This window comes from Phoca vitulina, unplaced genomic scaffold (assembly GCF_004348235.1).
Source record: "Phoca vitulina isolate PV1807 unplaced genomic scaffold, GSC_HSeal_1.0 scaffold36, whole genome shotgun sequence".
Taxonomy (NCBI): domain Eukaryota; kingdom Metazoa; phylum Chordata; class Mammalia; order Carnivora; family Phocidae; genus Phoca; species Phoca vitulina.
Window position 1 is genome coordinate 11,113,128 of NW_022589739.1, and position 71,773 is coordinate 11,184,900.

Here is a 71,773-nt window from a genome sequence, read left to right on the forward strand (position 1 = left end):
ACTACGTGTATTGTGCCTCTGTCTTTATTCACAGAGTCATCTGCCCTTTTGGTGTCACCATCATTCCTGGTTAGGTGCTGTCTGTTCTTTTCTATTATTCTGATCAAATGGCTTCTTGTTTCTTGTTCCCACCATCTTTCTCATCCCTCTTACCTCCATCTTGACCTGCTCTACTCAGTCTGTACTTTTGTCTGTTCTAATAATTGGTATGGGTTTAAGCTAGTATTGCTCACTGTAATAGGGAACACATTGTCCATTATTTTTTCCTGTGCACTGACATGGAAAAGTATTCAGTCATTTCACTCTTTGTGAGAAATATCTGTAAACTTTCTAGTTCACTCTGCTATAGCCATTTCAATTTAGACCAGTGAGCACCAGGGTACCTTCTCAGATTTAATGTCCCACAGTCTAGTGGCCCACATCAGGAGAATCTGAGTAATTACTGTGAAGAATGAGAATGCCAGTGGTAATCACAAGGATAAAAAATGGATGATTTCAATCAAAATATTATTTTTTCTTATATTAATGTATTATATTCTCTTACACATACTTGGAAGAACTCTTTAGAAAAGTAGGCTGCAATTGTTGCTTTGACCACTAGAGGGAAGGAGACACCCATGAAGTTAAGACGCCAAGATGGGTGGAGCCTCACAGGAAGGAAGGGGTCTCTTGACTGAAGGTGGGAGCCCCCACCTAGCAGAGATGGGACATCTGGGTACCCCTGCCTTTTTCCCAGTTATATCGCCTGAAAAAACGTCTACATTCCCTTCCTCATATCTAATAGTAAAGCAAAGGAGAGTAAAACATCAGCTAGGATTTCAAAATGTCAGACTTTCAAAATGATTTTAGATACTAGTCTGTCTTTATTTATCCTAGGATTACAGAAAGGATAACATTACCTCCAACTTAATATAATGGAAATAATTTTTTTCAAGAGATAAAGAAATATTAAATCTCTTTCCCCGCTCCTCCACTCCTCTTTCCTTCACTCCATCCCTCTCACCCACCAGCTTCCTCCCTGTTAATAGAAATATTTTTGGAAGGACTCACATCAGACAGCTAAAGCTGGTTACCTTTAGGGAGAGGAATGCTATTAGAAAGTAGGGTTAGGGTATCTTGGTGGTGCAGTCCCTTAAGTGCCTGACTTGTTTTTGGCTCAGGTTATCAGGGTCATGAGATCTAGCCCTGCATAGGGCTCTCCACTCAGTGCAGAGTCTGCTAAAGTTTCTCTCTCCCTCTCCCTCTGCCCTGCTCCCCCCCCCGCCCCTGTGCACTCTCTCTCTCTCTCTCTCTCAAATAAATAAATAAATAAATCTTAAAAAAAAGAAGGTAAGCTTGCATGGGTCCTTTCAATTTTTAGTTTATATGTATCTGTATTGTTGGAGTATTATATAAGATAAATAAAATAATATTCTAGCTATATAATGTTCAAATATTTCCTTACATAATCTGACTTATACTTTATTCCCTTGGAAAAGGAGGATAAATACTTGCTGTAGAGTGTATTAATGATCAAATAAGATCAGGTCAGACTGACTCCTAGACTGTGCTTAAAAATATATATTAAAAAGTGACATCATAAAGACAGTATGGTACTGGCACAAAAACAGACACATAGATCGATGGAACAGAATAGAAAACCCAGAAATGGACCGTCAACTAATTTTTGACAAGGCAGGAAAGAATATCCAATGGAAAAAGGACAGTCTCTTCAATAAATGGTGTTGGGAAAATTGGACAGCCACATGCAGAAGGATGAAACTGGACCATTCTCTTACACCATACACTAAAATAAACTCAAAATGGATGAAAGACCTAAACATGAGACAGGAATCCATCAAAATGCTAGAGGAGAACACAGGCAGCAACCTCTTCAACCTCGGCTGCAACAACTTCTTCAAAGGCAAGGGAAACAAAAGCAAAAATGAACTATTGGAACCTCATCAAGATAAAAAAGCTTTTGCACAACAAAGGAAACAGTCAACAAAACTAAAGGGTAACCGACAGAATGGGAGAAGCTATTTGCAAATGTCTTATCAGATAAAGAGCTAGTATCCAAAATCTATAAAGAACTTATCAAACTCAACATCCCCCCCCCCAAAAAAAATTCCAGTCAAGAAATGGGCAGAAGACATGAATAGACATTTCTCCAAAGAAGACATACAAATGGCCAACAGACACATGGAAACATATTCAACGTCACTAGACATCAGGGAAATACAAATCAAAACCACAATGAGATACCACCTCACACCAGTCAGAATGGCTGAAATTAACAAGTCAGGAAATGACAGATGTTGGTGAGGATACAGAGAAAGGGGAACCCTCCTACACTGTTGGTGGGAATGCAAGCTGGTGCAGCCACTCTGGAAAACAGTATGGAGGTTCCTCAAAAAGTTGAAAATAAGAGCTACCCTAAGACCTAGCAATTGCACTATTAGGAATTTATCCAAAGGATACAAATATAGTGATTAGAAGGGGCACAGGCACCCCAATGTTTACAACAACAATGTCCACAATAGCCAAACTATGGAAAAAGCCCAGATGTCCATCAACAGATGAATGGATAAAGAAGTAGTGGTATATATATATATATATATATATATATATATATATATATATATAAAGGGATATTACTCAGCCATAAAAAAAAATGAAATCTTGGGGCGCCTGTGTGGCTCAGTCTATTAAGCACCTGCCTTTGGCTCAGGTCATGATCCCAGGGCTCTGGGATCAAGCATCACATGAGGCTCCCTGCTCAGCGAGGAGTCTGCTTCTTTCTCTACCTCTGCCTGCCGCTCCCCTTGCTTGTGCTCTCCCTCTCTTTCCCTCCCTCTCTCTGTGTCAAATAAATAAATCAAATCTAAAAAAAAAAAAAAGAAATCTTGCCATTTGCAGTGACATGACTGGAACTAGAGGGTATTATGCTAAGTGAAATAAGTCAGTCAGAGAAAGACAAATACCATATAATTTCACTCATATGGGGAATTTAAGAAACAAAACAGATGAATATGGGGGAAGGGAAAGAAAAATAAAATAAAATGAAAACAGAGAGGGAGGCAAACCATAAGAGACTCTTAACTATAGGAAAGAGAGTTGCTGGAGAGGAGGTGGGTGGGGGGATGGGGTAACTGGGTGATGGGCATTAAGGAGGGCACTTGATGTAATGAGCACTGGGTGTTGTATAAACTGATGAATCACTGAATTCTACCTCTGAAACTAATAGTACAGTATATGTTAATTAAATTGATTTTAAGTAATTTTTAAAGTGACATTTATAGGGCTCTTAGTTTATGCTAGACACTATAACAAGTCCATTGATTCATTCATTCATTAGGGTCTAATTTAAGCACTAGAAGCAGACACTCACCATGATTTCATACTGGAGACTTCCAGACTCATAGAAGTTAATTAAGTTGCCCAATGTCATAAACATGTTCCAAAGACTGAACTCATACTGTGGTTTGTCTAATTTTAGAGACCACCTTCCTACACATGGCACTATTCTTATATTTTTAAAATTATTATTCTCTGGTTATTATGAGAATATGGAAACACAGAGAAGGCAGAGTGTATTCCCCCCAAACAGTCTCAAAATTAAGTTAAGCAGCTGACAGAGACTTACAGGCTAGTCTGGGGACCGCAGGAGGTAGCAGAGTTGTACTTCTACTTTAGTTCCACACTCAAACACACATACACCTGAGCATTTAAATACTATACTCCACTCTGGCCTTTTTGTTTATATTTATGAATGATAAATGAGCGAGTGAATGGATAGATAGGTAAATGAATAGATAAAGTAAATGTTTCCCTTCATGATTGTCTGTGCACCCTGTTTGAAATGCACCTGTTCCATATGGGATACCTAGCTTTGTTTACTTCCTCAGTGCCTAGGTTCGATTCTGTTGTCCAAAACAGTCTAAAGATGGGAAAGTCAGTTTCTGACCCAAAACTAGTATTTCATGGACAACTGGACTAAAAGGGTTCAGAAGCATGTTAATAGGGAATGAACACAAATATCTTCTCTTTTCCCTGAATCTGATCTCAGCCTCTCAGCCCTTTCAGACCCCCTCCTACTGCAACAGGCCTGGCAAGTAGACAGGAGAGCTGAACTTGGGAGACCAAGGAGAGAAGTATGCTGACCCCCAAAGACACAGACCCAAACTTCTCAAGTCTTTACTAACCCTGCAGGTAGGCAGGGGTCACTCCTCTGCTAGCCTCGGAGAAGGGGATAAGGACTAGTCTGCATTTTTATTCCAAGGCAATACTGACCTCCAGGCAGTACCCTTTTGGGACCACTAGTTCTTTGCAGAGATTTCTACCTGAGGACAGCTAACTAGCAACTAGAGAGCCTCTGACTACACGCTCTCAACCCAGGCTCCACAGTTGGAAAGATCCAAGCACCTGTTTGTGATTTAAGCTCTTTTTGGTTATAAAAAATCAAATTCTCACCTCCATCCCAACCCACACTAGGCATTGGAACGTTAACTCTGTAATACGGTCTACTCTCTACTCTCCCTCAGGCAGGTTAAGGAATTGTTCATTAAAATACTCTGAGATGCCTTTCCTTGATTTTCTCCCATGTATCAGGCATAGGACTATGGGCTATATATATATATAATCACAACATTTGGTTAGTTTTTATTGTTTTTTTTTATTGATAAAAAACTGAGGCTTAGAGATAATAGCTTTTATTTTCTGAACTCATAGAGACTTCTTTTATTCCCCATAATGTAATTTTCCTGACACTAACAATTAAAAGCTATTGTGAATTTACAGAAACACAATAAAGTTGTGAAGTTAAGTCTATCGCCAATTTATGGGGAAAAAAAAAAAACAAATGAAAACCCAAACATGTTTTTTTCCCACTAAGCCATTGAATCAAGAGAAAGAGGGAAAAACTGAAAGTAAATTTCTCAGTGATTCCTGACTATTATGCAAACACAGGTTTGTGGACCTGGGAGAAAGCTGTGTGGGGCGGGATGAAGTTTGGATGGGATGGCATATAGTGTGATGGCCTTACCATCACTTTTAGAGCAAGAGAGCTCTGTGGGCTCACACAAAAGGGGCTGCAGGGTATACATAGACCTCTAAGGGTTGTTTCTTTCCTCAGGAGGAGAACAGTCGTAGCCTGAGTTCATGGACTCTGAGCTCTTTGTCCTTTCTCCCATTCAGCATCCAGGTCAGAATGACATGGCTTGTCCTCCCCTGTGCTAGGCTGACTCAGCCATGGGAGGGGGCCCTGCCAAGGCTCCGATAGCCCTATCTGTAGGGCCAGGACCCAAGAGGGGCAGCCTCTCCCTCCCAGTCCCGGAGCACGGTTTGCTTATTTATACATTTAAATTATATATTTATTTTTAAAGAAATAACCAGAAGCCCGCCCAGCCTTGGCTCTGGCATGGAAACCACCTAAGATATTTTAGATTCCATCTGTTCCTTCTCTCCGAATGAGCAAAGGGGCTCAGTGGAGCAAGTCAGGAGCTTTGAGTCCTAGCCTGGGCATATCCACAGCAAATAAAATCATAGTGAGAAAGTTCCACCCTTCTCTGAGCTTCAGTTTTCTCTTCTGTAAACAGCAGGCTAGAGTAAATGGCCCTTCTTCCAACACAGAATTTCTGTTGATTAAATTCGTAAGTTTCCTCAACTTCTAAACCAGGTATGTCATTGAACCCACTACTGTTCAATGAGCAGGATGCCCTCAGGGCCTCTCACTCAGCCGTGACATTCTCTTCTTTAACCAGGCCCACTGAGTCCTAGCTGTGTGTGTGTGCGGGCTCATGTGTGAAGAGAGGGTGCCCCTCTTCCTTCTGTTCCCATACACCTCTAGGAAAGAATGCGACACCTTCCCGCTAACCCATTTCAGAGGTTCCAACCCTTTGCTGCAGTGAAGTCCTAGACAGTGGAGAGCAGTGGTTAAGAGCAGGGACCCTGGGGCCAGACTATCTGCCTGGCTGGCAACTCAGCACTTGTACTGGCTGGATTGCTCAGTTCTCTCATCTGTAAAATGGGGTTTTAACACCTTCATAAGATTGCGGTGACACTGGGGAAATATACGCAAAGAGTTAAAAGTACTGTCTTTTATATGCTAAGTACTCTGAAGTGTTTGCTACTTTCATTGTGTCTAACTAGAACCACTCTTGTTACAGAGGAAAGCCGTTTTATTCTGCACCGTACATCAGTTCATTTATAACAATAATAGTAATTTAAACACTGACATTAACTGAAGGCTTACTTGTGTGCCCGGCACTATAGTAAGTACTTGGCATGACATATAATTTAGCTCATTTCTCTGAAGTCAGGGACGAGTAGACCAAGGGGAACTGTGCTGTGGTCACTGTCTTCAGGTACATATTTGGCTTTGTGAATTCAAGGACTGTGGCTTTCCAGTTCTCTCTGATGCCTCCAACACTTGCTACAGCACATGCAATTTGTGTTTACCAAATGTGTGAATGTTCCAATATGGAAAAATTATCTTTTGGAACACAGATTTGAGTTATACTATGTGACATAGGATGAAAGGATTTTTATCCATGTAAGAACATCATAAATATGAAGTCATCTAACAACAACAAGGGCTCAGTGGAAAAGCCATAGGCTCCTCCCCATGAGAGAAAGTGTGTCACCCGTGACTGTGTGGCTATGACAGAGGTGTTTCCAAGGGGATTCCTGCCTTAAGCAGAAGGTTGGTCTGATGAATTCTTCCATTCATGTAGCCCTGTGAAGGCCTATGCCGTTACATTTTATTCTCCACTTCCCTGTCATATAAACAGTCATGAACACACATGAAAGGAAACTCTCCCCATAGTTCTTGATTGGGGTAGATCAATCAAATGATCAAGTGTATGTGTTGAGGCAAATGGGAAAGCAGAGCAAGAAAGAGTTCTGAGTGCAGCAAAAAAAAAAAAAAAAACTAAAAAACAAAACAACAACAACAAAAACCCACAATGCTCCCTCCCCACTCAGGGATCCAAGAGATGGGAATTTAGGGCTTTGTGAAGCTTGGCCTAAAATCAGGAGCGCCAAAGGATATGAAGAGGACAGAGACCCAGTGTCCACACTAAGCAAAGTTCCTTCATGTGACAGGGAGCCCCCTGCCAACTTTTAGAGACCCTCTTTTTACTCTGTCCTATCAGAATCTCCTCACCTCCATCCAGGAATTGTTTTGACAATCTATGCCCCTGTTGGTTCAAGGAGTTCCCCATGAGGGGATCATCCGAGCACCTAGAGGCTGGACAGCAAGTTCCTACACTCAGCATCCAGGAGGCCCTGAATCCAGTTGTTCAGTGTTCCTTCCTTGGCTCCTAACTTTGACTTTGACCCTCTCTCCTCTCCCTAAAGCCTACTAAGATGGTCCATTTGGTAAGCATGGTTCTCCAAGAAATACCTCTTTTGTTAATAGCTTATCCCCAAGTCCCCCTCTAAATATATGGAATCACTGTAAGTAATAAAAGGAATCACAATAATGAACAGAGCACGAAGGGGAATGAAGCAGAGTTAGGAGATGGAGTAGGAGAGTCATGGGAGAAGAAAGATAAGATTAGGGGATGATAAAATCTGTAACTTATTGAGATCTTTTGTGTTCTAAAGTCTAATCAATGAAGTTACTGCTTTGAAGACAGTGTGTCATATTTCCTTCCATCCTCATATCAACTCTCTAAGGTAATGTAATTATTATCCCTATTTTTAGATGACAAGACTAAGCTCAAAAGAGTCAAGGCATTTGCCTGAGGTCAAACATGTAAGAGGCAATGCTGGTTCTGGGACCCAAGTCAGGCTCAGTCTACTGTTCATAAGCCCTTTGCTGAACTAATGAGCACCATGAGGCAGATGGGCCCAGGAGAGCAGGGGAATAGCCTGTGGATGAAGGAGGAAGGATGGAGAGGTCAATGACTATAAATTTGGAAGCAGGAGTCTTTTAGGGTTTAGACTTCAGTGAACTTTGACTCAGCAAACTCAAGGTCCCCATAAGGGCTTTGAGAGCTGGTGTGCAAGATGTGTCTATCAGAAGTTGCAGAGAGGGCAGGACTAGCTGCCAGCTATCAGGGACCAGAAGGGCTACAGGTCTGTGGGCTCAGATAGGTGGCCAACTCAGGTTGGTGGCTCTGGGTGGAGCCCGGGGCTCTCATAGGAGATAGACTGCAAGTTCAGGGGGAAGCATGGGATGGGGTAGGGAGGGACAGCATGGCAGCATTTTATATTCAACTGTCACATAAGATTCCCCATATCTTCCTCTAGGCACAAATGCCTTGACTCTTCTGAGCTCAGTTTTGACATCTGTAAAATAAGGGTAATAATTGTATCTATCTTATGGGATTGTTATGAAGATCAGTAGAGATATGCACAGTCTGTACTGCTGGCAGAGATTCAGGCCAGAGCTATGGGTTCCCTAGGGACCAGATGGCTCCATGCAAAAGGAAAGTTCTAGAAAATAACACCAACCACTTTTAAAGATGTGGAGGCAATCTCAGAACCCAATATTTAATTTTTAGCAATGGTCTGAGATGTACAACAGAAGCCTATCCTTTCCCCAGTAAGGCCATCCTCCCAATATGGCAGTCCAAGTCCAGAGCTTAGCTTTAAGGGATGAACACTTGAAGCCACAGGGCACAGAGGAAGCCAGCCGACAGCAATTTTGCAGTTGAAGAAACCCTCACTTCACTGGGAGCATGTACAACTCAAGATTCTGAAGCATAAGAGGTCCACTAAAAATCTGACCAGGAGTTGAACAGGAAATAGGTTGATTAAGGGACCAGAAACCACAGGAGAGACACATAAAGAAATAGAGGAAATGTAGACTAGAGCAAAATGAAAAGAGAATGAGAATTAATACTTCCCTGAAATCTTTCTCTAAGTCAGGTGCCATTCTAAGATATTTAAATAGTCTCATTTAGTATGATAGTTCTGCAAAGTATATAAAACATATTATAATTCATTCTAATGATAAGTAATATTTCTTGAGTAATATTTCTTAAGTATATACTAAGATATAATTGAAGTTCATGATATGGATTAACTTAGTTTATCTTTACACCAATATTCAGAATTGGATTAATGTCTCTAAATTAAAAGGCACAGAAAATGTCTTGAAGGCACTTAGCTAATAAGTAGCCAATTTGTGATTTGAACCCAGGTGGTCGGGGCTCTCCTACTGTCTACATTGCATTGCCTCTCTCTAGGAGTGGAGGATTGACAGACAAAGAGATAAAATAATCGTGCCAGCTCACAGAGCCAGTAAGAGGTGAGGCTATATGTAGGCCCAGTTCTGCTACTGTGGAAGACCATGCCCATTCCATAGCAAAATATCTATACAGACATCCACCGTGGACTCAGGAAACACAAGTGGGTACTCCTGACCCCTGCTTCCCACTTCCACACCTCGCAGATTAGAGATCAGGGTTTGAGCCACAGTTGCATACCATACGTCCTCAACATGGTTGCATCTCCTTAGGAAAGTTTCAAAGAGAGAGAAGTAAAGAAAAATTTGGAAACAAGTTGACAACAAAAAACTAATGATGTAATGTATGGTGATTAACATAACATAATAAAATAAAATTTTAAAAAAAGAAAATATTAAAAAAAAAAGAGATCCTAGCTTGGATTACAGAGATTGTCAGATTATAGGTTATAGGTAGGTCCCTGAGAACACTGGAGACCCATATCTGTCCAAATGACCCCTTAACCCCCTAGGCCAACCTGCAAGTTTGGTTGAGGAAGACAGTGTTCATGTATTATATTCTTCCATTACTCCTCAGGCTTAACCCACTGCCTCTCTCTTTGCCCTGCAGTAACCTGGAACTTCACCACCCCAAACAAGTCTGTGTGACATTCTAACTAGTGCCAAGCACTGAGGACGCAAAACCATGCTAGGTGTAGTGCTGTGGTGATGAGTTAGGAATACAAACAATGAGATTGTCTGCAAGCTCCCTGCACCTCCCTTTACAGTGACTGACAAGAGTTTTCCCAAATGTTACCAGAGCAAGACCCTGTTCTGTATGTTAACTTCTCCAAAATCAGTTTGGGCTTCACATTGTCTTTCTCATCTGTAGGCAGGAGAGAAGAACTCAGGATTAGTCTTTTAGAAGTCCCTATAGCATCTGTGTTGGGCTAAGCTCTCCTGCTTTTTCTCTCTCAAAAATTAGCCATCAGTGTTTTTTCACTTAAGGTCTTCCATTGCCTGGGGAGACACTCACTGGTCCAAGGATGACTAGGGGGGAAGGAGTATGACAGGGACAGAAAGTAAAGGGAATGGGTAAATGGGAGGGTCAGAGAAGGAGAAGGTAGACCAGAAGTTGCAACACGATGGCGTATTGTCTAAATATCCCAATAGAATTGTTTGGGGAGGTCTGAAGAGTGTTTCAAAATAAATTGAATCAGTTGCCAAGATTGAAAATCAAGAAATGCCAGACATAGAGGAAGAAATGCATGATCTCATTTATATGTGGAATCTAAAAACAATTGAATATATAGAAGCAGAGGGTAGAACAACGGTTACTGGGCTGGGGTGGGGGGAAGGAAATGTGGAGATGTTGGTCAAAGGGTACAAAGTCACAGTTAAATAAGATGAAGAAGTCTGGAGATCTAATGTACAGCATGATGTATACAGTTAGTAATAACGTATTGAATACTGGTAATTTGCTCAGAGTAGATTTCCAGTGTTCTCATCACACACCAAAAAAAAAAAAAAGGTAACTCTGAGGAAAAGATGTTAATTAGCTTGACTGTGGTAATCATTCATTTCACTATGTACATATATATCAAATCATCTTATATATACACAATTTTATAATAAATACACACAATTTTATTAAAAAAAGAAAAGAAAAGAAAGAAAGAAAGAAAGAAAGAGAGAAAGAAAGAAAGAAGAAAAAGAAAGTAAGAAAAAATAGCTTCAAAGTATCTGTAATTCCAATTATCCTTTGAAAGTAAGATGTGACCCTAATGGTTTAATGTATATACTTATTACAACATTATAAAAACAGATAATACTAAGTGAGCATACACTATGTTCCTATCTCTACATCATGAACTAAATTAATCCTCATAACAGCCTTATGAGCTAAGTCATATTATCATCTTATAGTTCAGAGACATGGAGACATTAAGCAAATTACCCAAGGTTATCTAAGAAGTAGGTGGTATTGGTGTCACTGAGTTCTCAAATCTTCATGGCAACATTTAGCTAAAACATTGACTGCCCTATTTTTATTAGGGATGCAGACCCCACCTGACACCTTGGTGCTTTATGTGATTTTCTGACTCAAGTAAATTTAAGCCTATGATGTAGAACAGGGGAGGAAGGGAGAGCCATTATAACGAGTGATGAAGTCTCCTTCCCTGACCATGCATCACTGAGGTTCCTCTCTAAGATAAAATTACTCTGTCTCATTGTATTTTAACTAGTTCCATGCACCTTGCCTGAAGGGAGATGGGGGCAGGTATTCACCATCAAAAAAAAAAAAAATCCATGTTCATCTCTCAAGGCCCATCTTACATTTCCTTAATTTTATAAAATCTTTTAGTCCATTACTTACTCCCTGAAAGGAACCACACCTAGAGAGTCATAATCCCCACATACATAACTCTATTAAGTATAGAAAATAGTGTAATATTGTATTATATTTAACTATTGCTTTTGACTAGGACTCCCAAAAGGCAAGATGCATGTCTTATTTATAATTCAAGGACTGAAATTAGTGTCTAGCACCTAGCAGGGACTCCAGAAACATTTACTGGATGGCTGTACTTTCTGCAAGCCCAGTCTCCTCTATCCCCTCCAGCCTCCTTGTCTTTGATTAAATAAACCAATTTTCCATTAATTCATATTCTATTTTTGTATTAACCTCCGCTGCTGCCTTCCCATAGTGCAAACATAGACATTTCCGCCAGGGCTCAGTCTGAGTCAATGCCCTGGTCCCTATCTTCTTGGTCTGCATAGCCTTCTAGGGCAGGATCTGGCCCCAGGACAGCCATGCTAAGTCATGCTGAGTCATGCTGAGGCTTAGGGTGTGTGGACAGATGTTTTCAGCCTTGAGTGATGACTGCTATCTGGGTCCCCAGCAGGAGTCTTACAGGACAGATGGTAAGAAAAAGAGAAGTTGCTGAGTGACTGTAACTCCACCCCAACCAGCATCATGAAGAGGAGGGGGATCCCTGAGGCAGAATATGACATCTCCTAAAATATGTTCCCTTCTGATTTAAAAGGTTATTTCTGGTTGTCTCAATAGATGCCATAGAATGAGCAGTCATTGCTCAGCAAATATTAATCTTGCAAGTTGTCCTTCATACCTAGAAGTAGAAAAAAATCCATTATTAGTACGTGCATATGGATTTTTAGTTCATAAAATATGTAGCCATTAATCTAATTCTATCAGAGTAATTTGAAGCACTGGACCTTTGCTAGCAGCATGGCCAAGTAGATTGATGTTGAGGAAAGGTGTTTCAGAAAAGAATGTGGACTGAATATGTCAGACTTGAGGGATTACACAATTGGGAAAAAAAATTTTAAATGAAAGACAGATAGATTAATTCAACTGACCTGTCAAGAATTTTTAGATGAACATTTGATTCATTTATGACTATGAGCTTCTTGAAGTCCCAAGCTGTATTGGTTCTGGACATCCAGGGTCCATTCCCGGCCCTGGTACATACTTGGCATAGTTTTTGGTCTTTGTCAGTGAATGAGTGACTCCTTGTCAGTCTACTTGGCTCTGATAGGAGCACATAGAGAAGATTTAGTGATGCTATGTTAAAATTTTCTTCTTGATTCAAGTACAGAAGTAGAGACAAGCAACATGACACATGTCTAATGTAAGTGCAGTCATTAAGAAAGGAAATCTACCTAAAGAATGTTTATAGAGACAGTAGAACATAGGGTGTGAGTTATGTGTGTAATAACTGAGAGAGGGGCTGGAATATGAACAATTTAAATCAAAATTCATGGAAAAAAAGTGACAGAAAAAAATTGGAGCATGGGATTAGAGAGACTAGTATAGTTTGGGTTGAGAGACATGCTTAAGAGTGGTATTGGACTGAACTTGAAAGTTAACTAAAGAATCGGAGATTCATTCATTCTTCATAGTATGAATAAGGAGATATAGCTCAATGGTTGGGGGCAAAGAGTTTAGGAGTCAGGCATTCTTGATTTGTGTTCTTGGGAAAATTAAAGAATCACTTACCATCTTTTATCATACATAATATGTAGTAATTATACTTAGATCATCTGTTTGTTTTGATGGCTATGGAATGTCACATATAGACTACTTAAAAATGCCTGAAACAGGGGCACCTGGGTGGCTCAGTTGGTTAAGCCTCCGACTCTTGGTTTTGATGTAGGTCATGATCTCAGGGTTATGAGATTGAGCCCCACATTGGGTTCTGTGCTCAGCAAGAAATCTGCTTGAGATTCTCTCTCTCCCTCTCCTTCTGCCCCTCCCTCCTACTCATGCATGTGCACTCTCTCTCTCTCAAATAAATAATCTCTTAAAAAAATGCCTGGGGGCGCCTGGGTGGCTCAGTCATTAAGTGTCTGCCTTCGGCTCAGGTCATGATCCCAGGGTCCTGGGATCAAGCCCCACATCGGGCTCCCTGCTCTGCGGAAAGCCTGCTTCTCCCTCTCCCACTCCCCCTGCTTGTGTTCCCTCTCTCGCTCTGTCTCTTTCTGTCAAATAAATAAATAAAAATCTTTTAAAAAAAAAATGCCTGAAGCAGATCACATACTGAAGAAATGACCACTATTATTATTATTTCTATCATTATTGCTCTCGTTGCTGGTCTGTGCCAGACAATACAGTAGGAGATAGAGATGCAGAGAGAAATAGCACAGGACCGGAAACTGTGGGTATCCCCTTATGGTAATCAGGTGAGTTGTGTGAGTAGAATCAGTAAGAAAGAGCCTGCAGATGGATCAGGAGCCAACAAGAGAAGACATTTTCATTCCACACCAAGGTGTTTCAGTATTACCTTACAGGTGAAGAATGAGGACATGAGGTTTAGAGATTTGAGCCAAAGAACCAGATCACATCTGTGGAAATGGAAGATAATTTGCATTGCAAAATGGGAGTTGGATAAGAGTCATTCATTTATGCATTCAGCAAACATATCCAGAGTGCTGCTCTACAACAGTCTCTGTGTTAGACTCTAGTTTACTAATGTGAATAAATGTAGATGAAGCAATGTCACTGGGTTCAAGGAATTCATCTTTTCTGGTGGGGGTGGGTAGTCATTCCGATAAACAGATGATTTTTACAGCAAAATAACAAATGCTGTGATGGAGAAGTGGACACGGAAGCAAGTCATTCTGCCAGTATTTATTGAGGTTAAGAGATGAGTTTAGTAGGTGATTGTAATAGCAGCTGTTAGAAATGATGGGGTTCTGAGCCAGAACCAGGAGAAGGAATGAGGTCCTATTTCATCAAGGCCCAAAGAGGGTCTGCTATAGTCTACTGGAAAATCGGATGAGAATATAGGCACCTAGGGCACCAGCTAGGATCTGTCTTGGGCAGAAAGTTCAGAGCTCATGGAAATTCAAGACTCAGAAATAAGGAAGTCCTCAGGACTGAGTATCCTGAGTTAGGCAAAGCTAGTCTTTCTCACAGAAATTATTCAGCCTGTGTGGACTTCAAGCTCTAAAATTTATAAGGAAGTTACTCAACCTGTATGTAACTCAGATCCTAAAATTTATCCATCTTAGAATAAATTAATTTCATATTTCCCAAGGAACTGGTGGTATGTCCCCTCCACACAAACGTTTTACCCTTGGGTTCCTTTTGGTAAAAAAGAACTGGCATCATTTTTGTATTTGTTTGTTTATGTTTTGTCTGTTTATCTGCCCGTGTATCCCCACAGTGGTTCAGAGTAGGTGGTCAACAAATATTTGTCAAATGATTGGTGCAGAGGACATACTATCAGAGAGGGACTCTGAAGGATATGGCTTTGGCCAATTGTGGCAGAAGCTACATCACAGTCTGAGGAAATGCAGTCCTTGTTTATTCTCTTAGCAAAGGATAAAGATGGAAGGACTTTCCTAGAACTCAGCCCACCATCTTTGTTCTGTGCCCACAGGTTTTGAGTTGCCCACCTCTTTTGGCATGGATCACTGCCTGCAGCTGAACCATTAGGTCAAAGTTCTGTTCACTCCTGACCGTTCTACCATATTGACCATCTTGTCTTTCTCAGGGCAGCCCTAGAACAGCTGTTTTTTGTTTTTTGTTTTTTAATCAAGGGCTCAGATCAAAGTTCTATACAATTCCCTAGGAGACCTTATTATATAGTTCTCCAGAATCATCAGAGTAATGTGGTTTACAGTGGTGTCTGCAGAGATGAAATTTATTTCGGACACAAACATGGAAGTACAGTAAACCAGAAGAAGAGATCATACGGTTTTTAGGGGCCTGAAAAAGGGAAGATCCCAAAGACGAAGTGATGGGGAAATATGTGTATTTGTTCCTGATTCTTCCCTGTCTTAGGAAATGTTTTTGGTGTCTGGACCTGGCCCATCATGTGAACCATTTGCTCAGACTTCCAATAGAGCTCTCCCGTTGTGCCTCTGAAATGTGTTCCTCCTTCTCCAGGCCACCTTTCCAACGCCAGGCCTCTGAGATGCTTCACACTCTGTGATTTCCTCACTGAACTGCAGCTACTGTCTCCTGACCATTATTTCTGCCTACATTGTCTGTCCCTATACACCAGAATTATCTTCCTGAAACATGGTCCTGAAATATCTCTCTGGGCTGTTGGGAGGAATCAAAATTTTCCTACTGCTTTCAAGGAAATATCTAAGTTTATCAATCTGAAATATCAATCAGAAACCTTGTAAGTATATCAGCTTTACTAGGATATAATTTATATACTGATTCATTTGAAATATACAGTTTTGTGATTTTAGTATATGCTCAGTTGTACAGCCATCAATACAATCAATTTTAGAACATTTATTCATCCCCCAAAGAAACTTCATATCCTTTTGAGGTCACATAACTTTTATTACAGTATATTGTTATAATTGTCCTATTCTATTATTAAATAAAGTTATTGTTGTTAACCTCTTAATGTGCTTAATTTATAAACTTTATCATAAGTATGTATGTATAGGAAAAAACTGAGTACATATAGGGGTCAGGACTACTCGCAGTTTCAGGCATCCACTGGGGGTCTTGGAACACATTCCCGGTCAATAAGAGGCAACAACTGTACATATATAGAGGTATGCATATATGCAGATATAATGAGTGCATTAATCATATACATATATGTGTATGTATATATATATTTGTTTTATGTATGTTTTTTCTTACAACTCTGATACAGGAATTATTGCTTTTACAAATTTTATAAATTAGCATCTCTATGACCACACCTTCTTCTACTCTCTCCCTCACTTCATCTGTGCCTGCGTTGGACTTATTTTCATTCCCTGAAAATCCTAAGCATCCTCCCACTTCAGAATCTTTATATTTGCAACTCCCTATGCCTTAAACATTTCATGACGGTTCTGTATGAATTGCTCCTTCATCATCTATTGGTATCTTCTCTCTTCTCACGCGTCCCCTTATATAAGAACATTCCTGCCACGCTTTTTAAAGTAGCAATATCATTCCACCCTTGTCGCCATCACACTCCGCCCTTCAGTCCAGTGTTCTCTTCCTCAATGCGCTGAGCAACACTGGCATATTCCATGTATTCTACTTGTTCAGTTACTTTTGTCTAAGTCCTCCCACTATTTACCCCATGAAAACAGGGACTTTGCTTTTCTCACTTCTGTGTTCTTAGCACTTTTGCAGTGTTGAATGAATGGTCAAACACACACAAATAAAAGTACAAAGAATATAGACAAATAGCCACTGTTGTATGCATACAAAGCAATTGGTGGAACAGTGCTGGGAGTAGGAAGACCAGCTAGAGCTAGTCAGACCCCAGCAGGCAGAACTGTGATCAGATTCTCGAGTTCCAAGATGTGGCCCACATGTAGGTTGAGATAGGTTCTTGAAGGCTTATTCTGGCCAAATAAAAGGCACACAAACCAAACTAGAAACCAGGGTACTTATTTATTATTCTGCATTGAGATTTACAACTGCAATACTCACATTTATTGAATAATAAGTCCTTTCCTTACATCAATCAGATAAAAGGAGAGGGGACAAATTGTGAAAAGGTTGGTGGCTGGGTGCAATCATGCCAAGTAACCCTCTTGCCAATGGGATCAGATGTGGCTTATTCATCCATCTGCATAACAAGGCTAGCCATGGCATGGACATAAATGTCATGTGAGGTTCAGAACATCTCTAGACTCTAAGCCAACAAAAGAGATCTTCCTTTTCCTATTCTTTCCTTATTGGTCAACTCTATAATGATTGGCATTTTTTTCTTTATACATCAGAACATTTCATAAGATTATAAGTAAGAGCTTCTGGCCTGGAGGTCATTCTGTCTCTTTCAAGTGACTTTCAGTCTCTCTTTTTGTCACTAAATTTATCTTTTGATCTCAGTTGAATTTAGAGAATGCAATTTATTCCCCTGGCTTCCTAGGCCTTGCACATTATCTAGTCACTGTGGCCTTTATATTCTGATAATACTCACATATTTGTGATCACACACACACGCATGCATATTACACAGAACATATTTATCAGGCACTTCTGAGCAGTTCACCTTGCAGGACCTTCAAACACTAACCCACAATCTCTTGCATTTGTTGACGTGTAAGAACCAAGGATAGGGTCTTCAAGACAGTAAGAGCAGCACTCTGAATTTCACTGTCTTTAGTGTCTTAGTTCCCTCCCTTGCTGCAGTTCTGTGTAGTCTTGAGCTCTTATCTATGCCCACAGTTTCTGACCCCACCCAGCTATCACCAGCTCAAGTCTCTAGAAGGAGAAAAACACTGGATCTGCCTGCCTCTGTTGATTAAAAACAAAACGAAATGAAATAAAAGCCCCCCAAATTCCAGAAAGCAAATGAATTAACAAACCTGAAGAAGAAGAAGAGGAGAAGGAAGAGGAGGAAGAGGAGGAAGAAGAAAAAAGAGGAGGGGGAGAGAATGAGGAGGAGAAACAAAAATAAAAACAAAACACAAAAAGATCAATCAGTCAAACAGGGGCAGGAAAAGATTGGTGACCTTAGGGACTGAATCGGTTGGAGTACAGAGAAGTGCTACATTAGCTCGTTGGTCTAGGAATCTAGGAGAAATTCCTTTCCCTCTCAGATGCCTCAAACTCAGTAAAATAGGGGTTGTGGGAAATGGGTTTCAGAAAGAACCCTCCTGGGGCTAAAATTAGCAAGGGCTACAAAGCGTTTAGGGAAGGAGCAATCACTAGCTGCCCCCACTAGGTCTACAAAACAAAGGGTGCTAGTTTCTCATAATTCCTTGTGGTGGATGATCTTGTTAATGGATGGGGTCCAACCATAACCATTACTGCTTCCATTTAAGCCCTGCTTACTTACCAAACCTCAAATTTATCCTTTTCCAGAGAGATGTAAATTTTCTCTTCAGGAAACATGTTATGCCATAACTTCAATACTGAATACCCAAAGTGCTGAAGATAGCATGCCTAGATTAAAAAAAAAAGCGTTAAATGTTTTTAGAATTCAGAAGTCACCAAGTCAAAGACTTCCCAATCTTCTAGTAGTAGACATGGAAGCTTAGCATAAAATTGGATCTTTTCCATCACTTCTATATACAAGATTCTAAGCCCTATACCTAGAAGAGTCCCATTTGAATCAACCCTAGGTAGAAATATAAATATTAGGTTTATGCATGCTTCAGAGGTACTCTACTTGGATAGAGTTTATTAAATCATTACTTGACTTAGGTCAGAGCCATGGGATATGGACCAATAACACGTGGTAGTGCAGTAAACTGAAGGGAAGGAAGATTAGAAAACCCTGGCTCTAATAATGGAGTCACTCCTTCACGGTATGTTTTTCTATATTTTTCTTAGTTCATAAAGTACATTGGGCAATATTATTTGCAATAAACAAGGAAAAAAAAAACAGGAATTCCCTGTTTTTGAAAACAAATCACAAAAATAGATGAAGGCAACTTTACTTAAGGTGAAAAAGCATCAAGGAAAGCAAGAAAATAGAGCTACATTTCTGAAGAAATGGGAAATTTATGACTGTCTAAGCTGCTAAATTCAAGTTTTAACCTTCCAGGTCCATCATGCAGAAAAGTGTGCAGTAACTGAGTTCTGGCCCTCCATTTCCTCTCCCTCTTGCTTAATTAACATTCACACACATCTCTGGCTATGCCTTAGGCACAGTGATCCCAGAGGTCAGACCACTGATGTTTGTATCGTAAGCTGCCAACTGGGAGAAATCACTCTGAGAACAAAACCCAGCTCTGGTTGACTCACCTACAGCCTTTGTGAGAGATGGTGCCGAGGAGGCGGCACGGGACTTGGAAAGCAGCCGTGTTGCCTGACATCAGTGTGGTCTGTTCTCTCATTCCTTCGGTGAACGGAGAATGTTCACTGGCTTCCTGCATGGCAGTCACAGGAATCTCTTGCTACTCATGGTAACCAACTTATTCTAGGGGGATGCAACACCTCATGGAACCTTTGATAGATACCATCTATTTCTGTTATGAGACTATAAATTCTGACGCATAATGGAAGCAGACTGATAGCCTCTCTAATAAAGAATCCTACACAGCTTTTTATAGCTTCAATGGTTTATAAACCCTGTCAATGATTTTCTACTTTTAAAATTCAAAAATTAAAAAAAAAAAAAAGCTCATTTGTGGTGAAGAATAATTTTGGAGTAATTTTTCTCAGATAATACAATGAAAACCATGTAGTGGGGCCAAAGACCTAGTTTACCTACCAACAGCATGACTTATATAATCCACATGAATAGCACCTAAAGATATATTTGACTCATAGGATTTATATGTGTCATAAATTAACTATAAAGATTTAAGAAAATATTTTATTTTTTCCTGCTTAAGAGACATCTTAAATTTCTTAAAATCCTTCAGAGAGCTTACAAAAGTACAAATGCTACAGAACACCTGAGAGGCAGGAATTAATGTTTATCAAAATTGGGAATTTCTTGGGGCACCTGGGTGGCTCAGCGGTTAAGTGTCTGCCTTAGGCTCAGGTCATGATCCCACGGTCCTGGGATCGAACCCCGCATCGGGCTCCCCGCTCGGCGGGAGGCTTTCTTCTGCCTCTCCCTCTCCCCTCTTGTGTTCCCTCTCTCGCTGTGTCTCTCTCTGTCAAATAAATAAATAAAATCTTTAAAAAAAATTGGAATTTCTTTTTAAAAAGTCTTTTAATTTAAATACCTTAAGACATAACATGTTTTTTACTTTATTAATTTTTTAATTTTCTATGTAATAAATATTCTTACTGTTTACTTTTTCTGATGATTTAATCTTTCTGATCTATCTGGATAATCATATCACTTATTTCTAATCATGTCACTCATGAAAAACCCTGGGTTTTTCATCCAGGAAAGGGAGACAATAATGATATTTCATATTTGAAGTAAAGTACTTCAAAATGAGCAGCTGAGATAATTTAGCTTGAATCAACAAGCACCTAAGCAGTAAGAGACTACACTCAGCCAACCTGAACTGACTTCAGAATCAGAATTGATAAGCCTTGAACTGAGCTACAGATATGCTGCTTTTCAACTCTGTAATATATATAGTCTAGCCCAGGGAGGTTTTCCTGACTTTCTTAAGAGGGGAAAAGCTAACAAACACTGTGAAAGTCACAGCCCAGGAACACTGGTCCATTAAAGACTGAAACTTAATTATACAACTATAGAATGTTTCTCCTCCAACATTCCTTACCACCATACCAACAGGACTCCAGACTAATAACAGTGGATTGCAATTGAAAAAGTTGCAAGGTGCAGACTCTAGTTCATGCTGAGTTTTTAGGGAAGTCCAAAGACAAGAGTGGCATCAACAAACAAACAAACAAACAAAAGGGCACTAGAGGCATTTGAAGCCTCTGGCACCTATGGCTGCAACAAACATTAAACACACTCCAACCTCTAGCCTAATTACCTGCCAGTTCATCTATTCCTCAGCTTGATCACAAGTCCTGGTTTTATTTTTTTATTTATTTTTATTTTTTAAAGATTTTATTTATTTATTTGACAAATAGAGACACAGCGAGAGAAGGAACACAAGCAGGGGGAGTGGGAGAGGGAGAAGCAGGCTTCCCCATGGAGCAGGGAGCCCGACGCGGGGCTCGATCCCAGAACCCCAGGATCATGACCTGAGCTGAAAGCAGACACTTAACGACTGAGCCACCCAGGTGTCCCACAAGTCCTGGTTTTAAATAATTGCACAGTCCTCAGCTGTCTCACTGATTAAAGAAGTATTAGCGGGGCAGAAAATCAAGAAAAGAGCTCAGGGAAATCTCCCCAAAGTAGCCAATTTCCCCTGAAATCACAGAGAAATGGACAGAGAGAGGGTTCCAGGGAAGCACAGGACATAAGTTTATTCTTTCTGTCCTTTCTATGAAATTACCCTCAGGTATTGTACTTTGGGATTGAGGTCTTAGTCCTATTGTGGATCCCTTGTTACTCTGTTCAGCTCCCTGAAGTAACCATGTATGTGTTTTGTCTCCTTTGGAAAACTAAGAACCAGAGGCTTGGTTACAATCCACTCCTCAAGTGAGTTAAAACTGGCTGAGATTCAGGGGCGCCTGGGTGGCTCAGTTGGTTATGCGACTGCCTTCAGCTCAGGTCATGATCCTGGAGTCCCGGGATCGAGTCCCACATCGGGCTCCCTGCTCGGCGGGGAGTCTGCTTCTCCCTCTGACCCTCCTCCCTCTCATGCTCTCTGTCTCTCATTCTCTCTCTCGCAAATAAATAAAATCTTAAAAAAAAAAAACAAAACTGGCTGAGATTCTGTGTCAACAACTGTACTTTTTTCTTTTTGACTCTGTTCTTGTCCCTGTTACCATCTTTAACTCAAATATTAAAACTGTTTTGACTGAAACTCTTCCCCTATCTTGGGCTTAGCTCCTTTCAATAGGTTTTTCTTGGAGAAGAAGAAAGGATGTCATCTTGGAGTATCACCTGGGGAGAAAAGAGGGTGAAAAGGAGAATGAATGGTAAATTGTGTTGAGGACAGAAGAGGAGCCAACAAAGGAAGGCTGTCTCAGGAACCAATATACATTATCACAAGTTCCGTGTACATTCTTCATTGTTGACCCTTTCCTGATCTGACTCCACCCCTGAGGGACACAGCTTAGCCTTGACCAATGACTTCAAAGAACTAGGAGGAACAAGGGGCCAGAAGGTCAGCAGTAAAGAATAAAAGGTGACAGCTTCCAGGAATAACACAAACCTACTTCTCTCTCTGATCACCTGTAAGCTCCCAGACCTGACATCATGGTGCATTTTAGTGCTGAGGAGAAGACTGCTGTTACTAGCCTGTGGGGCAAAGTGAATGTGGAAGAGGCTGGAGGCGAGGCCTTGGCCAGGTAGGCACTGGGTTTCAAGGCATGGGAAAGGGTGGTGAATATGAACCTGGCCAATTGACCAGGAAATTCCTCAAGATTTTTGAAAGTCTCTGATTTTCCATCTGCAATGGTTCCATCACATAGGCTCCTGGTCGTTTACCCCTGGACCCAGAGGTTCTTTGACAACTTCGGCAACCTGTCCTCTGCCTCTGCCATCATGGGTAACCCCAAGGTCAAGGCCCATGGCAAGAAGGTGCTGACTTCCTTTGGAGATGCTATTAAGAACATGGACAATCTCAAGGGCGTCTTTGCTAAGCTGAGTGAGCTGCACTGTGACAAGCTGCACGTGGATCCCGAGAACTTCAGAGTGAGTCAGGAAATGTTCATGTGCTCTTTTATTACTTTTCACTTTGAGATAATAATGGAAGTTGAGTCTTTGATTGGAAAGACTAACAAAAATTTCAGAAATTATGGTTCGAACTTGGTTTTAGAAGGACACATCTCCAATGTGCATAACCAGGACCACCTTGATTCAGGATTAGTGACAGTAAAGGGCTATTAGCAGCCAGAGTTTGCTTAAAAGTTTTCAAGTACTTTTGTCAGAACCAGATGTGTTCATCCTAGAGAATGACATCAGAGAATAGCAGACTTGTTCAAGGAGGAATGGAATTTGGTGTTTGGTAGATAAAGTTCTGTCTCAAGGAAGGTGAAAAGTCTAATTTTATGTGGGTCCTGATGACTAAAGTTTAGGGAGAGATTTGGGGGAAAAATTTTTAGACAGACTCTCTCAAAGAAATATACAACAAGTTCTCTAAAATATATTAAATTACCTGTCAGTATTGTTACCAAATGGAGGCTTGTTCCTGCACTGATTGGAGACTTTAAATAAACTCACTCTGGGCACCCATGCAGCCCTAAAATCCCATTATTACAAGAATTAACCAGTTGGTAGATAAGAGAGGGAGGGAGAGATGCAAATAAAAATGGTGGCTTGGGAGGCAGGGAGTTGAATGGAGAGCTCACTCATTACATTGAATTTAGGGACTAGCTTATCTGAGCTTTTTGCAGGCACACACCTTGGAGCAGTTTAAGGTGTGGACTTGGCAGGGAGTATAGGTATTGAGCCACTTTTTCTGCAATTCTTTTTGAGAACTTCTACTCAACATGCCAATTTGTCATTTTATCTTTCACCTAACAGCTCCTGGGCAACGTATTGGTGATCATTCTGGCTTCTCATTTTGGCAAAGAATTCACCCCTGGTGTACAGGCTGCTTGGCAGAAGCTGGTGGCTGGTGTTGCAACTGCTCTGGCCCACAAGTACCACTGAGTCCTCTTTCCAGTTCAGCAGTACCCTTCTGTGTCCCCAGTGTCCTCCTTCTGCATATGGGGATTTGGGTTTGGCCTTGAGAGCACAGTTTCTGTTTAATAAAGTTCATTCTATTCAATAATCAGAAATTAATATTGTGTCTTCTCCATCTTTCACCCTCGTGTTAAAGGAGAAAAGTTTCATTGGCTGAGGGGTGGGAGGAGACATAGGAAAAAATAAGAGCTCCTTTGGGAAGACAGACATTATGGGAGGATTCTAGAGGATCTTGGTGGATGATAGAATGGGGAAGAAGTTTTCTGGGTGGGGGAAAGTGTTAGTTAAGCGGGCAGGGATTTACAGGGCAGTGTGGCAAAAAGTTACTGTAGAGGGGAAGGAAGGAGGTGCTAAGCAGTGCCTCAGAAAAAAATAAGATAGATTTGTGGCACATGTCTTAGCTTTAAAACCTTTGCAAGGATCTAAGGTCTAGGCTAGGGTTATTTTTCAATTTGCTTTAATGTACATATTGAATCAGCTAACTTATCATATATCTTGTGAGGCTGAATTGGACATAAGAAGATGAGTTGAGGGATGGCTGGGAGCTTTCCAGAAAAATAACCAACAATAACCTCTTCTTTCCCAAAGGGTTCCATGGTCTCAATGGGGAGCCAAGGCTAAGACACATGAAATCATTGTGTGTTATTTTATTTATTTATTTTTTTAAAGATTTTATTTACTTATTTGGCAGAGAGAGACACAGCGAGAGAGGGAACACAAACAGGGAGAGTGGGAGAGGGAGAAGCAGGCTTCCTGCAGAGCAGGGAGCCCGATGCGGGGCTCGATCCCAGGACTCTGGGATCATGACCTGAGCCGAAGGCAGACGCTCAATGACTGAGCCACCCAGGCGCCCCTGTGTGTTATTTTATAATCAAATGTAACATGCACTAAAATAAAGTTGGAATTAGGATACTGTATGAATTTGGGGGAGGGGAGAATGATCAAGACTTCATGGAGTAGAGGAGATACTAACAAAGGCTCATAGTCTAAAACCAGTAAGCTAGGGCTTCGTGACTTGCAGGAAAATGGCTTTCTGGAAATAGAGGAGACAGTAAGACATAGGTAGAGCATTAGGAAAGACAAGATAATGCCAGGATAAAGTTCACTGAATGAATTTTGAATATAAAAATAAAATAATATAAAAATAAAAACCTGAATATAAATATAAAAACTATTACTAAGCTTTTGGCAAGAGTAAACAATAAATATCCTTAGAACTATAATGACTCAAGGAATAGTAGTTGGGGGGAAAGTAATCAACTTAATTCACACAAAACGAATTCAAATTTGCAGAGGCTAGACATGGATGCTAATTCAGAGCAACAGCCATAATGGCCTAAACCCAAGAGCAGTGACATCTGCAAAAATGTGAAGGATGAGCAGAGGTAGAGTGAGGAAAAGATGATATCTGACTGGCTGGGGTGAATGACAAGGAAGGAGCTGGTAGTTGATGACTGAAATCTCCCAGCCTGGGGGTGGGGGGAGGGAGGGGCGGAATCTAACAAGAGGCTAGGCACTGACTTGGGGATACTCCTGAGGAAGTGGCATGACTCAATCACTCTTGAGGGAGTCATTGCTAGGTTGCTCAGGAATCTTGACCTCCAGGCCTTGAGTCAAACTCTCACATCAAGGTTCAAGACCTTCACACTTTACAAGTTAAGAGTGTCGTATCTTGACAAATTTAACTCTCAGGCATTTCATTGACCCTGTGCATTGATTAGAATTTGTCCTGTGAATTACCTTCTGATTTGGGCTCATGTCTCCACAACAGTGATGAGAAGCAAATGATTACTTAGTTGCAGGCTATCAACAGCACTGGTCTCTGAGCCCTGTAGCCTCTCTTTTTGCCCCTCAGCAAAGGAAACAGAGGCTATTCCCGGCGCTACACCAGTCAGTCAATCAGTCAGTCAGTCAGTCAGTCAGTCAGTCAGTGTCTCAGTCAATAACAAACGTGAATTTTTAATTGATCAGTCTCATTTCCTCTTTCTTGCCTTCAACTCTTAACTCTGACTCTGCCTGTCACAGGGTCAACGACGGTGATGATGGAGTGGTGGGCAGAAGATACATTCTTTATCCCTTAAGGGTCTAGATTTCAATATCAATGTTGCCAGTCGAGACCATTTAAATGATAACAACTTCATAATTAACACACACACGTGCATATGCACATGCAGACACAGGTCTGGATGACTCAGATTATTTTTTTTAAGATCTATTTATTTATTTATTTTAGAGAGAGAGTGAACACAAGAGGGAGAGACAGAGGGATAGGGAGAGAGAGTCCCAAGCAGACTCCCCAGTGCATGTAGAGCCTGACACAGGGCTCAATCTCAAGATCCTGAGATCACGACCTGAGCTGAAACCCGAGTCAGATGCTTAGCCAGCTGAGCCACCCAGGAGCTCCTCAGACTTTTAATAGATGAAAAAAGGACTAATTATTATTGATAGGCAATAAGAACCATGTGAGAAAAATAATGTCATAATGAACAGGATATTCTTGGAATATTAAGAGTACAGAGGTTTAGAGGTAATGTCATTACCAGGATGAAAATCCTCTAATGGCTTCTCACTCTCTACCACTGAAGACAAATCCCAAGTTATTAGGTTTCTGCTTCCTGCAGCAACATTTCCTGCCTATCTGTATCCTTACCTTTACATGTCATCTGCACCAGCCCATTATTCATGTCTCCAGCACACCAAAGGTTTGTCATACCTCCCTCAGAGGTGTGGATTACCTATTCCAGCTGTCAGACCTTTTATTCCAATATCTCCCCATAACAAATTCCTTCTTTTCATTCTCACTCCAGCTCAAATACTACTTCCTGAGAAGGACTAATCCTGATGTAATCATGTCCCTCCCTCATTGAGTCCAGATATTCATTTCTTCATAACAAATGACAGTTACTGAAATTATGCTGTAGATTGGTTTAATTATTCATTTTTGATATCTTCCACACCCACATTATAAATATTAAGAGGAAAGTTTTCTTCTCTGCCTCATTTATCTTAGATCTCTATTACTTAGAACAATTATTCAACAATTAGATTTTGAGTGTCTCAGAATACATGAGAAGGAGTGTTTAAAAAATGCATGGATGGCTTCTGTAATGAAATAACTTTAGAGGTGAGGATTTAGGCAATGTCAGAAGCAATGACTTGGGGAAAAGGGAAAGATAAAACAGCAATGGACAAGGAGAAATCAATGAACCTTTGGAAGATACTGCCTTGAAAGCATAAGAGAAAAGCAGGAGTTACAGAGGACTACTGGAAAACTATTTGGGTTTCTGGAAAAGTGGGGAGGTTGTTTACAGACATGAGGGGTCATAGAAATCCATTTGTCTGAGGAGGAGTAGTTAAGACTTTCTCACTCTTTAAAGTCTTTAGACGCTTGGAAATCAGCTTCTGATTCATTCTCCATGGCCAAGTTCTACAAACTGAACCCAAAGGATTATCAAATATGATCAAAGATCTACATACACTCATCTCACAGACTTCCTATTTTACAGACTACAATCTGGCTCTGAAGCTTATATCTCCTTACCAATCCAAGAGTGCCCTTAAATTGAGAAAGGTGTCAAATTATTATGGCTATCACTGGAAAATAACTACTGATATCATGAATCTCATCTTCCTGGACTTTTAGTTACCCCCATCTATGAGTAGGTACAGGCTTTAAATGAGGTCATGAAGACTGAAAAGATTTCACATGCTATCATAATTTCAGGCAACCTGATAAGTTAGAGGATAAACTAATTTGGAGACAGAGGCATCCTGAAATAAAATGGCCACAGAGGCAAATAATCAAGCCTGGTTTCCAAAGCTTCAGGGATCACAATTTAGCAAGTATCAGGCTTTGGCTGTGCTCAAAGTTGCCTCTTCTCTTCCTTCATTTCACTTATCTCTGATTTTAAAGAGAATCCTCTTGGGTTTGCCTCAAATTCTTATTCTTCTTTACCGTTGTCTTCACCATTTCCCTAAGAACAGATAATAGTCTCTCAATAATATCAGGTTGAAAGGATTAATTCTCTAATGGCAGGAATTCAGTCTCCATGTATTGGATTGAGCGTTTTAAATTTTAGAGTACCCTGTAAGTGACATAGAGGTGCAGTCTCAATGTTATTTTTTTAAGGAGTGATCTCAGGGAGAAACAAACAAGCTCATTTCCTAAAGCTCTAAATGCAGGAGTAATAGACTCTGAGAGGAAAAAAAAAAATGAACCATTCCCCTTCTCACTGGAAGTGTGTACAGTCCTATCCTATAAAAATGCATTCTTTGAACATATACCAAATCACGGTATCCCAGTGACTAGCACAATGCCTGGCATAGTCAGTGTACAGATGTTTGTGTGAGTGAATGAGGGGTGTGCAGAAGCTCTTTATATGGCACAAGGAAGCCAGCGGACACAGGATTACATACCACAAGAAAACTAATGAGTTGATGCTAATTTAATGTATTTTTACCTCACACTAAGGTAATGCTTAATAAAGACATTAATATTCAACTTTTAGAAGTTAGCACAGTGCAATGCACATAGTGGGTGCTCAATAATGTTAAATGAACAGATTTGTAATACTAGACTTAATTCCATCTGACTACTCTTAAATTTTCAGTTAGAGCATAGATATTGTAAAATCCAAATCCAAATACACATTAAAATCTTGTTTTCCTGAAAGTATGACATCTAAAATACTTGTAGAAAAACCTTGTCATAAACTGATTTGACTTTGATATTGGCTTATAATGTCTCTTCTTATCATATGTAATATTAGTGGAACATTCAACTCTACCCAAACCATAAGAATTTTTCAATGATCAGTTGTCTGAAGCCATTATATGAACTGTTAGGTTGGATTTGGCTGGGTGTGGCAGTTGTTGGATTTTAAATCAAAGGACTTCTAATAAGTATCTTCCAAAAGCAAATGCTAGAACCCTATTCAAGTGCATATGTACATTGTCACAGAGCAAAGTAAACTGTAATTAGCTGCTATATTTTATATAATGATTTCTGCAAAAGCCCAGTTTAATATTTGACAGGTTAATTCTTATTAATTTGTTGGAATTGTTTATTGTTAATAATGCAAATAGATAATCTTTAATTATCCTTAAGTAACCTTTCACTATTAATGGCTTGAAATGGGTGGTAAGCAAACCAATTTGAAATAAAATATGAACATGTGCTATTGTATTATAACACTATACACGTTCTTAACAGTTAAATTTTTAAAAAATGTTTTTGTAGCATATATTGTATATGTTTATAGTATATGTAGTAAATAAAAATATGGCCAAAAAAATGCTTGTTTGAGATGCTTAAGACCAAAGTACTGTAGGTGACAGGGGCAGTAGTGTGTGGAATACTGTCAATGAAGATGGCTTCAGCTTGATTAGAAATGAAGATAAGTGAAACAGCAAGGGAGTATAGATCCAACACATGGCAGAGACAACTCCCTTAATCTGCAGCCCATGCTATGGAATCTTCTGCTACTCTCTGCACTGAACACATGCTAGCACCCTTCTCCCCCAACTTCCCAAACACCTGTATTTCTTGAGACAAATTGGTAGATACATGAAATCTGCCAGACTGTTGTCTGATGACTCTGAGGGAATATCTTTTGCTTAGGTAAGTATGCTGACTATTAAGTGGATTAAAAAACACTGGAAGAACATCCAATCCTGCCCTAATTTACCTGTTTTGCTTCCTTATGATGTTGGATAGATGTATTATTACTATTTTAAGAAATATTAAATCATGTGCCCAATGTAATCTTTTTTTTAGATATTAAAATTTATTTTTTAATTTAAATTCAACATATGGTACAATCTTAAGAGAACTGAGAATCAAGAAGGACCATGGTTTCTTCCCTATAAAGATTGGCTGAACAAAAGACTGGTACATTGTCACAACTCCTCACTCAATGCCTAGGACACTTATAGTTCTTTCTTTTTACAGTTTTAATCCATGCTTCATCATCAGTCTTTAAGTCATTGCAGGCTGGGTGGGTCGGGGGGACCTTGAGATGTGAATTGCATACTAGCTGGGGGACTAGGATGGATGGGTGTAGGAGGGAAGAGGGGAAAAAAATAGAGTATCAAATTTCACATGAAGAGCAGAGTCCCTCTGAGGGATGGGTTTTTTAAAAACAGAGGGGTGACAGGAAACAAACTGAGGGTTGCTGGAGTGGTGGGGGGTGGGAGGGATGGGGTGGCTGGGTGATAGACATTGGGGAGGGTATGTGCTATGGTGAGTGCTGTGAATTGTGTAAGACTGATGAATCACAGACCTGTATCTCTGAAACAAATAATACATTATATGTTTAAAAAAAAAAAAGATAGTAGGAAGGGAAAAATGAAGGGGGGGCAATTGGATGGGGAGATGAACCATGAGAGACTATGGACTCTGAGAAACAAACTGAGGGTTCTAGAGGGGAAAGGGGTGGGGTCTTGGTTAACCTGGTGATAGGTATTAAAGAGGGCACGTACTGAATAGAGCACTGGGTGTTATATGCAAACAATGAATCATGGAACACTACATCAAAAACTAATGATGTAATGTATGATGATTAACATAACATAATAAAATTAAATTAAAAAAAACCAGAGGTGTGGTTTAGTCATTTTCGAAAACAGTTGGAGAGACCATGTGATGAAGAGAAAGGAGTTAGTGTTATTTTATATGCAGGGAACCAGTCAAAATTACTGTTCAGGAGACTGAATATGAATAGAAGGTTTAAGAAAATTGATACATATGTGGGTGCATACCTGATCAGAGAAGGAGTATAGACTTGGGTGTGGCCATAGCAGCTTGGTGTGATTTTGAAGAAGTGATTGGGAAAAGGACAGATGATTAGGGCAAAGATTCAGCAGGACTTGAAAAATAATTGACAGATAGTGGGGAAGTCATAGATGATAGCCGGTTTCCTGTCTGGTGAGTAAGAAAGAAGGACACCTACTGACAGAGAAAAAATGCCTAGATGTCCCTTACTTTGGAGCTGGAAATGAACATAACCAGTCTCATGGCAATCATGTCATTGAAGAAGTTTCTAGAATGCTCAAACTGACTCAAGAAATAGTTAATAAGTTTGTTTTTTTTTTTTAAGATTTTATTTATTTATTTGACAGAGAGAGACACAGCAAGAGAGGGAACACAAGCAGGGGGAGTGGGAGAGGGGAAGCAGGCTTCCTGTGGAGCAGGGAGCCAGATGCGGGGCTGGATCCCAGCACCCTAGGATCATGACCTGAGCCGAAGGCAGATGCTTAATGACTGAGTCACCCAGGTGCCCCGTTAATAGGTTTTAAAAGACTGAATCTCCTTTCTACTCCCATTTCACTGATGTTTACTACTAACACTTCTTCCTCAGAATCTTTCCCATATGTGTCCACCCCAAAGAGTTCCCCAGATGCAGTCTTCTTGGTTAGGGCACGTAGGATGATGGCTGCTATGATTGAACAGCATTTGCATGAGTCCCTCAGTCACTTACAACACACTAAGCAGAATAAACAGGAGTCACTCATACACCATTAGCATGCAGTCACTCACACACTGAAAACACATTAATTGAACACCTTCTGTAAACAGTTATAGTATCCAACACTTTTGTTTTTGTTTTTAATTTTATTTATTTATTTGACAGAGAAAGAGAGAGAGCACACATAAGCAGGTGAAGCAGCAGGCAAAGGGAGAGAGAGAAGCAGGCTCCCCGCTGAGCAGGGAGCCCGATGTGGGACTCAATCCCAGGACCCTGGGATCATGACCTGAGCTGAAGGCAGACGCTTAACCAACTGAGCCACCCAGGTGCCCCTATCCAACACTTTTGAATCCCATATTTGCCCTATTCTCTGCCTATTTAAGACATCACTCTATTTTCTAAATTAAAGTATCAGGATTTTTTTCTTTTTCTGTGTTGTTACTCATTTCTTACCTGAGCAATCTCTTCCCTCAGCCCTTCTCCTGTGCTGTCCTCATAGATTATCTATGAACATGTACACACACACACACACACACACACACACGCCTTCAGGATCAGAGTATTTAATATTTAAAGAGGATCTAATATTTCTCAATAGTCTATAAAAGCCACTTGAGCAAGATAGTTTGGTAATGAACAAGATATTTTTGCAATATTAATCTAGACAAGAGTACAAATGCATTAGAAATAGTATCATTGTCATGATTAAAATTCTTTAATGGCTTCTCACTCAAGATAATGAAGATAATCTTGAAGAGATTTAAGCAGGTACTACTTCTAAGATCCTCTCTGACCACTCTCTTCTTTACTATTTCCGTATCAACCCCACTGACCCAGTGTTTGTCTGTCTACATACCAACTATGTATATGTGTAGGTTGTATATGTGTATAAGTGTGTGTGTTTGTCTGCCTTGGAGCTTTAAATTTGTTATTCCAACTTCCAGAACTTTTCTTTCTTACTATCTTTCCATGGCAACATCTTCATGTCATTATGGCCTCAGCTCAAATATTGACCCCCCAAAGAGATCATTGCTAACGTAATTGTATCCCACTCACATCAAGATATGAATTTTCTTCAAAGCAAATAATAATATATGAAATGATTTACTCATTCTGTATCTCCCCCTTTATAGAATATAGTTCCAAGAAAGCAGTTTTCCTCTCTGAATTGTTTATCTGAAATCACCAGTACATAGAACAATCAATGGTGCATAGAAGTTCAATGTATTTCTCAAAGGGATATTTGAAAACACCTTAGGGAGCTTTTGTGAAGAACCAGCTTCATAGGTGAGAATTTAGGCAATGTCAAAAGGAGTGACACAGGGGGCACCTGGGTGGCTCAATCAGTGGAGCATGCGCCTCTTGATCTCAGGGTTGTGAGTTAGAGTCTCATGTAGGGTGTAGAGATTACTTAAAAAAAATAAAATCTTGCAGCAACTAATGATGTATGGTGACTAACATAACATAATAAAATAAAACAAAATTAAAAAAAACAACAACAAAAAGAAAGAAATGGGAAGGATGGAAGGGTGCAACAGCTGTGGACAAGGAGGAGTCAGCAAGCCTTGGAAAGAGGTTGCTCTGAAAGCAAAGAGAGAAGCAGTGGTTACAGATGACAGTTGGACTCACGGTCTGTGTTTCTGGGAGCATGGGGAGGTTGTTCACAGATATGAGGGATCACAGAAGTGCATCAGCCTGAAGGAGAAGAATTAAGAATCACATTCACTTGTTAAGGCTTTCAGAGGCTTCGACACCAGCCTTTGAGCCATACTTCTAAGAGAGGCTCTGCACTGAATACATCAGATGTGGTTAAATATCTGTTCACACTCAACCCACAAAGCTCCACGCTTGAAGAGACTCTAATCTGAGTTTCCCTTAGACTCTTGGCCCTATACATTTATTCCAACAAAAAATGTTCCCATCTCATCATTAGGGGGTGAGAATTCACAAATTTTTGCTTACAGCTCTAAAATAGCTATTGAGTTGTTATAAATTTCATTCTCCTGGCCTTTAAACTTTTCCTGAGTCTCCATCAATGAATAGACATAAGCTTCCCATGAGATCATCAGGACTGAAAAGATTTTTACAATTTTATAATAATACAATTTCGGACAATCTGTTATGTTAGGAGAAAAATAATTTGAAGATAGAGATTCCCTCGAATCAAATTCACAGGTAACTTCTTAATCTCTATTTTTATTCGATCAGCAGATCTCTAGTCTTAAGGGCAAATAATCAAGCCAGACTTACGAAGCTTCAAGACTCCTGATCAGATAGCATCTGAGATCATGCGTCACTTTCAGAGAAAAAACAATTAGTATGAACCCTGACTCTCTCACATTGGAAGTGTGTCCTGTCAAAAACTGTAGCTAATTAAAAATAAAATAAATTATCTAAAGTGCAATGATGTCGCAGCTATGACTATGGGGACTATTAGAGAAAAAAGAATCTCTGCCCCTTCAGAGTTTTATTTTATTTATTTTATTTTATTATTTTATTTTATTTTAGTTTAGTTTAGTTTATTAATTCATTTGACAGAGAGAGAGAGCAAGAGAGCACAAGCAAGAGGAGAAGTAGAGGGAGAGGGAGAAGCAGACTCCCCACTGAGCAGGGAGCCTGATGTGGGGCTCAATCCCAGGACCCCGAGATCATGACCTGAGCCGAAGGTAGATGCTTAAGCACCTGAGCCACCCAGGCGCCTTTACCACACAGGAGAGAAAGCAAAAGAAGTGCTTCCTGATGTAAATTCTCAGACTAAGACCAGCTGAAAAGTGGACCCAGCATTTATCAGAATTGGCTCTTTAAAATCAGCACAACCTGCCAGTGAACCTTCTACCATTGTTTTCATCGAGATGGAAGAGCTACACCAAACCAAAACCCTGGGCCCCTAGCTAGAACACACCCTTGTGCTGTGGGAAATATACATAGTCAGTTGTAGACACAAACACAGAGGTAAACCATTTTTCCCAGAGAAGCAGACATGCTTTACTTTAAATGGGCACATAGATAATAAGATGTCTAGTCCTATATTTTATTACCTAACGTTATTCTTGCAATCAAACTGATGCTTTATGGGAACCATTTCTCCCTGACTATATGAGCAATAGGGATCATGGCCCAGATTTGGCCCACAAGAGATCTAGTCAAGGTCAGTAGATCACTATGCCTGTGGCAGTCACTGCTAACTGAAGGAGACTTACACTGAAACCATCACGACTCCTGTACTGGTAACCAAAGAACTCTAAAATCTCTGAATTTGTAATTAGCTTTAAATTTTTTAATTTTTGTTAGCTTTAATCGAAGGACATGTCTGGGAGAGTGACAAGAATTTCAGGGAAGACTGGCAAAGAGCACCGAAATTTTCTATCGTGGGATGGAGAAAGAATAGCTAAAAGAAAAAGTGAATAGAGAAATTTTGCATAACTGAGTTGAACAGGGAACAGCACATATTCAGTGGGGTGGGGGGACTCCAAGACACTATCACAGATGTAAGTTACCACAAAACTCTTCTGTGTCTAAATACCACAGCTGTATTCAGAGTCTAGGCTTAATCAATAGCCTCATGGAATTGGGGGAAACAACAGGACAGTAACTCATGCATGGTGAATAAAAGGCCACACATTCTAGCAGCAGGAAATAGCTACTTTTGACACATCTGTGATTACCAGTAAGCTCCCGGACCAGACACCATGGTTCACTTTACAGCTGAGGAGAAGGATATCATCACAAGCCCATGGGGCAAGGTGCAGGTGGAAGAGTTGGGGCAGATACGTTCTCAGGAACATTTCCTCTGCCTCTGCCATCATGAGAAACTCCAAGTGAAATTTCGTGGTAAGAAGATATTGACTTCCTTCAGAGAAGCTACAAGGAACTTGGATGATCTCAAGGCCACTTTTGTCCAGTTGAGTGAGCTACACTGTGATATGCTACAGTAGATCCTGAGACCTTCAGGGTGAATCCAGGAGATGCTCACATCCTCTTGCTTTGAACCTTGCGACAGCTCAGACAACTGAGCACCGATCTGACTGCAGCCAAGGATGGCTGTGGGAAGGGGCATATTGGAAACATTGGCATTGAGGGGACAGAACTAAAACCAAAGGGCCTAAGGAGTGCTTCTCAAAATCTGGAGGGACTTCTTTGAACTCTTATTGGCTTTGAGAAGAGACTTATACAGAGGTGAGGAAAAGCGACTATGGGTAAATGCAATGGTCTGGAAAGAACTTGAACTTTACTTTTTATGTTTCATTTTTCCCTCCTGGAGGCAGAAAAAAACAAGGCCAAGGAGAAATAACTATGCAGGCTTATGTTGGCTCCATATAAAGAAGGAACCTAGGGTTCACGAATATATTGTTAAGGTTATTCATATATTGGCTGGATATTTGTACAAAATTGCTCCCAGAGACCCATTTCAACCTTACATCCTACAAATCCTGAAATGGGATAGAGTGTCCCTGAGGGAGGGAAATGGCAAGAACATGGGGCTTGGAGTGCATATGGAAAGAAAGCTGTGAATTTTTGTTTTTCAGCCCACAGAATATGAGGTTGGTGGTGGTGAGAAGAAAGAAAAAGTGAAATCATGGTCACGTATTAGTCTTGCAGGGAGAACACACTTGTATTTAGTGACCGAGCAAGATGCCAGGCATGAGGGAAATTGACATCGGCGTGGTTCTGAATGGGAGTTGGGTGGCCAGGTACCTGGAGGCCCACCTGGGACTCTGTTCATTGTATGCATTTATTACCTCTTGCTGCCTCCACAGCTCCTGGGAAACATGCTTGTGACTGTTTTGCCAGACCATTTTGGCGAGGAATTCACCCTCCAGGTGCAGGCTGCCTGTCAGAAGATGGTGACTAGAGTGGCTAACGCCCTGGTCCACAGAGATCCAGTAGTGTAGAGTCACCAGGAACAGCTTTATTTTCAGACAATAGCAATGGCAGTGGTAGTATTAATAACAATAGTAATAATAATAATGGTAATAATAGTGCTCTGCTTAAGAATTCTTCAGTAATTGTCTTCAGTTCTACTTTTCCGATTGCTGTTAAACTTGTGAGAACCCCAGGAATTGTATGTTGAACTGTAAGTGTGAGTGTGTGTATGTGTGTGCGTGCACAATTTCCCCATTCAATTTTTGTATGAAGTAAAGATTTTGGCAAGAAAATAAAAAAAAAAAAAAACAGGGCAATGAAAGGAATGTATGCCTGAGACATACACCTGGGGAGAACATACACTTGGGGGCTCTTCAGGTTAAAGCTGAAGACATGCGGAGGGGCTCTGATGAAAGAGGATTGGTGTCATGGGACAAGAACTACTCTGAACCAGACAATTATATGGGCCTGAGGGAAGACTCCAGTGAAGACCAAGGATCTGGATGGCCGTCGAGTTTCAGTGTGGGGATTCTTCGGAGGAAAATTAATCCAGATCTTAAAAGGTCAAGGTCCAGGCAAGGACTATAATTCCATTCTCCTGATAAGAAAGAAGTGTTTTCTAAAAGCAGCTGGTTTGTCACAAGCCCTTGTGAGGATAGATTAGGGATGGGAGGGGTTGGAAGTCTGAACAGCGGATGACTCTTTGAAATCAACTCCGAAGAACTGGCCTTGGGCTTTATGGAAGAACTTTGTGGTTTAAGTGGTCAGAGCTACTGAGGAATGGTACATTGCTTACATGCCATCAGGAGAGACCATGTCCCTGGGGCAGATTTGCTGCAGTGTTTCAGAGAAGGGACAGCCCTGTGAAGTGCTCAGAGCGGAGGGGATTTAGGTGGGGAAGAGGCTGAGAAGGCAGCTCAGTGCAGCACATGAGCTCTGCTAAATCAAAAGGAAAAGGAAAGAAATTGCATAGAGCAGTTGGGGAGGATAGATCACAGGAATTTTTGTTGGGCTGGAAGTTAATTCGGGGTTATAAGCAAGGCTGTAATGTAATAAACAGGACAGTTAGAAGATTAGCCCTGCTGTGGGTGCTGAGTAGATTAGCAATCATACTGATGCCACTTTTACAAATCTCTACTGGTTTCCCATGCCTTAGGGTAAAATACCCACTCTACCTTCATGTGCCCTGGCCAATCTCTCCAACTCTGCTCCCTCCCACTCTTAACATCTCTCTCGCAGACCTTATAACGCCTTTCTCTAAAGGAAATGTCAAGTTTGTTTTTTTCTTTCTTTCTTTTTCCTTTTCTCTCCAGCCTCTAAGTTTTGCACCTGTCCTTGCCTGCTTCTGGGAACTTGTTTTGCCAAACAACTTATGCCTGGCTCCATCTTGTCATTAAAGTCCCTCTTCAAATGTAACTTCCTTTAGGACCTCTATCCTTATATTATTTTTCTCTAGTCGCTTGCTACTATGTCATCAGATGCATTTTTTTTCTTGTCATATAACACCCATCTGAAATTCTCTTCTTCATTGATTTAATTATTAGTGTCAGTTTCCTCTGCCCCCTAGAATGTGAGCTTGATGACACTATATACACTGTTTTGTTTTTCCAAGATTCCGTTTTTAGAAAGATGGATGGCATGATTGGCTTCAGTAGATATTTGCTTTTTATTTTTTTTACTTTTTTATTTTTAGATTTTATTTATTTATTTGAGAGGGGGAGAGAGAGAGAGAGAGCATGAGCCCGGGAGGAGGGGCAGTGGAAGAGGGAGAAGCACACTCCCTGCTGAGCAGGGAGCCCGACACGGGACTCCATCCCAGGACCCTGAGATCGTGACCTGAGCTGAAGGCAGACGTTCAATTGACTGAGCCACCCAGGTGCCCCGATATTTTAAATATGTGATGAGTGACTGTAAAACTGTTAGATGACTATGACGATGAGCTAACATTGATGTGATAAGCTTCCAGACAACAGTGGGAACAGTGAGCATGGAAGTCAAGTGAAAGTGTGGAACAGCCATGAAGGAGAGAAATCAAAAAGTCTTGGAAAGTAATTGTCTAGGTAAGATGAGAGAAAAGCAGGAATTAGAGGTAATTGCCAGAATCACGATCTGGTTTGCTGAGAAGATGGGAGGCTGTTTGCCAACATTCAGAGTTGCAAATGCTGCTGAGTCTGAGGGGTTGCAGTGTGTATGCCCCTGGGAGACAAGCACCAGGGCCATCAGAGAGTGTGGACGCTGAGCCGTTCCCTCAGACCACGCCCACGGCTGAGGGGGGCTGGGATTCCTGACTGTGGTCAGAATTTCCTCGCTTTTCCTTCATTTCATTGACTTTTTCTCTTGAAAAAGCCTTTTTGGGATTGATTCACACTTTTTTTTTTTTTTTTTTTTTTTTTCTCCGTACCAAAGTATTTACCTCATCACAGCTTGAGACTGAGAGCTCACTGATCATCAAGTCTGTCATGGTAAACTAGCTCCTGGCACCTTAGCAATTCTTATCCTCATTTTATTTTGTTTTGTTTTTCTACATTTCATTCTTTTGATCATTTTGCTACTTTTAAAAGATATTTTTCAAAGACATTTCTCAAATGCTGCAATTCAATTAACTCTTTATGAATGACACAGGTGGAGGTAATAAGAAAAACTCTGCATCTCAGAAGGCACCACAGTAAACTGCCAAGCATAGTAATGGCAGAACAATCCACATTTTAAATATAAGTTTTTTCCAAGGTGAATTGATAAAAGTTCTCACTATCTCAAATGATTTCTTTTCTAATAGCAGAAATTCAACACTAATATATTGAGTTGAATTCTTTAAATTTTAGAGTACCTTTGTAAATACACATGGAGATTATTTCTTTTTTTTTTTTTTTTTTTTAGTGAGATTGGTCTCAGGGAGAAACAAACAAAACAGCTTCCTGGAGCTCAAAATGTGGGAGAAATAAACTCTGAGAGAAAAAAATAAAATAAAATAAGTCATTCCCTCTCTCCCCGGAAGTGTGCCTTGTTTAGAACAATGAATGCTTGTTTGAGATGCATGAGACCAAAGTACCTTAAGTGACAGGGACAGTAGTGTGTGGAATACTGTCAGTGAAGATTGTCTCTGCTTCATTAGATATGAGGAATAGTTAAGCACAACAAGGGAGTGTGGATCCAGCAAATGCCAAAGACAACTGCCTTAATCGATCATTATTGCCACAGAGTCTCATATTCTCTCCACTGAACATGTAATTTTTCCCAGTACTCAATTGTGCATTTTCTGACACAAATGAGTGGATACATGGTATTGGCCAGAGACACTGCTATGTAGTCAGAGTGAAAAAATGTACTCAGACAAGTACATATATTTTAATAGAACTCAACCACAATCATGTAATACTAGTTCTCTTAATTATCTAGTTTTTACCTGTCCTGTTTCTGAACTGATGCTAGATTGGAGTCTTTTCTTCTTATAAGAACTATAAAAGTATAAGCCCTGTCTAAGTTTTAGAAAAAATGGTGACCAAGAAAAGCTGTGGTTTCTTTTATACCCAAGGTGAACAACTGAATGATATCTTGTAAACACCTGACACATTGCCCAACAGATTTCTAATTCTTACCCCTCTTAATTCTAGTCATGCCTCATGGTCAGCCTACAAGGTCACCTCAAGGATAATGGGGTGGGGAGCTTGAGATAGGAAATGCCTAGTAGACGGTGGGGAAAGGACAGCAGAACCCCCTGATAGAGCCACTGAATGCTATCAGAGACCCAGATGTCCATCCTGCTGACCTTCCCTTATCCAAACCCCACCCATGGTGGTGACAACCTACCCTTGACCAATGGTCTCATTTCATTGGGAGAAGCGAGGGCCTGGAAACTAGAAATGAGGAATAAAAGGCCACATAGAGAAGTAGCAACACAGACTTGCTTCTGGCACATTACTGGTCACCAGTAAGCTCCCAGACACCATGGTGCATTTTACTGCTGAGGAGAAGGTTGCTGTTGTTAGCCTGTGGGCCAGGGTGAACGTGGAGTTGGTTGGAGGCGAGGTCCTGGGAAGGTAGGCCCTGGAGGGGGGCAGAAAGGCAGAAAGTATTCCTGAAGGGGTATTGGTCAGTTTTCTTACCTACTTTGATTTCCCATCTCATCTGTGACTGTGATCATCCCATAGGCTCCTGGTTGTTTATCCATGGACCCAGAGGTTCTTTGACAGTTTTGGCAACTTGTCCTCTGAGTCTGCAATAATGGGCAACCCCAAGGTCAAGGCCCATGGCAAGAAGGTGCTGACCTCCTTTGGAAATGCTGTTAAACATATGGATGACCTCAAGGACACCTTTGCTGAGCTTAGTGAGCTGCACTGTGACAAGCTGCACGTGGATCCTGAGAACTTCAAGGTGAGTTCTGGGCATGCCTGTGCTTTGTCTTTCATCCTAGATATTTGCAGTGGTGGATATGTTAGAAAACACAGGTAGTTAAGTCTGATCCCATAAAAGCATTTTTTGGGACATTATATTTCAAGGAAGGGCTTGCTTTTGGTAGTTAGGTTGTTCCAAAGGTCATAGATAAGACCGAGTAGGGTAATTACTATGACCAGAGGAGGCCACTAGCCATCTTACATTTCTGAAAAAATACATGTGTGAAGAACACTGGCCAAAACTGAGTTAAATGTTTTTGGCTGGGAGAATACAATTATAGCAAGAACATCTTACTTTTGGTAACTGAAATTTTCTCTAAAAATGATGAATACATTTCTGCATGATTCTTGAGTTTAGAACCAGGACTAAGCAAGATAATATAAGAGCGATCTTTTCAATGGACAATCTGACCCCCCATCCCCTTAGCAGTGATGAAATGCTCTTGTATACATGGCTCAAGATTCTTTGTCATGTGAGTGTACAGACAATTTGAATGAATGTATTATCTGGGGACTTAAACTATATATATTAAGGCCCCTTACAGTCCTATAATCCTACTTTTAAAAAAGACTGAGTCTCTAGAAAAGAGAAGCCATCCATGGCAATGTTTGGGCTCAGAAGTTGACAGGGCAAATGAGAGAAGGATAGAACACAATGGGAGGTACAGGGCTGGGAGTCATATTGATGCCAATGTCCAGCATATTATGGCACACTTTTGTAGGAGCATGGCCCTGAAAGTTGCTCAATCTCTTATCAGGAAGAAAATTGATGTGTCCAGCTTGAAACTTTCTGTTCACTAGACACTGTTTTCTTTTTTTTTTTTTAAGATTTTATTTATTTATTTGAGAGAGAGAATGAGATAGAGAGAGAGCATGAGAGGGGGGAGGGTCAGAGGGAGAAGCAGACTCCCTGCTGAGCAGGGAGCCCGATGCGGGACTCGATCCTGGGACTCCAGGATCATGACCTGAGCCGAAGGCAGTTGCTTAACCAACTGAGCCACCCAGGCGCCCGACACTGTTTTCTTTTTATCCCACTCTTTCCCCAGCTTCTAGGCAACATGATATCAATTGTCTTGGCAACCCACTTCAGCAAGGAGTTTACCCCCCACATGCAGGCTGCTTGGCAGAAGCTGACAGCTTCCGTGGCGAATGCTCTGGCCCACAAGTACCACTGAGGTGCTGGTCCAACTCTGTCGGTGTTTACCAGAGGGACCCGAGTTCCAAGAGTCCATCTCCTGAAGACGGACACAGTGCCCTGCCTCCAGACCCAACTGCTATATGATAAAAATAAAATAAAAATTGTGCTCTGTAATGAATATCCTTGTCTTCTCTCTCTGTCTTTATCTTTTATGTTGATTCAGCTAAAAGAAAGCACTTCTTTAGGGAAAGGGGTTATTTGGGGAGGATAGAGAAGAGACTCATAAGATTCTGCAAGATAAGAGAGGCTTCAAGGGGCAGTTACTTCTAGGAAGGGAAAATAGACTCTGGAACTGAATAGTGTCTTCAGAACAAGGGAGCAGTTGGAGGTACTCTTGGGAAATGCAAGAAGATTGATAGAGTGAGTAGGGGCACGTTAGAACTCCAAGGAGGGGACCTGTCTAGGCTGCTATTTTTATAATCTCAGAGCTTTTTGATGCTATATTTCACTTATATTAAATAATATAAAAAACATGTTTTTATCAGCTGTAATATAGTAGAGATGGAACTTCTAAGAGACCTAGGCAAAGACCATGCTTTAAACTTTCCCTAGTGTTTTCATTGGTATTAATGGAGGAACTATCCCTAAAGCATAAGAACTAACTGCCTTGGTTTGAATCTGTACCTTATCTGTTAGCTCTGTGACCTGTAACATATTTCCGATTTCATTAAGCCTTCGGTGGAGATAAAAGGCCATTTATGTGGGAAAATGACAAATTTAGGAATTAGCATGCCGGGTCTAAGTGACAGAGGAGAAATTGGCCCCTTAAAAACAGTGCAGTGGGGACGCCTGGGTGGCTCAGTCAGTTAAGCATCTGCCTTTGGCTCAGGTCAGGATCACAGGGTCCTGAGATACAGTCCTGCATCAGCTCCTTGCTCAGTGGGGAGCCTCCTTCTCCCTCTGCCTGCCCCTTCCCCTGCTTGTGCTCTCTTTCTCTCTCTGACAGATAAATAAATAAAACCTAAAAAAAAAAAAAAAAGGCAGTGCAGTGATATAGAATTAGGGACACTACTGCCCGGAAAAGAAGCTATTATTATAAGCAAAGTACCAGTGAAATTTCTTGCACACAAAAGTAACATGGTGAATAGGGAATTTTAGGGAAATGGATCCATGTGTGGGTATAGAACTGACAAGGCAGGGTCTAACTTGGATCTAGCCACAGGAATGTGCTGTGATTATAATGAAGGCAAAGGACTGAACTTCACAGAAGCGATGAAACTAAGAACAACTCAAGTAAGGGGCCATTGTGGCCAAGATCCCACAGGACTTGGAACGAAGTGCAGTAGAGAGTGGTGAAGTCACCGATGACAGCCGGGTTTCCTGTCTGGTGAATGAAAAGAGGAAAGTCTATTCTCAGGACAGAAAATGCCTAGAAGTCTCTTGTTTGGAGCTGGCAATTGAGCACGTCCACTTTGGTAGCCATTACTTCAAATTCTGTACCCAAGTCCCTGGCATAGAAGTGAAAAGCCAGGGCTTTGGGATTAGCAGTAAAAGATCAAATCCAGCCCTATCACCTTGAAAAGTTTGGTTAACATTTTCCAGCATGAATTTCCTTGTTTGTAAAATGGAATAAACATTCCAACCTCGCAAGTAGGTTCCAAGGTTTTAAGGAGATCTCTGTAAAGTGCTTTGGCTGTCATTATTGAGAAAGTAGTGGTAGCAGTTTATACAATACACTCTGATCTGTTCCTCTGTGCCCTGTTCCATTGTGTTTTCTTGACCTGACTGTATTCTTTATGAGCTCCAGACCCATATATCTAACTATTTGTTTGATGGTCCATATCTGATTGCTCACGAGTGCATCAAATACAATATGTCCAAAAAAACCAAAAAACCCTCCAACTGTTTCCTAATCTATTCCTGCTAATCTGTTCCCCATCTAGGGACTAATGCATCATCCATTGCTTGAGCCTGAAAATAGAGATGGCATTTTTACCACCACACCCCAACTATAATATCATCCTATTTGTCTTTCATTTATTTTACCCCTTAAACCCATTTATATATGGAAGCCAGATAATTTTTTTAAAAATACAAATCAAATCATGTCACCCACATCCTTGAAGTTTTCAATAGTTTTTCTTGGCTTTCAGGTTAAAGACAGATAATCTGTAACATAGTTTTGAGATCATCCATGGCTCCTCTGTACCTTCCTATCATATAACACTTCCCCTTGTGATATTGTCCTATTTTTTGCATATAAATCATATACATTGAATCATTGTCTCTGGTTACTTTATTTATTTATTTTTTTTAGAGAGAGTGAGAGAGAGTGCCTGTGCATGCAGGTGGGCCAGCTGCAGGAGAGGGGGTGGGGGGAGGGAGAGAGAGAATCCCAAGGAGGTTCCATGCTCAGCACAGAGCCCACCATGGGGCTAGATCTCACAACCATCATGAGCTGAGCCGAAACCAGGAGTTGGACACTTAACTGAATGAGCCACCCAGGAACACCTCTGGTTACTTTTAATTGACGTTATGTTGTACAATTCATCTGTATTTCTGCAAGTGAAGCAGTAGTTAATTCTTTTCATTATTGTGTAATATTTTATTCTTTCTCTATATCATGATTTATCTATTCCACTGAATGAGGAACATTTATGTGGCTAGCAGTTTGGGATCATCATGCATACTGATGTTACAGTCTTTGGACTCACATAAGCATGCATTTCTGCATTTCTGGAAGAATAATTGCCAGCTCATAGGTTTTGCATATATTCTGCTGTAGTAGCTACTACCAAATATTTCCTAAAGCAGTTATACCATTTTACACTGTCACCAGCAGAGCCTGAGAGTTTTGTTGATCTACATCCTTGCTAAATTTTGAAATTGCTTATCTCTCTCCTCCTCTTCTTTATATTCTTTGCCTTCTGACTTCCATCTCAGTCCATTCTCTTCCTTTCTGTTGGTTGATCTCTCTTACCCTCCCTCCCTCCCTCCTTCCCTCCTTCCCTCTAGCTGTGCTAGAGGGTATGTATCTGTAGGTCAATGTAATATTATTTTGAATTCAGAAAAGACTAAAATTCCCTTTGAATCTTCATTTCTAGATCTAACTCTACTTTTTTCCTGAGGACACAACTGGAAATTTCTGCACCTGCATTTTCCCAGAAACCCTGTCAGCCTGGTTGAATAAGGTAAATCTTCATTGCAAATCCTCTGTATTCTTTCTTTAGTCATATCATAGTTTCAAATCATGTTATAGGTTTCTGATATTTTTTTCTTTATCTCTCATTGTTTCCATTAAATCCATGCTCCCAGATCTATGTTAGTAGCTGGTAGAGAAACAATATTCATTACTTTCATTCTTACGATGGACACTTATTTTAGTGAAAGAATGGAAAGAAAGAGTTTTGTTACTAGAAGTATTTATCCAAAGAAGGAGAAAGAAAGCAAGTTAAAAGTATGGTACAGCATTTATTCATTCCAACCACTTACAAATATCTCTAGAGACAAAGAGAAGTACCACATAGAGTCAACTTGATAACATTTCTGTTCTCTAGGCCTTAGTTTTCTTATCTATGAAGTGAAAGAACTAGATGAGTTAAACTCTGAGAAACATTCCACAATATCAGACTACAGCATTTGCACATGAATGAGAGTGGTAGTATCTTTATGGAGGCCACTACTGAAGGGAATGAAGTGAGGAGGGAGAAAGCACGGATTCTGAGTCAAGACACACAACACCTAGAAAGCCACCCTCAGGGCAACTGAAGGGAACTGGGGAATGGGGATGCAACCTACATTCGCACAAACCAATAAGCTTCTGCTGTGTCCTGGGGCCAATCTGCTCACAGCCCCAGGGAGGATAAGATCAGGGCTGGGCATAAAAGGAAGAGCAGGGCCAGCAGCTGCTTATACTTGCTTCTGACACAACTGTGTTCACTAGCGACCACAAACAGACACCATGGTGCATCTGACTGGTGAGGAGAAGTCTGCCGTCACTGCCCTGTGGGGCAAGGTGAACGTGGATGAAGTTGGTGGTGAGGCCCTGGGCAGGTTGGTATCCAGGTGGCAAGGCAGGCTTACGGAGAGTGAACGGAAGCTGGGCAGGKGGAAATGGGTCAGTCCCCTGGGTTTCTGACAGGCTCTGACTCCCCTGTCCTCTGTGCTGTTTTCACCCCTCAGGCTGCTGGTTGTCTACCCCTGGACTCAGAGGTTCTTTGACTCCTTTGGGGACCTGTCCTCTCCTAGTGCTATTATGGGCAACCCCAAGGTCAAGGCCCATGGCAAGAAGGTGCTGAATTCCTTTAGTGATGGCCTGAAGAATCTGGACAACCTCAAGGGCACCTTTGCTAAGCTCAGTGAGCTGCACTGTGACAAGCTGCATGTGGATCCCGAGAACTTCAGGGTGAGTCTGTGGGACCCTCAATATTCTCCTTCGTCTTCCTTTTTAAGGTCAAGCTCATGGTGTCCAGAAAGGGTATGGGTGTTAGGTGCTTTCTAGAGGGTGAAGGAGGTATTCTAATAGCATCAGTATGGACTCCTCAGGACTGTTTTTATTTCGTTCACCCTCTTGCTCACAGTAGTTTCTTCTTGTTCTCTGCAATGTGTTTTCCTTATTGTTTTGATTAAAGTTTTGAGTGTTTATTTAAAAAGTACATTTAATCCATTCCAAATCATTTTTTTTCTAATACTTTTTCCCCTTGTCTCTTCCTTTGAGAGCAAAGAGGATAAAATCTGATTGCTTCTTTGTATAGTTGGAAAGAATAGCCATGATATTTTAAGTTCTGAATTAAGGCAGGAGAGAAACATTTCTAAATGTAAAATCAGGCTGATATGGTTGAAATCACATAGAGTAACATCTAAGATCTAGCTATCTTTCTGCTTATATTCTAGGGGCACAGCTTGGGGCTGTGGATGGGGCTGGAATATGCTGAGTCTCAGCTGGGTCTGTCTGCTAACCATGCACATGTCTCTTGTCTCTTCCCCACAGCTCCTGGGCAATGTGCTGGTGTGTGTGCTGGCCCGCCACTTTGGCAAGGAATTCACCCCACAGGCGCAGGGTGCCTTTCAGAAGGTGGTAGCTGGTGTGGCCAATGCCCTGGCCCACAAATACCACTGAGCTCCCTTTCCTGCTTTCCAGGAAATGTCCCTTGGTTCCCAGAACCTAACACCTGAACATGGGGAAATTGTGAAGTGCTTTGAGCACCTGGCTCCTGCCTAATAAAGAACATTTCTTTTCATTGCACTGGTGTATTTAAATTATTCCTGCATCTCTCACTGGAGTTGTTACAGGGCATGGGAGGACAAGGACTTTAAGACATAAAGAAATGAGGAGATAGTTCAGATCTTGGGAAAATATATCTATATTTCAGACTCCATGAAAAGAGAGGTGGTAAATAGCTAAGTATGTGGGAAACAGACCCTGCTGCCAATTTTAACTTTCCCTTAGAAAAGGATTCAAGTTGAGGATTTGGGGGTTAGATTTTTCATATGCTTTATTTAAATCAAGTCTTTATTTAGCTTTCCTTATAAATGTCCTCCCTCTTCCCAGTTGTCCAGAACCTCATAACCCTCAATCCACTAAGTTCATCTGCCTGAAGACACCACTGTTCCTCTCTGATTTTCCTTCATGTTTTGCTGTCTCATTACTTGTCCTCCCCATCACTCTTATCCTGGTTCCCTCCATCCTCTTACAGCAGAGACCCACATGAAGGTCCCAAAGCAGGAGAGCGAGTTTCACTGCCTCTTCCTTAGTGCCTTTCATGGTCTGCATTAGAAGGAAGCAACTGGTAATATTTTGTTCAATATATGACTAAGGCAAATGTGAAAAGGAGCTTCTGGTGGCTTGATATTCATTGCTGTCTTGCAATGTTATCATGAGTTTATGGCATCCTCTTCTTCTGAGGATGCTTTAGCATGCATAACCAGGAAGTGATTGGAGGCCTGCTCCCACCTCCTCCTCTTTCTGATGCCTCTGATGCCTACTCTGCCTTTGCAGTTATTAGCACGGTGTTACCAATAGCAACATACCCTGATTTTATTACCTCAGTCAATGACCACCTATGTGGGTGCTGGATGCTGGAAATAAGATGACTTTGAAGTGGTCCTTGTCCCCTCACACATTCTAATTCTGAATATAGTTAGGAAGACCATAAAAGTATTGCCACTAATAAGGAAATTAATTGATTAAATTAATATGCAAACAATCTTCATCTAAACACAGAATGGAAATGAATACAAGGTGTCTTTATAAATACATGAATGAGAATTCTCTAAGCCTTCAGGATCAGAGGAGCTGGAAGTGTGTCTTGGTGACAACTTTGATCATCCTCTGAAGGGGTCCTCACATTTGATATTGATCTGAGTGTTAGGACTTTGCGTGCAGAGAGACCATAGAAGAGCAGAGGTCCTGTAGATCTGGATACAGTGAGGATTGGTATTGATAGATGAAGACATAAAAGTAAAGTGGAAAGAAGAGTCATGCAAGTATCTAAGAGAAAGCAGACTACACATGCCAGGTGGGCATCAGAATGAGGTGGGGGAGTGGGCAGGCAGGGACGTGGATGGTCCAGGAGGTCAATGAAGGCCCTGAGGATGGATGGGAAACACTAATAATATTAAATAATATTAAATGGCCCAGATTCTATAATTGGTGAGGATTCTATTAGCAAGCACTCAGTTTAAGCAGAATTGTGCAAAATTATTTAAGCTAAAGATGGATTTATTATGGAGACAAACTCATCAGATATGTAACTCCAGTTTTCACTTGTATTGCTAGGTTTTACCTCTTACCATCCAAATTCTCAAGTGTCCCCTCCCTGCTTTTGCTTCTTTTAATTACTAGTATTATAAAAAATGTAACATCAAGATTGGGAAAGGATCAGTAGACATTACTAATTAACAAATCAATAAGCACCACTTTATAGCTATTAGGCCAGGGGTATAGTGTCTCCAAGAGATAAATGCCCAGCTCTGACAAAACTTGGTATTATCTGGCTGGTTCTATTCCAGTACTAACATTAGCTGGAAGTAGAGAAGGATGAAAGAGAGGGACAGAGTACACAGCATGTGTATGTCATTTGTAGAGATTACTATTCTTGTTTGAAAGTCATGTAGCCTCATGGACAGGAGTCTCTCACATTAATAGCTATCAAATAGTACAGAACAATCTCAGGTATTCACATTCATAAAATGGGTAAGGGCCAGAGTTGCTCCAAAATTACTCTTCCTTCTGCAATTTCCTTTATAAAGTTACTGATTTCTCTTCTAGGACTGATTTTTTATTTTCTGATTGTTTGTCTCTGGGTGCTATTAAAATGAATACATTTACTAAGTTCTTACAACTAGATGAGAAAGGGGATTCTCACATAGATGTGAGGGATTGACATTAGAATTGAACAGGACCTGAGATTTTGTCACAACTAATCTAGTTGAAGGGGAATTAACTGGCTGAGAATACACAAGATTTCTACCCATTTCAGAGAGAACACCTTGATAGTCGTTCAGTGGATCTGGTAGGTCTTGATGCTATAAATGACAGGGTTCATCAGCAGTAGAAAGAGGATGGACACTTTCCCTTGATGATATGGGTGAAGGAGGAGGAATGCCTTACAAACTTGTGAACAATGGAAGGGCCTAGCACAGGGACATAAAGTATCAGGGCAGTCAGAATATGAGATACACACTGGTGTGAGAGATTTGAGTGACTCCCTGCAGGAGGCAATGGCCATTGCTGACCTGAGAATCAGAATATAAGAAAGCACTATTAAAAGGAAGTCTAGGCCCATGTGAAGCAAGCTGACCAACAAAGCATAAAGGCTGTTGATCCATGAGCCAGAGCAGGGGAGTTGGATCATATCCTGGTGTAGACAGTAGGGGTGAGAAAGGGTATTGTCATGACAGTAAGAGAAACCAAGTAGATGCAGGCCATGAGGGATGGTGAAGGAGGCACTCGGAATCCACCAAACACTCCAATATTCGCTACCTAGGAGCTGATGAGTACTGAGGGATATCTCAGAGGGTTAGTGATGGTCACAAAACAATCAGATGCCATGGCGAAAGGCATGACTAACTCCATGAAAGCAAGATATGGACAACATGGAGGTGGAAAACACAGGCATATAAATGATACTTAAAAAATTCAGCCATAGCTGTCCCATAACTGTGGGCAGTACTGTGACTGACAGAGACCCACGTCAATTCCTGCCAGCATAACCAGAAAGTAGCACATGGGCTGGTTCAGGGAGGAGTCTGTGTGCTAATGTGAATGACAGTGGCTTTGCCCAGGACTGCTGTCAGGTACACCTAGAAAACAGGGATGAAGACCCAACAGTGGGCCCATTCAATCCTGGAAATCTTGTCAGTTGGAACTTGGGAGGTCTACCGTGGAATATGAAAGACCAGACATGATGCCAGGCACCACCTGACACAGCAGAATTATAAAATATTATTTCCCTATTTTTATTTTTCACAAAAATTCATGCCAGGTGATAATTCACAAAGAGTGAGTTGACTCATTTAACATCTCTTCCTAAATCCCAAAGGTCTCAGGCTGGGAGAGAAATATTGAGCGCTATGGAATTTTTGAGCCTTATTTTTAAGGACCTGAATAGTATCAAGGCAGCAATGTTAATAGGAGTCAGGTCCAGAAGAAAGTAGGATTGTTACATGCATCTGGAATCAACAAGCTGGGGAAACTTCTGTCATTTGTATGTCAAAGTTTGAGAATTGGGGAATCAATCAGAAGTGAAAAATAGTTAAAGATGAAGGGGTTTGAAAATAGCCCAATTGAAATAAAACAAAACAGAAACAAATAGACAGAGACATCAAAAATCAATATAAAAATGCAAGTCAATTGGTTGATGGATGGATCACCTGATTATCTCCTTTATACTTTACTGTTGCTGAAGAGAAAATAAGAACATAGAAGCAATGCTACTGATAAATTCGAATAGAGGTCTACACCCTCCCGAGTGTCCAGAAGCATTTTTCCAATGGATTCTTGGGCCTTTCGTAACTTCTTAAATTGTTAAATGACACACACCTACAAATCTTGCCTGTCTTCTACAGACATTGGACTTTGGATGAACTACCTATTCTGTTGGGGACTCCACAGAACCATGGATCCAGATATAACTCAGTATGCAAGGAAGCAAAGGAGGCATCTACCAACGGGGTTTTGGAAGCCAAGGAGTATTCTGGAATCAAGCAAACAAACAACTGAGGTTGGTGAAAAGGCAGGGATTGATAGGATTTTCCCCTAAGTGTTCTCAGATAAAGAATGACTACTTCTTTCTTGGTAAAGATAATTGACAGAATCGCCAGAAGTTTCATTTGACCTACTTGTAAGTTGGTATGACATTTCCCCACATGCTCTCTTTCTTCTGTTTTTCTCATATCAGATCACCCATGAAAAAACACACAATCACACACCTAACCGTGAGTCTTTAACAATTCTTTTATGGGCATCACAGAAATAATTTGGTGACTCACTACTCTTTTTTGTTTTATTCAGTTTTATTCAACAAGCAGTTATAGCCTTCCTATCTGTTAAATGTAAACCTCTGTCCTAGGTCCTAGAGGTAAAAAAAATGGTATCTTTGCCCTCAAAACAAGTAGAAGCAAGAAGAGATCACAAATGGAAAGATATTTCATGCTCATGAATTCGAAGAACAAATATTGTTAAAATTGCCAAACTACCCAAAGCAATCTACACATTTACTGCAATCCCTATCAAAAAACCACCAGCATTTTTCACAGAACTAGAACAAATAATCCTAAAATTTGTATGGAACCACAGAAGACCCCAAATAGCCAAAGCAATCTTGAAAAAGAACAAAACTGGATGTATAACAACCTCAGTTTTCAAGATATACTACAAAGTTGTAGTAATCCAATCTAATGGTACTGGCACAAAAATAAACACATACATCAATGGAATAGAATAGAGAGCCCACATATAAACCCATGATTATATGGTCAGTTAATCTTCAACAAAGGAGACTAGGATATGCAATGGGAAAAAGACGGTCTCTTCAACAAATGGTGTTGGAGAAACTGGACAGCCACATGCAAAAGAATGAAACTGGACCACTTTCTTACACCACACACAAAAATAAACTCAAAATGGATTAAGGACTTAAATGTGAGTCCTGAAACCATAAAAACCCTAGAACAGATCTCAGGCAGTAATTTCTTTAACATCAGCCATAACAACATTTTTCTAGATACGTCTCCTCAAGCAAAGGAAACAGAAACAAAAATAAACTATTGGGACTACATCAAAATAAAAAGTTTCTGCACAGAAAAGGAAACAATCAACAAAACTAAAAGACAATGTATGGAACAGGAGAAGATATTTGCAAATGATATATCTGATAAAAGGTTTGTACCTAAAATATAGAAAGAACTAACACAACTCAACACCAAAAAAACCCAAATTAAAAAAAAAAAAAAAGGACAGAAGACATGAAGAGGCATTTCTCCAAAGAAGACATACAGATGGCCAACAGACACTTGAAAAGATGTTCATCATCACTTACCAACAGGGAAATACAAATCAAAACCATAGTGAGATATCACCTCACACCAGTCAGAATGGCTAAAATTGAAAGCACAGGAAAGCAATTCATAAATATTAGGTTGCATAAATAAGTCAGACATTCAGAAAATGATATCATTCAATACATAAACATTTTTAAAAGAGGAAAATGAATCAATCACGATATATGAGACAAACCAGGATAATGATTAACTTTGTGGAGAATGAGGCTAATGACAGAGAGCTAGCACCTGCATCATGCATGTAATTTTCCTCTTAGACACTTACCCATGCTACCTCCCCTTCCAGATCACCACTGCTGCTATTTTGACGGATATTTAAGGCATTTCTGGTGTTGGGTATTTCTTTCTACTATATATATATATATATATTTTTTTTTTCCTGGCCATTTTATCCCTCTGAAACTCTTTAATGTGACCTTCATTTATGTTTCCATGTGTTTCCATAGATACGCATTAAAAGTGGTCCAACACTGATATGAGGAATTCTTAATCTAAGGAAAAAATTGAGGGTTGTTGGAGTGATGGGGATGGGAGGGTGGGGTGGCTGGGTGATAGACATTGGGGAGGGTATGTGAGCGCTGTGAATTGTGTGAGACTGTTGAATCACAGACCTGTACCTCTGAAACAAATAATACATTATATGTTATAAAAAGAAGATAGTAGGAAGGGAAAAATGAAGTGGGGGAAATCGGAGGGAGAGATGAACCATGAGAGACTATGGACTCTGAGAAACAAACTGAGGGTTCTAGAGGGGAGGGGGTAGGAGGATGGGTTAGCCTGGTGATGGGTATTAAAGAGGGCACGTATTGAATGGAGCACTGGGTGTTATACGCAAACAATGAATCATGGAACACTACAAAAATTAATGATATAATGTATAGTGATTAACATAACAATAAAAGAAAAAAAGTGGTCCAACAGATATCACATCAGACTCTATTACTCACAATCTATAATCTATAATCTACAATCTCTGTGATGCTGGGATTTCTTTCTTTCTTTTTTTTTTTTTTTTAGATATAGAGCCTGGACCCAGGTGCCTGTACATAATGTAGTCTCAAGAGTAAAATAAAATAAAACAACAACAACAAGAATTAAAAAGAAAGGAAAAAAATATTAAGACAATGAAGGATTAAATGAACAAATCATTTCTATGGTACCAGTGCTTTTCCTGAGAATTTTGTCCCATTTTAGGACAATGGGTCCTTCCAAATATTTACCATTTCTATTCTGAGAGATATGCCTGCCTCATACCTGATTTGTAAGGCCATAGATACCAAGACACTCTAAAATGCTTAGCTCTGGTGTAATGAGCCTTTACCACCTCTGGAGCATTCTAGAAATCCAAGGATCTAGGAATTGTAGAAATCTAAGCAATTAAAATGTTACATCTGCTACAAGTTCACAATATACCTAGCAATAACAACCTGGTGAAGTCTTTGAGTGACTCCCTTCCCTGAGATACTGTGACTACAATCCCACCGATCCCTCATGTGGCTTAGGTTAAAGTTTCACTGGGTGAGTTGATTTTTACCCCTCAGCAAACTGACCACCTTAAGATATGGCCAGCATTACCCTCTGCACTAGGTATTGCAGCTAAGAGGCCCACCTGTGTGACCACAGAAGGGCTAGCAGGCAACCCATGTTATCTAGGGATGCCCTGGAGGACCCTTTTGCCCTTGGGGATGTGGGATCCCAGTTATTGTGAAGGAGTCTTGAGCAGTCATTTGGGATTCCCCCAGTTCCTGTCTTGTCTACAATATCTTTCTCTCCTATGCTCTGGGGACACAGTAGCCAGTCATCTGGGCCTAGACTCCACTCTCAGCAAAGTAGAGTTCTCTCTGTTAGGGTTGAAGTAGGAATAATTAGAGGAACTAATTTACTTCTTATGTCCTCTTCCTGTAGAGGAAAGTGGAAATGGAAATTAACACTGGTATGTGGAGTCAAACTTTCATTAGTAATAACATTTCTGTCAAGCATGTGAACATGATGATCATGGTAATATACCTTTTCACAAATAAATCTTAATTCTAGATATAACTGTAAATGTATATATTACCCACTGGTTGTCTAGGTCTCTTTTGAAGACCTTATGATTTAATATGACAATATATTTTATTATTGCTGACCAAGCTGTTCTTCACCACAAGTGAGGATGAGCAGTAATGAAGAGGGTGATTCTGGTGGCCACACTGAAGCCACCCAAATGCCTTGGAGAACAGCAGGAGCCTAGCAGTGTGTACTCTGGTCGTTCATTTCCTTGAAAGACCCTGCAAGTTTCATTATCTTGAAAAGGAGGGGACTGAATTAGATCATCTTGGCCTATTCTGTAATTTTCAGGGGACAGTTTAAAATATGTGTTACACTTCAAGTATTTATCCTCAAAACTTTAGCTCCTCACTTGAGTATCATTAAAGAGAGATTTACTTCCCATTTGCACTTTTCTGCTTGTTTTACATCTTTTACTCAGGGTTTAAGATCTTATTATGTCTGGATTTTATCTCAGTTGTCTGACATGGTCTTAAATGTAAAAAAAAGTTTTAAAACAGATAAATTTCCTTGATGGAGATCATTTAGGTCATAATGCAATCAAACGGTACAAATCCTGATGGAAACTTCTCAGATAACCACATGACTACAGTTAAACAGATGTACCATGTGATAGAACTTTTTATCATGGTTCTAAATTATGCATTATCATTTTTCAATATTTCATTCATGGGAGTATTATTTATAGACATGTAATGTAATAAGCAAAATACATAGTAAGAACAGATGCACAAATAATACTTAATAAAGAGAACATTTACAAAATTAACAATAGTAACCATTCCTGTAACCTGGGATTTTAAGCCTATACTGGGTTTGTGGTAAAAAAGTTGCCACCAATGCTAACATACTTCTCTGAGAACCCCTGAACGTCCAGTTTTTTGGACTAGTGTTATAGAACGTTCTTATCTCTTCAGCCATGTCAAGACTCTGAAGGGCTTGGCCTCACTTATACTTACCCAGTTGTAAAGCAAACCTGCTCTTGCATCCTTAAGGAGATGAAAATTCAATGGGCTTCTTCTGCCCCCTGCTGGTGTCCAGATGGGACCATTAGAGGGACTACCTGGCAAAGAGTGCGATCTTTCAATTTATTGTCCAAAGCAGGTTGTTTGTGGGTGTCATATAAATAATGGTACCAATAAACAAGCAAAAACCTGGTCTATTCTGGCAAACAGAAATATTTTTTATTCAATATAATGATAAAGACTCACTTTTACATCGAACACTCTTCCTCTATACTTTAATGTAAATAAAGACTATTGGTCATTATCCTACCTAATCTGAAAATGGCAGCAAGTGATCATGTAGAGGATCATTTCCAAAGAATAGAAAAAAAGACAGAGATGCCTGGACATGTAGGTCAGTTTGAATTGGAGGATGTAAGGAAAGATTCCTCTGAAAGAATGATCTGTTTAATTTGATCACAGATATGCTTTCCAAATCCACATTCCAGACAAAGTGCACAGAGCGAATGCCAGAATCCCATCACTGCCCTGGACTCCAATTCACTGCTGCATGTCCTCACTACTTACATATTTCATGCCAGGCATTGCTTTGGTTGCTAGAAATTCAGAAAGAAATATTATGCACACTGACTGGAAGGGGACATCACACATCATGAATGTTTTGGGAAATGATGTTCTATGTTTTTTTGTTTTTTGTTTTTTTTCCATTTTGATACAAAGGGAGCATATTGTGCATCTGACATATGTGACTACTTTCCTCTTGAAATGTTCATTTATTCATCTCATTGACCCTATCCTCTCCTGATTCCCATCCTATCTCAAAATAGAATATAGGAACAGTCTCTAATATTTATTGCTCTTTTATTGCTAAAAGGCTGTTATTCTCTGAGGCAGCACCATTAACCTTAGTGGCTAGTCTGAAGAAGCCTGAATGAGAGTATGGCTTTCAATGCATGCCTATATTCACAGAATGTTTGAATCTTCTGTCACCATTCCAGGGCCAAGCCTCCATGTAGGGTCAGGCTGTGATGATAGGAATCATATTTGGAGTCTGAGTGTTGTGTCCAAGGTTATCAGGAATGCCTAAGGCAGCATCTGTTTTATGTATCATATAAACCTTGTATAGGAGGACAACGTTTGGTAGCATGTGGCCAACAAGGATCAGATGTGTTACTTTAAGATATGAGTGTTTAGATTTCATGGAATTTTTTACAATGCATTTGCTTTAACTTGTTTTATACCTCTGTAATTGTACAGCTCAAATTCATAGATTAATTCAAGTAATTCAATAATTATTTGAAAAATGGCCACTCCATGCTAAACCTCACTTTGCATTTCAGTGAGCAAAAACCAGACATGGCACCTGGTTTTCTAGAAATTCCAGGAGATCTCATGCAAAATCAGCATATGATATGTGGTATAAACACAAAGCAGGGTATTTTGAGGATAGTAATTTATTGGAGAGGATGGGGACACTTGTGGTGGGGTTACAAAAATTCTTCTAAGGAAGCTACATTGAATTCTTCACCAAAGAAGAAAAGTAATTGCTGTCATGTGGAGTGGTAGAATCCTGAATGATGAAAAGAGGTTTTGTGCAAGTACTTGGAGTAGATAATTCCAGGCAGAGAGAAGATCAAGAACAAAGACTCTGAGACAGGGAAACTCTTAATTCATTTTGAGGAAGAAAGGATTCCCAGAGATTAGGGAAAAAAAGCAACAGTGGCCTAAAATGTTGATGGAGAGGTGGGTAAGCCCGAACATTTAAAGTTTTCTAACCATGATGAATAAAATATTTTTTATTTTAAGAGCAGTATAAATCCATTAGTGATTTTTGTTTTTTGGTTTTTTTGTTGTTGTTGTTATTGTTTTGATTTGTTTCAACATGGGCTCATGTGTTCTAGCAGATGTTTTAAAAAAGTAGTCTGGGGGCACATGGGTGGCTCATTCGGTTGTGTCCAACTTGATTTCTGCTCTGGTCATGATCTCAGGATCTTTGGGCTCTGGGCTCAGCTTGAAGTCTGCTTCTACCATTTGTTCTTCTCTCTCTCTCTCTCTCCCCCTCTTTTTTTCCTTCTCTGTCTCTCTCAAATAAATAAAGGAATAAAAATCTTAATAAAAAAGAAAATAGGTTTGGTTTCTCTGGGGAGAGTACATGTTTAGGGGGAAGGGCAAAAACAATAAAAATAGCTGGTAAATTATTATAATAGCCAAGGAACAGATAACAATATTATGTACCAAGACAGTGGTAGTGTATAGTGTATATGTGAGAAGTGGATAGGTTGTGGGTATGCTTGAGGCTGGAAATGAAAGAAAGAGGTGAAGGATTTGATAGCCAGGAGAAGGAAGGAAAGAGAAGAATCAAGAAAGCCTCTTGAGAGTTTTCTAAGCAATCCTGTGATTCGTGAAGCAATCCTGTGATTCGTGGAGTCATTTTATGATATCAGGAGGAAATGGGGAAATGACCGATTTCTGAGGAAAACCAAATTCTTTTTTGTTATAATCTGAATTTTTGGATTAAATATGCAGACGAAGATATAAAGTACATGGTTGTATCCATGAGTCTGAGCTCATGGCAGAGGTGAGGACTTTAAGGAGCAAATTTCAGCCTACCACACAGAGTAAAAATTAATACTACCGCTCCCACCCACCTGGGAGCTTGCAATTCAGTATGTAACAGAGACTTTAGTCAATCTGTAGTCTCGTTAATATCAAATTATAAATTGAATAAGCTATATAAAGATAAATATATGTTACCAACATAATAGATATGTGGGGAAAATCTGTCTCAGGTAAGGTGCTTCCTGAAAAGTGATGGCTGAGTTGCAGAGGAAAAATACAAGATTATTTTACAAAGAGGAGGAAGAGGTTGGGGAGAAGATGGGAAAGACTATCTCTGTGAAAAGAACATCTTAGGCAGAAAGAACATTTGGAAAAACATCTCCAGAAAGAAGAGAAATGGTGCTTTTGAGAAAGAAAAGAAGTGCTCAAGGTGGACACATTTTTTTCAAAAGGTAAAGACTCCAATCATTCAAGGAAGGAGACAAATAAAAATAGTGGGCTAAGTTATTTCACATGGAGAGGGGATCGGCAAGAAATAACAGTGGAGGGGATTCTAGAAGGGGTCAGATAGGGATACAGGGTGCATTCAGAAGAAGGGTAGCCTGAGGGCTGCCTGTTGTGCTAGGATGACAAAGATGAGGAATGGTCCACAAGGGGAAGCCAGACTCTGAAGCTAATGGAATATGTTGGAAGGGTGAAATGAAACATAAAAACCAGTATGGACTTTAAAATCCCTGCCTACACTCTAAGAGCAATTAACTCTTTTATGATGACTCCCAGGGCCAGAACCCCAAGAGGGAAAACAATGTGTGGAAGAAGACAATTAATGCTTGCAAGGAGGCTATTTAAAATTCTGGACTTAACTATGCCACATTGGCCTTCTTTCTGATCTTTAGAATGCTAGGTTCTAAGGAAGAGAAAAAAAATTGCTCACTCCTTCAATACATGCATATTAAATGAATAGTGAGCCTACTGATTCAGTGAGTGAATAAGTGGGTGGAGAACACTGGGCTGCTGTCAGAAGCTGAGAGTCTTCAACCCAAGTCTCCCTGTCACAAGGGCATAGGTAAGCTGAACATCTTGGCATGAGAGCTCTCATGGGAGATCACTCATTAAAGGTCTCATGCATAAATATGTCTCTCTGCTTGTCACTGCAGAGAAAAAGTACTTGGCTCTGTCATCCAGAGTGGGACAATACAGCAATGTCTTAACTAAGGACTGTTTGGAGGAAGAATTCACTTGGAGACAGCAGAAAACAGAAAATTATGGGTACACAGTGATTAGTTAAATAGATTTTGGATACTTAAACGCTAAATCTTACTCTTCATTTTAAATGCTTAATGAATTGAAGGGGAGGAAACTAATAATTACTTTGAGAACCTCAGCTCTCAATTTTACAGCTACGTCCTTTGACCAGAATCCCTGAGAAAATATCCCAGGCAACATATCCTCTCTGGAAATTAGTTTCCTCCTCTAGTCTATTCATTTTCACTTGTGGCTTCTAAGGACACCTGTGCACCTGCCAGTGGATGAATAATGGCTCTGAAATTACATCAGGAGGACACTATTTTCTTCTAGGCAGCAGATAATACATCTTTAAAGATCAGAGTTGCTCGGCTAACATTTCCTACACTTAGTTAACTTTAAGCACAATTTTATTTACTTAGCAATTTCACCTAACTCATCTGAAATTGGAGCATTTCCTTTGAAAAACACTTTCTTGCTGCCTGGAAGAAGTATCCCAGTGCCAGAATGATTGCTTTGAGAAGCCCTAGTGTGAATTCTTCCTCCGTCATTCTCACTGCATTTTCTGGCCTGGAGCAGCAATATCCCTGGATCTCCATTCCCTTCTCCACCATCTATGCCATGGTCTTCCTGGGAAACTGCCTGGTGCTACATGTGATCTGGACAGAGCCAAGCCTGCACCAGCCCATGTTCTACTTCCTGGGCATGCTGGCCCTCACTGACCTGTGCATGGGGCTGTCCACAGTGCACACGATGCTGGGCATCCTGTGGGGGTTCATTCGAGAAATCAGCCTGGATTCCTGCATTGCCCAGTCCTACTTCATCCATGGTCTGTCCTTCATGGAGTCCTCTGTCCTCCTTACTATGGCCTTTGATAGGTATATCACTATTTACCATCCACTGCGTTATTCCTCCATTCTGAATAATTCCAGGATTTTCAAAATTGGGCTCACCATAGTAGTTAGGAGTTTCTTCTTTATTACACCCCCCATCATCAATCTGAAAATTTTCCATTACTGCCATTCCCACATCCTCTCTCACTCATTCTGCCTGCACCAGGACCTTCTCTCCCTAGCTTGCTCAGACATCAGATTTAATAGCTACTACGTCCTGATGCTGGTCATTTTCACGCTGTTGTTGGATGCTGTTCTGATCCTTTACTCCTATGTCCTGATTCTTAGGGCAGTCTTGGCAATTGCCTCTCAGGAGGAGTGGCATAAGTCATTTCAGACCTGCATCTCCCACATTTGTGCTGTTCTGGTGTTCTACATCCCTATCATTAGCCTAACAATGGTGCACCGTTTCGGCAAACGTCTCTCCCCTGTGATCCATGTACTTATGGGCAACATCCACATCCCTTTCCCCACCTTTGATGAACCCCATCATGTACAGTGTCAAGACCCAGCAGATTCAGAGCAGAATGCTCAGACTCTTTTCTCTGAAAATGTGTTGAGATGCTCAGGTCTTTTAAAGAACAAAACAGCAACAATAATTAACACACACTATGTAATACCAAAACATGAATTTTATTAGGATTAGAGCTTTAGCCCAGAGTCTATGATTCTTGATTTTAAAAAATATATAAACATAAATCCAGAAAATCACCTACAAACAAGTTCCATTTTAACCTATGTTTTGCAAGTGAATCATTCTTAGGGGTGGAGGTGGGAGACTCCATCTGAAACATTTCATAAATTTTCTACCAACAGTGGATTTGTGTCAAATAGGACATACTATGTCCCTGCCATAAGTATATTCAAGAAAGGAAAAAACTAAGTAATGTGCCCAATATGGAAATCAAGCACTTTCTTTGCATTGAACCAAAGCTGGATTCAAATCCTAGGTTTCAGTTACAGAGGTGGATACCTTGGAGCTTTAATTTTGAGATTCAGTTAATTAATCTTCAAAATGGAGAAAGTGCCCACCTTACAGGCATGTTGTGATAACTGTATGGACCAGAATTGTCCAGTTGAATTTTTCTAAAATAATGGAGATATTCTCTAATATAGAATAATAAAGACCAACATATAAGAATAGCTTTATATGGCTATTGAGCATTTGAAATGTAGATAGTATACTGAGCAAGTGCATTTGCAATTCTTGTTAATTATAGTTAATTTATATTTAAATGTTAAAAGGACATTGTCTTGGACAATGCCATGGCTACTATATTGGACATTGCAGGTTTAGAGTATAAAGAGGACATATAATAGAATTTGACTTTGGATTCAATTTTCACCCTTTCTCCTTAAAATCAGAATCCTTCCTTGTTATATTTTATATGAAGACAACATTGCCATTGGGCTGAAAGTAGATTTTGCTCTAAACACTTTGCTTTTAAATCAAAGAGTGGAATATTCTGAGTGATGAAACTTTATGCTTATGATTGATTCTGAGTTAAAAATATATAAACAGGTTCCTTCTCTAAGTAATTTAGAAACTTTAGTTCAAGTTTCAAAAGAAGGGAAGCAGGAAAGAAATCAGATGTCTGTGCAGAGATACAGGTGAAAAATTGATTTAATATTTCTATAATCTCTCAGATATTGAAGGAGGAAATGTTAAATACCATTCAACAAATGAATGCATCAGAGAAATTTTCCATCAGAGAAGCAAGTATTGCTTAATATTTTTTAGATACAAACCTCAACCTATGTATTTTAAATTTGCGTTTAAAACCCTGTGTTTCTATCTTTCCTTCCTTTTTTAGTGCCCCACTCAATTAAGTCATCAGTGTAGAAAACAAAAGAATAGGTTTTAGTTTCCAATAGCTTAAAAGTGGGGAAATAGTTCCTGGACAGAACAAAGCATCTTGGAACATGCCAGTTTGACAAAAGTCATATCGTCCAGTTATAGACGGAAAATAGCAGTTAGCTGCTGGAACTTTGGAGGTCATGTTGTGCCTCACAGACCATGTCTGGGCACATGTCCCTCAGTGGCTAGACAAGCTTCCCTTCAAGGCCTTGAACTGCATCATCACCTCTTCTCAGCACTGACTCAGTCTTGGGGAAGCAGGGGGGTCTCTGTGGCAGCGGGACATGTCCTGCCCTGGCCAGGCATGCTGGGAGTACTGACATGAACTTATGTTGAGTTAAGGGAATAGTGACATATGTAACACACCTGAACCATTGGCTGGAGAGTCATGTTTCCTTTGGTGAGTGGGAGGGTTCGCTTGAGGACTTGGTACTCATACAGATGCTCTGAGTATCTGTACCTCAGATTATGGCAATTTATAAAATATGGGCCAAAATATTTGGAAAGAACGGCTGTGAACAGTGGACATGAAAATATCTGGTACACACTCAGAAATCACAGCTAGCTTTAGAACTGTGTTTACACTATGATGATGAGACATGGGAAAAAGTTCAGAGTGTTTAAAATCCAAGACCTAGTGGAAGAGGGACAAAGGAAGGAAAATGAGTGAAGGAAGCTGAAGAAAATACATCTGCTGATTACTGGGTCTTACACAAAAAGGATCAGGTTAGGGACATTTGATTTACATAGGCCTCTATCTTGGAGCACTAACATAAAGTCAAGTAAAGCCTAGGAGGAAAGGCAATTTTAGAGTCATCAGCCCAGGTCCTGACATTGAGAATTGATAGACCTAACACAGGTGTTAAAATCACCATCTGCCACTTTGCAGCCTTTTTAGAAACAAAACAGAAGCTTCCAGAAAGCCAACCTGTAAGGAGTAAGAAACTTGTTATCCAAGAAGTAGATAGTCTCTGGGGGCATTGTTCAAGGTGGTGGCCTAAAGAGCCAGTGAGAAATAACAGCCTGGTAGGAGTTGACCAGGCATCATGCTCAGCCTGCAAGGCTACCACTCAGCATGGATGGGAAACACTATTGAAACAGCTACAGTGAGTTTAGGGGAGCACATGTATTTTTCGTGTTGATTTTCTTACAAAAAGTCTGTCATGTCATGGTCCACTGCTCCCTTAACTAATGTCACAACTAATAAGGAGAGATCTAAAGGATATTGGTCAGGTGAGGTGACCAAAGCAAGATGTGGGAAATCAGAAAGTCGAGGCTCTGTTGGTATTCATTTTGTTCTCACGTCAGGAAGCTAAGGTCCAGAATGGGAGAGATTAGTGATTCTTAGAAGTGAGGGAACATGTTTTTAGTGAAAATAATCCCCTGGTAATAAATCCACAGCTGATGTTCACTGTATACTATACATCCTAATTTTCTTAGGTCTCTCAGAACTTTACTGTTGAATAGACTTAGACGATTTTCTACCTGATGCTGTATCTCTGTTTCCTAGGATATTTGCGACCACTACTTCAAAAAGGGAGAATCTGCTAGAAGAATGAATAGAGACCTCCTGATGAGAGATGGAAATAGTCCCATGTTCTGAGAATACTCTCTTAGAATTTTAAAAATTATACCAACCCAGTTCAGAATCCCTTTGCAGTGGAAATTGGTGTCCTAAAGCTTTTCTCCTGAAAGTGTGCTTTCTTGTCCTGCAGCCTCAGCACCACCTGGGAGCTTGTAGGAAATGCATATTCTAGAGCTCTAGTCCAGCCCTATGGAACTGGAATTTCTATTGGCTTTGGGGAGGCTGGCAGTGTTCCCTTTACTGGTCACAATGTTGGTTATAGGTTTTTGTCAAGTTTGTGGTAAGTAGACAAAATTTATCTACATATGTACCTTCCTGTGTTTCATTTAAGAAGAAATCAAACTCCCTCTCTTTGCAGATGACATGATACTTTATGTGGCAAACCCAAAAGACTTCATCCCCAAATTACTAGAACTCATACAGCAATTCAGTGATGTGGAAGGATACAAAATCAATGCACAGAAATCAGTTGCTTTCTTATACACTAACAATGTAACTGTAGAAAGAGAATATAGAGAATCGATTCCACTTACAATACCACCAAAAACCATAAGATACCTTGGAATAAACCTAACCAAAGAGGTAGAGGACTTATACTCTAGGAACTACAGAATACTCATGCAAGAAATTGAAGAAGACACAAAAAGAGGGAAAAACATTTCATGCTCTTGGATTGGAGGAATAAACTTTGTTAAAATGTCTATGCTGCCCTGAACAATCTACACCTTCAACGCCATCCCGATAAAAATACAAATGATATTTTTCAAAATGCTGGAACAAATAATCCTAAAATTTGTATGGAATCAGAAAAGACCCCAATTTGCCAAGGAAATGTTGAAAAAGAAAAACAAAGCTGGGAGCATTACAGTGCCTGATTTCAAGCTATATTACAAAGCTGTGATCACCAAGAGAGCATGGTACTGGCACAAAAACAGACACATACACCAATGGAATAAAATAGAAAGCCCAAATATGGGCCTTCAACTCTATGGCCAAATAATCTTCGACAAAGCAGGAAAAAATATGCAATGGAAAAAAGACAGTCTCTTCAATAAATGATGCTGGGAAAATTGGACAGCTTTATACAGAAGAATGAAACTCGACATTCTCTTACACCATACACAAAGATAAGCTCAAAATGGATGAAAGACCTCAATGTGAGACAAGAATCCATCAAAATCCTAGAGAAGAACAGAGACAGTAACCTCTTCAACATCGGCCACAGCAACTTATGTAAGGCATGACTCCAAAGGCAAGGGAAACAAAAGCAAAAACAAACTTTTGGGACTTCATCAAGATAAAAAGCTTCTGCACAGCAAAGGAAACAGTCAACAAAACAAGGAGGCAACCCACAGAATGGGAGAAGATATTTGCAAATGACACTACAGATAAAGGGATGGTATCCAAGTTCTATAAAGAACTTCTCAAACTCAACACCCAAAAAACAAATAATCAAGTCAAAAAATGGGCAGAAGACATGAACAGACACTTCTCCAAAGAAGACATACAAATGGCTAACAGACACATGAAAAAATGTTCATCATCATTAGCCATCAGGGAAATTCAAATCAAAACCACATTGAGATACCACCTTACACTAGTTAGAATGGCAAAAATGGACAGGGCAAGAAACAACAAATGTTGGAGAGGTTGTGGAGAATGGGGAACCCTCTTACATTGTTGGTGGGAATGCAATTTGGTACAGCCACTTTGGAAAACAGTGTGGAGGTTCCTCAAAAAATTAAGAATAGAGCCACCCTATGACCCAGCAATTGCACTCCTGGGTATTTACCCCAAAGACACAGATGTAGTGAAAAGAAGGGCCATATGCACCCCAATGTTCATAGCAGCAAAGCCCACAATAGCCAAACTGTGGAAAGAGCCGAGATGCCCTTCAATGGATGAATGGATAAAGAAGATGTGGTCCATATATACAATGGAATATTACTCAGCCATCAGAAAGGATGAATACCCAACTTTCACATCAACAAGGATGGGACTGGAGGAGATTATGCTAAGTGAAATAAGTCAAGCAGAGAAAGTCAATTGTCATATGGTTTCACTTATTTGTGGAACATAAGGAATAGCATGGAGGATATTAGGAGAAGGAAGGGAAAAATGAAGGGGGACATCAGAAGGGGAGATGAACCATGAGAGACTATGGACTCTGAGAAACAAACTGAGGGTTCTAGAGGGGGGGGGATGAGTTAGCTTGGTGATGGGTATTAAAGAGGGCATGTGTTGAATGGAGCACTGGGTGTTATATGCAAACAATGAATCATGGAACAGTACATCAAAAACTAATGATGTGGTGTATGGTGATTAACATAACATAATAATAATAAAAAAAACTAATGATGTAATGTATGGTGATTAACATAACATAATAAAAAAAATAACAGCCAAAAAAAGAAAGTATTGATTTTGTGGCAGGACAAACGATGACAGAAATTGGTGTAGGGGCGCCTGGGTGGCATGGTCCGTTAAGCATCTGAAACTTGATTTCAGCTGAGGTCATGATCTCAGGGTTGAGATGGAGCCCTAAGTTAGGCTCTGTACTCAGCAGGGAGTCTTCTTGAAGATTCTCCCTCCCTCTCCCTTTGCTCCTCCCCCACTCATGTGCTCCCTTTTTCTGACATAAATTATTAATTAATTAATTAACAATTTTTTTTAAAGAACTATATGTCAGTTAAAGGAGATGATAAACTTGTAAATCCCCTGACCCTTCTATGTAGGACTGTGTTTGACATTCCAGGAAACCATGAGACCTTTCCAAGGAATAGTTTCTATAGAAAATATATAATTAAAATGAAAATGCTTCTGCTGATAAATGTTCCATCTCCCCTACCTGAAAACACATACACACAATCACACACACATATGTCATAGAGAAAGTATAATATATCTCTCGAATCTATCTTTAGGAATAATTTGTAGACATGGGAATAAAATAAGAAAATAAAGACAGAACAGAAATAGACAAGAAATAGATCATATGATTTAAGAACTATTTGAAGTGAGGACAGAAAGAAAAATGCAAAATCATATCAGAAGTATTTACTATATTTTTATTGTTTTCTGCTGTGTAACACATCACCCCAAAACTGAGGGCCTCAAACAACAATGCTTTATCCTTTCTCACAATTCTGTGGTCAACAATCCTGGTAGGGCTTGACCATATGGTTTTGTTTCTATGAGGAATGACTTTGGTCATTCAGTAGGCAGCATTTGGCTAGGAACTCCACTGAGTTGAAAGGTCCACAGATTTTATTCCCATGCCTGGTGCCTTCTGACTCATCCACATAGTCATACTCTCCCCATGGGGATAGCTTCTTCATATTATTGGTATAACCCCAATGTGGTCCTCTTCCTAACATGGGTGGCTGGCTTTGAACAAAAAACAAGGTTGAAGTTGCCAGACTTATTACTTTGGCTCAGGAACCTGAGAACATCACCATCATTCCTGCTACTTTATTTGGTCAAAACAACTGTCATCCCAGGTTCAAGGAGAGGAGACCCAGGCTCCCCTATATAGCAGAGGCATGCACCCATAGAGAAGGGAGTGATTACAGTCTGCTTCTCAGATTACCTTCCACAGTGTCCAAAAGAGATTGGTGAAAATATTGTAATAGGAATTGAGAAAGAATAATAACCAAGAGAGAAAAAAGTAGTATAAGGGTCAGTGATAGATAAAGACAAAAAGGTTTTAGACATGTAGGAAAGGATTCTCTGAAAAGTAATAAGAGCAAAACCAAACAATAAAACAAAACTGAACCTAAGATTATAATTATAACTTTTGTCAAAAAACCCAGATAATCCCAAAGCATTTAAAGAATAGTTATAAGGACTGAGAAAGTTTAAAAAGGAAAAGAAATAGAAAAAGAAGCTCAGGCAGAGAACATAAAAATCCAAATAAACTGGGTGATGAGCATTAAGCAACACTACATCTGAAACTAATGATGTAGTATATTCTGTCTAAATTGAATTTAAATAAAAAAAATCCAAATAAAGATCTTTATAAGTAGCTAATGTCATTTTTGACCCTTCTGATGCTAATTCTACCATGTGACCAATGGAAGAGGGAGAAAGCCAAGGAGCCTTAAAATGTTAACGTAAATGAGATGCCAGAATGCAGTTTTAGGAGCCTTCTAAAAAGCATACAATGCAAGAAGATATGGTATATATATACAATGGAATATTATGCAGCCATCAAAAGGAATGAAATCTTGCCATTTGCAATGACGTGGATGGAACTGGAGGGTATCATGCTGAGTGAAATAAGTCAATCAGAGAAAGACATGTATCATATGACCTCACTGATATGAGAAATTCTTAATCTCAGGAAACAAACTGCAGGTTGCTGGAGTGGTGGGGGGTGGGAGGGATGGGGTGGCTGGGTGATAGACATTGGGGAGGGTATGTGCTATGGTGGGCGCTGTGAATTGTTTAAGACTGTCGAATCACAGATCTGTACCTCTGAAACAAATAATACATTATATGTTAAAAAAAAAAAAGAAGAAGAAGAAGATAGCAGGAGGGGAAGAATGAAGGGGGGGAAATCGGAGGGGGATAAGAACCATGAGAGACTATGGACTCTGAAAAACAAACTCTAGGGTTCTAGAGGGGAGGGTGGTGGGGGAATGGGTTAGCCTGGTGATGGGTGTTAAAGAGGGCACGTATTGAAAAAAAAAAGAGGGCACGTGTTGAATGGAGCACTGGGTGTTATGCACAAACAATGAATCATGGAACACTACATCAAAAACTAATGATGTGATGTATGGTGATTAACATAATAAAAAAAAGAAAATCACAGGGAAGAGAAAAAGGAAAAAAAAACCATACAATGCTTCCACATGTGGCCTTGACCATCTCCATTTGCAGATGCTTCCATGGCAACAGGCTGTAACTGCACTAGAAGGAGTCTGCCACGCAAAGGACCTGAATATTTAATGGCATGTGTGTGTCAACTTGGGTGTGCGAGAGTGCTGTGCAGAGGACAACCTGCACACACAGTACATGGAGACGACTGGGGGCGCTTCTTCCCGAAGCCAGCTCTGGGCCCTCTCCTTCCATGAGTAAGTCAAGTTCTGTCCTCTGGGGGCTGAAGATCCTGGGCCCAAGAAATGCCCAGAGGAGGTATAAATACCCAGCTCCCCATTTCCTCACCATGTTGCTAACATCGTCTGGCTTTTCTTTTTTCCCTCTCCACTACTTAAATATCTTCAGGATCGTAGAAAACATAGATAAGAAGCTGAATTTTGCTCAGCAAGGACATGTAGAAAAAGACACCAGGAAAAGGAAAAGAAAGGAAAGGAAAGGAAGAAAATCTTAGGAAACCACAGAAGCTGCTCGGTCTTCCTAGAACTGGATCATCTTGCATTTCTCTCAACCCTGAGCTCTGAGGTACTGTGTGCGGAGGTGATTGGACTGCCCAAGCAATTGTAGGGCCTCTGAGGCTCTTTTCCTAAATGGGTCATGGGCAAAGAGCACAAGTATATTTTATTCTTTCTGAATATATTTATGCACTGGTTGTTTATCTTTGTTATGTGACTCTGAATGTTGGGCATAGATGCAGTGAATTTATAAGGTCCAGTAATAAGAATAAGGCTCAGGAGATAAGCAAACCTAGTAGTTGAAGACCACGGATATGTGTGTATACACAAATCCATGCATGCATTTTTTTCCATAGGGTTAACTAGATATTCACCGTATAGCAGGTGCTGGGCTCAGCACAGAGTAAGAAGCTGAGGCTCAGATTTGGGCTCCCCTCCCTATATAACAAAGATGTACTCTGGTGCTGGGGCAACAATAAAACTCCATTTCTAAGCCCACTAAGTTCACCGTGCTGAACTGCCTGCCCCTTATAAAACTAACATGACCAATTTGGGGTGAAAATTGCAGTTGGTATCATGTGTCTAGTGTGAGAAAGTGTCTTGGACTGTGTGGCTACTCTAACCAGTTCAATCTCTGTCCAGTGGATCATAAGCCTGAAGCCCCAAAAATTGAACTTAGTTCATAGTAACAACGATTTTGATCTTAATGATGATAATTTTGGAAGTGCCCTAATTTCATCTGTGGCTGGGTGTATCTCAGATAAAAATGTGTCCGATTTATATAGCAACCATCCTACAATACTAACTTCAGAATTGACTCACTTTTTAAATTGATGTTTATTTTAGGTATTTTATATATGAAGACTAAGCTTCAAATTAAGTAATTTTTAATAGTAATGCAGTCAGAATATGACTCAACCAGTATTTAAATCCAGTCTATGGGCCCCAGACTTACATGGTCCCTAATAGCCCCACACTGCCTCCATGCATATATTCATGATTCAGTCAGAATAGACAATAGGAATATTATAAAGAAATGTTTCAGGGAGCCCCAGAGCTATAAGTTAGGTAGCTGCAGGTGATAATGCTATGCCAAAATGAAACCAAATAAAATAAATCAGATCACTGGTGTCCCAAAAGATCAGAAGAAGCAAAATTTGTTTTATTTCTCTTTGACTTCCATTTCTGTGTTTCTTTCAACACTTAGACTCTCTTCTTCCCCATCTCTGATGTCCTCATGAAGCCCCGCTCACTACACACCCCTCCCCATAGCTGGACGTGACTCACATGCATGGCTGTGGCATAGGTCTGGGTCAGGCATACTCCCACATTAATCTTTTCTCTCACCCTCTGAACCCCATAATCCCATTTAAAAGAAATTTTCAACAATTAATTTTAGCTATATGTGAAATGGTTAAACAATTGGTATATGTAATCAAAGGAGATCCAGAGACTTAAGCATCTCAACATTATATTACAGTATTTTTAAAGAATCACAGATCAACTTAAGGAAAGGCCTAATGGGGTGACCATTTCCGTTATATATATTCTACACTATAACTCAAAACATGGGGTTTAATTAACTATTGAGAACAAACTAATGGTTGTTAGAAGGGGCAGGGGGACAGAGGGTGGGTAAAATGGGTGAAGGGTAGTGGGACATAGAAACTTTCAGTTGTGGAATTAATAAGTCACAGGAATAAAAGTCAAGCTTAGGGAATATAGCCGGTGGTATTGTAATGGCGTTGCATGGTGACATATGAGAAGTATCCTTGTGGTGAGTATAACCTAAAATATAGAATAGTCCAATCACGGTGTGGTACACGTGAAACTAATGCAACATTGTATATAAATTATACTTCAAATTAAAAAAAGAAAAGAAATAAATGGTGTTCACACATTTTAATCCTATGAAATGAAGTGCCAGAACATTGACCACTTAATTAAAAAATAAATGCATAGATGGTAAAATGAGAGTGTACAATGATCTGACTCCAGTGCAACCAAGGGATGAAAAGGCAAACATCCCAAAAGTCCATGTTCCTCTTCAGCAAATGAGTTGAGCTAGGTTTTATTTGAGAATGGGGTTTTGGGGGAGGATGGAAGTCACTTGTCATCCACTTGTTTGGATCCATGTCTCTACCCTCATTTATATGTGTGTGTTAATATGTATACACCCCCTCACGCACGCATCCCACTCACATGTTTCATCTCCTAGCCTGCTTTTCACCCACATTCTCTCCTGATTTTATCCACATTCTTTTGGAACTACAGAAAAAGAGTAACCAATAAATTACCTTCCCTCCCTTTTACTGAAGGACTGTGGACCTCTACCTCATAATGTGAAATATTAGTATTTGCTGCTGTGGGGTATTTTGAAATAACAAATATGTTGTCTAATTTTTAATCAGTAATCCAAAAGGGAAAGAATAGTTTTCCTCACCACGTGCAGGGCATATCCATTTAAGAATCTAACTGAGTTTGACATTGTATATACTTTAGGTTTTTAATGTTCATCCTATAATTTTAAGAAACATGTTGATTAGCAGACCAGACTCAATTAATTCACCTGTGGATCCTCAATGCCCAACATAGGCCTTAGCATCAGTTCAGTGGTCAATCAATGCTGAAGAGGGCCTATGTGTATATAATGCCTGGAAACTATTTTGGTAAAAAAATTCCCTCTCTCTGCCATAAGCAGTATGACCAATTTCACATGTATCTATTTTAATCAGGGACATCATCAGTGAAAATTTTGATGACACATTTTTGTATCTAGTGTTACTTCTATAGGCAGTATTGGATGGTGGCTGAGATCAGAGCTTTCAAATTTATGCTGTTTGACTCTGAATCCAATGGGATCTAGGCCAAGAAGTCTGTGGGAGTTTTTCATTTATAGGAATAATAACAATATCCATGTGAAGGATTATTGTAAAGGTCTTTTCAACAATCTATTGTGAAGATTTAATGAGCTATATTTGGCAAGTACTATGAGACATACTAAGCACTTACTAAATGTTAACATTTTTTTTTTCAAGATAGGTGTTAATTCTTCCATGGAAAGGGTCAGAGTACAATTTTAGGCTA

General features: G+C 40.1%; 5 protein-coding genes across 6 annotated transcripts; all 5 read left to right on the forward strand.

Moving 5' to 3' along the window:
* The first annotated feature begins 22,347 nt into the window (after positions 1 to 22,347).
* HBE1 (hemoglobin subunit epsilon 1) lies at positions 22,348 to 23,745 on the forward strand. The gene is made up of 3 exons (XM_032427119.1): positions 22,348 to 22,439; positions 22,563 to 22,785; positions 23,617 to 23,745. The coding sequence occupies exons 1-3, from the start codon at positions 22,348 to 22,350 to the stop codon at positions 23,743 to 23,745; spliced, it is 444 nt and encodes a 147-aa protein (XP_032283010.1).
* Positions 23,746 to 34,933: 11,188 nt separating this feature from the next.
* Positions 34,934 to 36,136, forward strand: LOC116646259 (hemoglobin subunit beta-like). The gene is given in 3 exon segments (XM_032426847.1): positions 34,934 to 35,171; positions 35,174 to 35,196; positions 36,002 to 36,136. Coding segments are annotated over 3 exon segments (396 nt in total).
* A 3,848-nt stretch (positions 36,137 to 39,984) lies between these two features.
* Positions 39,985 to 44,811, forward strand: LOC116646406 (hemoglobin subunit epsilon-2). 2 transcript variants are annotated; one of them, XM_032427116.1, is made up of 3 exons: positions 39,985 to 40,144; positions 40,256 to 40,478; positions 41,545 to 41,757. In XM_032427116.1, exons 1-3 carry the CDS (start codon positions 40,053 to 40,055, stop codon positions 41,671 to 41,673), a joined length of 444 nt encoding a protein of 147 aa, XP_032283007.1. In that variant the 5' UTR covers positions 39,985 to 40,052; the 3' UTR covers positions 41,674 to 41,757. The 2 variants fall into 2 exon arrangements, with proteins under 2 accessions (XP_032283007.1, XP_032283008.1); XM_032427117.1 differs by lacking the exon at positions 41,545 to 41,757 and adding an exon at positions 44,741 to 44,811 and having other exon boundaries at positions 40,053 to 40,144.
* A 735-nt stretch (positions 44,812 to 45,546) lies between these two features.
* LOC116646451 (hemoglobin subunit beta) lies at positions 45,547 to 46,879 on the forward strand. Its single transcript, XM_032427199.1, has 3 exons — positions 45,547 to 45,689; positions 45,819 to 46,041; positions 46,627 to 46,879. The coding sequence occupies exons 1-3, from the start codon at positions 45,598 to 45,600 to the stop codon at positions 46,753 to 46,755; spliced, it is 444 nt and encodes a 147-aa protein (XP_032283090.1). The 5' UTR covers positions 45,547 to 45,597; the 3' UTR covers positions 46,756 to 46,879.
* An 8,655-nt stretch (positions 46,880 to 55,534) lies between these two features.
* LOC116646260 (olfactory receptor 51V1-like) lies at positions 55,535 to 60,470 on the forward strand. The gene is given in 3 exon segments (XM_032426848.1): positions 55,535 to 55,627; positions 59,507 to 60,379; positions 60,381 to 60,470. Coding segments are annotated over 3 exon segments (1,056 nt in total).
* The last annotated feature ends 11,303 nt before the right edge of the window (positions 60,471 to 71,773 follow it).

Coding starts and splice junctions, on each gene's coding strand:
- HBE1 (XM_032427119.1), top strand. CDS start 22,348: ATGGTGCATTTTAGTGCTGAGGAGAAGACTGCTGTTACTAGCCTGTGG. Junction 22,440..22,562: donor GGAGGCGAGGCCTTGGCCAG/GTAGGCACTGGG, acceptor TCCATCACATAG/GCTCCTGGTCGTTTACCCCT. Junction 22,786..23,616: donor TGGATCCCGAGAACTTCAGA/GTGAGTCAGGAA, acceptor TTCACCTAACAG/CTCCTGGGCAACGTATTGGT.
- LOC116646406 (XM_032427116.1), top strand. CDS start 40,053: ATGGTGCATTTTACTGCTGAGGAGAAGGTTGCTGTTGTTAGCCTGTGG. Junction 40,145..40,255: donor GGAGGCGAGGTCCTGGGAAG/GTAGGCCCTGGA, acceptor ATCATCCCATAG/GCTCCTGGTTGTTTATCCAT. Junction 40,479..41,544: donor TGGATCCTGAGAACTTCAAG/GTGAGTTCTGGG, acceptor CTCTTTCCCCAG/CTTCTAGGCAACATGATATC.
- LOC116646451 (XM_032427199.1), top strand. CDS start 45,598: ATGGTGCATCTGACTGGTGAGGAGAAGTCTGCCGTCACTGCCCTGTGG. Junction 45,690..45,818: donor GGTGGTGAGGCCCTGGGCAG/GTTGGTATCCAG, acceptor TTCACCCCTCAG/GCTGCTGGTTGTCTACCCCT. Junction 46,042..46,626: donor TGGATCCCGAGAACTTCAGG/GTGAGTCTGTGG, acceptor TCTTCCCCACAG/CTCCTGGGCAATGTGCTGGT.